This window comes from Euphorbia lathyris, chromosome 8 (assembly GCF_963576675.1).
Source record: "Euphorbia lathyris chromosome 8, ddEupLath1.1, whole genome shotgun sequence".
Lineage (NCBI taxonomy): Eukaryota > Viridiplantae > Streptophyta > Magnoliopsida > Malpighiales > Euphorbiaceae > Euphorbia > Euphorbia lathyris.
This window is the reverse complement of record NC_088917.1, coordinates 38,242,785-38,314,873: the sequence shown is the minus strand read 5'-3', so window position 1 is coordinate 38,314,873 and position 72,089 is coordinate 38,242,785. Positions and strand designations below refer to the sequence as shown.

General features: G+C 37.4%; 3 protein-coding genes and 1 long non-coding RNA gene across 4 annotated transcripts; all 4 read left to right on the top strand.

The window, feature by feature from the left end:
- Positions 1-17,374: 17,374 nt before the first annotated feature.
- LOC136204187 (uncharacterized) lies at positions 17,375-18,391 on the top strand. Its single transcript, XR_010675072.1, has 3 exons — positions 17,375-17,651; positions 17,753-17,834; positions 17,949-18,391. It is a non-coding gene; the product is annotated as an uncharacterized lncRNA (long non-coding RNA).
- A 7,280-nt stretch (positions 18,392-25,671) lies between these two features.
- Positions 25,672-35,423, top strand: LOC136203924 (protein DETOXIFICATION 29-like). The gene is made up of 3 exons (XM_065995146.1): positions 25,672-25,958; positions 26,052-26,523; positions 35,265-35,423. The coding sequence occupies exons 1-3, from the start codon at positions 25,672-25,674 to the stop codon at positions 35,421-35,423; spliced, it is 918 nt and encodes a 305-aa protein (XP_065851218.1).
- LOC136203339 (mitochondrial carrier protein CoAc1) lies at positions 34,827-38,304 on the top strand. Its single transcript, XM_065994461.1, has 7 exons — positions 34,827-35,039; positions 35,241-35,742; positions 36,236-36,321; positions 36,403-36,610; positions 37,132-37,267; positions 37,588-37,907; positions 37,992-38,304. Exons 2-7 carry the CDS (start codon positions 35,551-35,553, stop codon positions 38,079-38,081), a joined length of 1,032 nt encoding a protein of 343 aa, XP_065850533.1. The 5' UTR covers positions 34,827-35,039; positions 35,241-35,550; the 3' UTR covers positions 38,082-38,304.
- A 27,387-nt stretch (positions 38,305-65,691) lies between these two features.
- Positions 65,692-67,825, top strand: LOC136203964 (IQ domain-containing protein IQM1). Its single transcript, XM_065995170.1, has 7 exons — positions 65,692-66,114; positions 66,211-66,325; positions 66,392-66,457; positions 66,528-66,616; positions 66,695-66,782; positions 66,853-67,185; positions 67,274-67,825. Exons 1-7 carry the CDS (start codon positions 65,858-65,860, stop codon positions 67,634-67,636), a joined length of 1,311 nt encoding a protein of 436 aa, XP_065851242.1. The 5' UTR covers positions 65,692-65,857; the 3' UTR covers positions 67,637-67,825.
- The last annotated feature ends 4,264 nt before the right edge of the window (positions 67,826-72,089 follow it).

The window sequence follows — 72,089 nt, the reverse complement described above, 5'->3', positions numbered from 1 at the left end:
AGTGATAATGGCGGAGAATTCAAAAATCAACAGTTTGATGAATTCTGTGAAGTCAGCGGCATTGACCATAATTTTTCTGCTCCTAGAACTCCTCAACAAAATGGGGTAGTTGAAAGGAAGAACAGAACCTTAGTTGAAATAGCTAGGACAATGCTGAGTGAGAATAGGCTTCCAAAGTATTTTTGGGGTGAAGCTGTCAACACAGCTTGCTATATACTCAATAGGGCTCTAGTTAGACCTATACTTAAGAACACCCCCTATGAACTTTGGAAAGGATGAAAACCCAACATTGGATATTTTCGTGCCTTTGGTTGCAAATGTTTTATTTTAAATACTAAAGACAACCTTGCTAAGTTTGATTCTAAAGCTGATGAAGCTATCTTCTTAGGGTACTCAACAAACAGCAAAGCATATAGGGTGTTTAATAAATGAACTCAGGTCTTAGAACAGTCTGTACATGTTGAGTTCGATGAAACTGACCCTGCAGGGAAAACAAGTCAGCCTACCGAAGATGACACATGCTCATCTTCCGCTGACCAAAATGGAGCCATTGAGTCACAACCTCAAGGGCTGACCAAAGGTAAGAATGAAGCTGAAAGGAGATCAATGTTCCAAGAGGACACTCTCAGAAAAGCATTCTTGATGCCGCTGAGAACACCCTGGTGACCAGAAATCAACTCAGGAGATATCTCAGCAACGTAGCCTTTGTGTTAGTCCTCGAACCAAGAAACTTCTTAGAAGCTAAGAACGATGAATTCTGGATTAATGTGATGCAAGAGGAGCTCGATCAATTCAAGAGAAATGAAGTATGGGATTTAATGCCTAAACCAAAGAATCAAAAGACCATAGGAACAAAATGGGTATTCCGCAATAAGCTAGATGAACAGGGAAACATAGTCAGGAACAAAGCCAAACTTGTAGCTCAATGTTATAGTCAGCAGGAAGGTATTGACTATGGTGAGACCTTTGCACCCATAGCTAGATTAGAGGCTATAAGAATATTGTGTGCGTATGCTAGCTTTATGAATTTTAAATTGTTCCAAATGGATGTTAAAAGTGCATTCCTTAATGGAGTTATAAACGAAGAGGTTTATGTTAGTCAGCCTCCACGGTTTGAGGATCCAAAATTCCCAAACCATGTTTATAAACTCAAAAAGGCTCTGTACGGCCTGAAGCAAGCACCACGTGCTTGGTACGAAAGGCTGACCAGTTTTATGCTGACTAGGAACTACGTCAGAGGAAAAGCTGACACAACCTTATTCATTAAGAAAAGGGGTAAAGATACCCTGTTGGCACAAATATATGTAGATGATATTATTTTTGTTGCTACTAATGAGTCTATGTGCAAGGAATTTAGTAAACAGATGCAAACTGAGTTTGAGATGTCAATGATGGGAGAACTCAACTTCTTCCTTGGACTTCAAATCAAGCAAGGCAAGAATGCCATCTTCATTAGTCAGACTAAGTATGCTAAAGAGATATTGAACAAATTTGATATGGAAAATTGTAAGCCAATATCTACCCCAATGGGTACTGACACGGTGCTCTATGCTGATGAAAAAGGTAAGTCAGTAGACAGCAAATTATATCGAGGTATGATTGGCTCTCTACTCTATCTAACGGAAAGTAGGCCAGATATTCAGTACTCAGTATGTTACTGTGCGAGATATCAAGCTGACCCTAAGGAATCTCATTACATAGCTGTAAAACGAATCCTTAGATATTTGCAAAGCTCAGTGAATGCAGGTTTATGGTATCCCAACACTAACGGTTTCACACTCGTTGGATACACTGACGCTGACTATGGACGAGACAAGCTTGAGAGGAAAAGCACTTCAGGAGGATGTCACTTCCTTGGAAGCTGTCTAGTGTCTTGGTTCAGTAAGAAGCAGTCGTCAGTTGCCCTATCAACAACTGAAGCTGAGTACATTACTGCTGGAAGCTATGTTGCACAAGTCCTATGGATCAAGCAATAGCTGGATGATTATGGAGTTCAAACCAAAACAATTGAAGTCAAATGTGACAATAAAAGTGCCATTGACTTATTTAAAAATCCAATCCAACACAGCAGGATGAAGCATGTCAGCATAAGGCATCACTTCATCAGAGATCGTTTACTCAATGGTGAGATCAAGCTGACCTATGTTCCAACAGGTGAACAGCTTGCAGATATCTTCACGAAGCCATTGGCTCGTGAGCAGTTCATCATACTAAGGGAAGCTATCGGTATGTCTAATCCTCTTCAATAAAATTCTGAGTATGATTATATCATGCCGAGTGATTATTACATGATGAGTAACTGTCATATGCTAAGTAGATATGAATGCTATAAAATCACTACTTGCTAAATTGCTATATATATTAAGTGATTGCTAAAAGCTGAGTTACTACATATGCTAAGAACCCTTCCTACGCTAAACTGAGCACTCAGGACACCAAACGTTTAGTATCTTAGATGTTGAGTAGAATACTTGCACGCGTATTTATGTAGCACCTAGGATGATGTAAGCGTAATGATTAGAAAACCATGCGCCGAATGTATCATTAATGCTAGAGATAACTGTCGTTGATCAATTCGAGAAAGAACCGCCATTCCGAACTATCAGATCAACACACACCGGCTATAAATAGTGGACGAATTCCCACTAACTTCCCTTTACGCTTGAAACATTTCACACTCGATCTCTCTCTCTCAATTCCCTAATCTTCTAACTCTCTCAAAAGATCCTCAAGAACACCATGTCGAACGATTCCCAGAATATGTCCGGTGAGCAATACGACGACAACCGCTCCGACATTAATCCTCCATCTCCTACTGAGCAGGAATATAACGAGACTTCCTTAGAGTCTCAGGAACAGGCCCATGGTCGGCTTGAAAAACCTATGGACGAGGTCAGCATCCTCGGTGAGAACCCCCAAATTGACCAAACAACTCCTTCAAAGAAAAAGAAGGAGAAGAAAAACAAGAAACCGAGGGAAAGGAAGTTCTTCCCAGTCTTCAGCAGCGTTAAAAACCTCAAGGTTTACCAGTCCCGATGGTTCTCTAAAAGCTTCGTCGAAGCTGAGAAACCGTTCTGTGACTGGATTTCGAAAAATGGATGGACTACCCTCTTCTCTCTCCCTGGAACTACCTACCCACAGCTGGTGAAGGAATTCTATGCGAATCTGAAAGTAGCTGAAGACAATGATGACCATATGGTTACTAAGGTCAAGAACAAGGAAATCACCATCACCCCTTCCTATCTCGCCATACTTCTTGATTTAAAGGAAGAAGGAGCAGAACTACGATGCACAAACGATTATAAGCAGGTTAAGTACTTAGCTGAGTTCTGTAAACCTAAAAACCACAGCGGTGAAATCTACAGTACCAACATGGGTCAGCCTCAGAGACAAGCACACTACATCCTGACCAACTACCTATTTCCTAAGGTCAACGCCTTCTCCTCGGCCTCAAACTTTGAATAGTGCTTCGTCTGGCACATGTTGAACTACAAGCCGCTCAACATGCCTATCTTTCTTATTGGGGCTTTCCAACGTAGCACTGGGATCCTAAGGATGGGTTCTCTCATCACCAGAATCCTACAGGATCACAATGTCAGCTTAAAGGAGGAAATCAATATGATAGGCACTGAAATCACCATAGGAATCCTACTCGAATTAGCTCACAGTCAGCCTATCAAACCTAAGAAAGGAAAAGGGGGTGTAGTTGAAGAAGTACCTGATGAGGAAGATATGGTTGAAGAAACACCTGTTGAGGTGTCTCAAAAAGGAAAGGAAGTTATGGTTGAAGCAGCACTGGCTGAGCGAACTAGGCAGGAAAGAAAAACAAAAGCTGACCAATCCTCAACCCCACTAGCCAAAGATATTAACAAGACTGCCAAGAAAATCAGAGTGGTGGTTGGTGGAAAGAAAACTGCACATGCTGAGACAGTGCAGAAGAAGACAGAGTCAGCTGAGAAAAGGAAGGAAAGAGCTGACCCTGAAGAAGAAAATGAGGAGACTCCTGAGCAACCCCTAAAGAGGAAGAAAACCTCTGGGATGACGCCATTAGAAGCTGACCCACTTGACTTTGTGGTCTTAAAGGATTCACATTTTGTGCGAAGTCAGGAAATTGACTTGGAAAAGACTCCTTAAGAGGAAGAGCAAGGCTGCTCTGACGAACAGCCTCAAGCTGATAAGATGGGTTCTGATGAGCCAAGTAACACAGCTTCTGCTGAGCACGCTGATAAGCAAGGAGCTGAGTCACCAGTGAAGGATAAGGTTGTGAAGAACGTTTATGCTGACCTTGGACTTGATCTCTCTTCTGAGTCATCAGAATCTGTTGCTGCTGACCCTTCTCCTCAAACCAAAACCAAAAAAGGCAGTACGAAAAAGCGGTTCAAACACAAAGCTCAGAAGCCCAATGTCATCGACTTGTTGGATGAATCTCCACTAAGGGACCCAATCACTGACTTAACTGGGCTTCAATTCCAATTTTTCACTGACATCACTGAACCCACTCCGGACCAAGTCAAGCAAAAACAAGCCTCTATTTCTTAAGCAAAGGAACAAGCCGACCCTAAAGTCTCTAATGGTCAAACTTCTGCCGACACCTCTGCTCCACCTTCCACTGAGCAAGTGCTCGAAGTTCCAGCTGTTCAACCCACCGAGTTAGCAAAGGAAAATCCACCTGCTAAAGACAGCTCTGAGTTGCCTCAACCTCAAATTCCAACTCAACTTCAAACTGACCCTGAGCAGGTTAATCACACTACTGAGCAACCACTTCCTTCTTCCACTGAGCAGTTAGAAAGCCAGTTAGCTCCTGCTGCTGGCCTTAATAAAAGTGCAGTAACTCATCAGGCTGGCAGTTTTACTTCTGGGCAGCATCAAAATTCTCCACCCGCTGCTAACCAGAAAACGACCGTTGAGACTATGCAGAACCAGACTGATGATGATTCTTACAACTTCCTAAATGCCTCTGAGTCAGGCCAGAGAATCATAAATTCAGCTCATATGCTTCTTCAAGATATAGACCAGTCTCACGCCGATACTGCTGGGACCACTCCTGCTGAGCCAACTCAACTTTCATCTGTCACTCAACTTTTGACCGAACTCAAAGGTCTTAAGGAACTGATGAGTGTTATGACTTCCTTGGTCTCTCAGCAGCCCAAGCAAGAGTTTATGGTCAAGCTGGCCGATCTTTAACTTATGATGGTTCACCACATGGACTCAATAGAAGGGAAAATCAATTCCCTGTCTGCTGTGAACTCATCATCGGCAACTTCTGCTGAAGTCACTCAGCACTTCACACAGCTGACCGCCGAGCTAAACGGAGCTCGTGAACTTATCTCCTCCACCTCTCAATGCTTCATTAAACAGATTGGTGAAGCAATTTGCCTACTCAACCTAAGCAAAGAGGAAATGGACACTGACCAAGTAAAGACTAATGATATACTGCACTGTGCCCGCTCAACTCTTGCGCATGTTCGGCACATACATGCTCAGCGTCATTCGTATGACTCCTCAATGCTCAGGATGTACTACCAATCCTATGCACGGATGACGGACTCCATTACTTGGATAGCGAAATCTCTTGAGTTTTTACTCAGTATGCTCAACGCACACATCAAAATTCCCTCTTCAAGTATGGCTGATGGCATGCAGGTCTTTAAGGGTCTTACGGATAGTACGAGCCATATGCAACATTATTCCACCATCTTAAGTCGTGTTGTTCAACATGGGACATTCTTTGCTCCTCCCCTTCCATCTAGTGATGCTGGCAAAACGGGGGAGAAAGATAAAGATAAAGCTAAGCAGCCAGCTGTCGAAACTCAGCAGAAGCCTCCTGGCTCAACTTCTGCTGTCCCTGGCAACCAAACTCAGCAACAAAGAACAACCAAGCCGAGCCAAACCAAACCTAAGTCGAACCAAGTTCAAGTCAATCTCAAGAAATAGAACTAGCAATAGTCTTAGCTTGTAACTTGTGTTTCTCATATGGCATGATTCTTGTTGAACTGAGTATATCTAATATAAAAGCATTTTTTCTTCAAACTATCTTTATATATACGATGCTTACTTGCTGTGTTTATATGTTGATCTATCTCATGTAACTACTCATTGAACAATAACTTAAAACTTGTGAACATAAAAATTAAACAAGTAAACTATACTCAGTATACCTCAACTCTGATAAATGAACCCAACTCTGATACCTGAACTTAACTAAGTATCAAAACTGAGTAAATGACTAAATGTTCCAAGTATTTGACCTACTTCCAAAGGCTGACATTAGGCTCACTTCGATTAAATCTTAGAAGGTTTAGAATTGAACTAAGTCAGTAGATGCAACCCTTACGGGGGAGTAATTTCAGAAGAATAGAAAAGGATAACTATCATGGGGAACCTCAACACTGAGTTCCATAATTGAATACTTTTGCCAACATTAAAATGGGGGAGTTTGTTGAAACACCGTTCCACATGATTTTGATTTGACAAAATTATTCTCATGATTAAAACAATTAAATTTAAGTGCTTTGATTTAATTATACTAATGTGTTTGTTCAATGTTGAGTAAGTTGACTACCGAGAATAGGAACTAAGAATCTATAAAAGAAAGACAGAACGAAGTCAGCATAAGCAAGTCACACAGCAGGAGCTGAGTAAGAACACAACTCAGCCTTAAGAAAAGAAATGTCTTCTTAAGAAAAGCTTGAAGGCAAAGCCGTTGAGTCAAGCTGAGTAACAACCAAGTCAGCGTCAATGATCCGTCAACTTGACAGACAAGGTCTGACACAAATCAGAAGTCTTGGAAATCCGTTTTAAAGACCTTTTCGAGATGCATGGGCCGTCTGACTTTTGGCAAGAAGACAAAACCTGGCGCAAGAAGACAAACCTGGTGCAAGAAGACGAAACTGGCAAACCTGACATCTGGTGAAAACATAAGATAGGATTGGCCTGCAGCTCTGGAAGCTGACCACGTGATGACGAATAAGACCGTTTATCATACAACGGCTATATCAGAATTCGAATGATTGAAGCCACAAAGATTGCTATAAATAGGCCAAATCATCACTTGGATCATACAACATACATACAAGAGATATACAGACAAGCAACATCTTCACCAAGTCGAAAATCCAAAAGAGAAGCTGTCTGAATAGAAAAAGCAAGCCCTTACACCCAATTCCAATCATTGTGTAAAATTCTAGATTGACTCTGTCATCTAAATTGTTCTTTGTAGTATTAAGAACAATTCCTTATCATTTGTAAAAGGTTAGAAGAGTGAAGCTGAGTACTCGGTTATAGTACTCAGTTGTAGAGAAAATCTAAATACTCGGTTATAGTGTTCAGTGGTAGATAGGATTGAGTAGACGAATAGAGGACGGTACTCTTGCATACTCAGTTGCTATTGTAAATGGTTTGTGCTCTACCTTTAAAGAGCTCAGTAGAGGATTGAAAAAGCTCGAAAGGATTCCGGGGACTGGACGTAGGCGGTGAGGCCGAACCAGGATAAGTCTGCTGAGTAATCTCTAACCTTTTCTCTTGGTATATATATATATGTATGTGTTGCTTGCTTAAAATTGCTCAATAAATAATCTGTAAAAGCCGACGCTGAGTAACCAGAGTGCTGAGTTGGAAACTAACTTAAAGTGTTGTTTCTCAACTCAATATTGAAACAGCTCTAGTCAGTATCTGATTAAAGCTGTCTTACATCTCACTTAGCCTTGCTGACCTAAAGCTGAGTTAAATTATCAACATTCAATTAAGTCAGCATTATTAAGCGAAAAAGTTACATTAGTTCCTAACCCCCCCCCCCCCCCCCACGGGACCAACACAAGTATCAGCCTCCACTAAATGGCGCCTTTTCCTATCCACGTTAGTAAGCAACCTGTCTTTAGCACCAAGCCACATGAAGCTCCTAATGCGATAGGGAACCTTCATGGCCCAAATATTCTTCCAAGCAACTGAAGGAGGAGAATCTAAATTGATATAGAACGCCTCAAACACAAATTTACAAGAATAGGCCCCGTTATTTGTAAGGGACCAACAGTGAATATCCCCATCTTCCTCCTTAATGCTTACTTTCACTCCCCTAATCTTCAGGAGCGTTTCCAGATTAAGGTAGGCCTCAAATTTCGACCAAATCCAATCTCCCTTCGAGTCCACCACATCAGCAATACTCCAATTACGAATCTCTAGAGGCGGCGGCGAAGTACACACCTCTAATAAAGGCTTCATCCCCAGCCAAATGTTGTTCCAAAAACTAATAGATTTGCCATTGCCCACCAACCAACCAATCTTAGAGCAAAATTCTGAGAACACAACATTAACACCTTTCCATAAAAAGGAACAATTAAGAGCTCTCTCCTTTGGGCCCCCAAAAACCTTATCCTTTCTATATTTACCACACAATAACCGAACCCATAGAGCTGACGGGGATTGCCACATTCTCCAAATAAGCTTCATTAACAGAACTTTATTATTGTCTCTGGCTTGTCTAATCCCTAAACCTCCCCTATCTTTAGGTTGGCAGACTTCCTTCCAAGGAACCAGATGAACTTTATTCTCCTCTTCCGAGCTTCCCCACAGGAAACGACGATTGATTTTATCAAGGCCATTAAGAACAGGTTCCGATAATTTACAAGCTTGCATTAAGTGATTGGGAGCAGCACAGTTCATCGATTGGATCAAGGTAAGCCACCGCCAGAGAAAGGGATTTATCTTTCCAATTAGCACACTTCTTATTAGTTTTATCAAAGATCTCTTTAAAAGAAGCTTTCGAAACTCTATCACTATGGAGAGGAACCCCCAGATAGTTACCAAAAGCCTTGGTTAGAGGGATACTGGAAATCTCACTCAAATTCTTACAGACTCTCTGGTCCATATTTTTAGAGCACATCATCCTAGACTTTTGGATGTTAAGCTTTTGACCTGAGGCAGAACAAAAGTTAGTAAGGATATCCATGATCACACTAATTTGCTCCTCACTCCCTTCCACAAAAATCATCACATCATCTGCAAAGAACAAATGAGTGATAGGGGGACAGAATTTATTAATGGAAACTGGATGAAGCCTCCCAGTGCTAACAACATCTTGGATAAGATGAGTGAGCCTCTCCATAGCGATAACAAATAAGAACGGGCTCATAGGATCCCCCTGACGGATTCCCCGGGAAGGTGTACACTCCTCAGATAAATCCCCATTAATCAAAACTTGGAAGACAGGAGATGAGATACAAACATCAATTAAATTCCTCCACTTATCCGGAATCCCAGCTCTCTCCAAACAGTCCAGAAGAAAACTCCAGTTAATCCGATCATAAGCTTTTTCCAGGTCCAGCTTAAGAGCCACAATACCACGCTTACCTTTTTTTGACCTTCATCGAGTGAACCATCTCCTGTGCGATAACAATGTTGTCCATCGTCTGTCTCATTGGGACAAAACTACCTTGATTCTGGCTAATAATCTCGGGGAGGATACACCAAAGTCTATTAGCCACAATTTTGGTAACTACTTTATAAATCACATTGCAAAGACTAATAGGTCTCATTTGTAAGAAAGAGGAAGGTTTCTCCACTTTAGGAATCAGGACTAGAAGAGTTTTATTCACAAGCCTAATATCCTTTGATCCTTCAAAAACCCCTTTAATAAAACTGTAAACACCCTCCTTTACCGTTTCCCAATGCTTATGATAAAAGCTAGCTGGGAGCCCATCAACCCCAGGAGCTTTTAGAAGCACCTATGCTAAACACTGCTTGGCCAATCTCTTTCAGATCAATAGGGTGAAAAGTTCAATAACCTTATCCTCACAAATCGTTGGAAACGTAGACCTAGATAGAGCTCCATCCAAATCCACCAGTTCTTCTTTAAATAAATCTTTATAGAAATTGAGGGCCAAAAGACGGATCTCCTCATCCTCATAAACCTAATTACCATTAGGATCTTTGATAGCATCAATCCGATTTCTCTGTCTTCTGACAACCGTAGAAAGGTGAAAATGTCATGTATTCCGATCACCATCCTTAATCCAAGTCTTCCTTGATTTCTGAAACCAAAGTAACTCCTCTTGCTTCAACACCGCTTCCAACTCATTCTGGAGGGATCTAAGGAGACAACTCAGACTATGATCAAACCTGGTTTCTAAGATGCGTTGGATGCCTTCCATTCTACTCAGAATTTTCTGCTTCCTCCTGATAATATGGCCAAAAATGTTCTTGTTCCAGCTCACCACATTACTTCTGAAACCCTCCGCAACCAGTAAGACATTAGAATGGGGCTTCCAATTATTATGCACAAAGTTCTTGAACTCCGGGTAAGATTCCCAAGCCATAAGATATCTCACTACAAGAAAAAACCGTTTACATACGACATAATATCGTCGGTAATAACAAGATTCTCATAGGTAATATCGGTTACCGACGACATACAAACGAAACTCATGTCGTAGTCAGATTTCTTGTTGGGAAAATGGTTACCGATGACAAAATCATTGTCGTTTGCATTAGCGACGACAGTGTCATTGGTAAGTTGTAAGTGACCAACCAGAAGAATTAACTGGTGTCGTTATTGGAAACGACGTATGTCGTCGTTAAGTCGTTGCTAATATATATGTCGTTGGCATACCGTGGGTAATCTTCACGTGAATTTGACACCAAATTAATTGGCACAAAAAATAGGGACAACTTTGTCGTCGGTGAACAGTCGGTAAATAATATTTGGCGCTAATTTAGAAATATATGCATCGTTTGTAAGTCGTCGGTAATTCAGGTGTCGCTATGTCGTTGCTAACATGTATTGTCGGGAAATTGTTTGTATGTGGTTTCTAAATTCAATAATATGAAAGTTGTTTCTAATATTGTCATTGGCAATAATAAATCATCAAATTTATATAATATTTAAATAATTTTAAAACTAATAAATAATATCCCATACACCAAAATAATAAAAAATACTAATCAAGCCATCAAACTAATAAGGTAATATATCCAAAATAATCATACAATATATCCAAAATTACTTTAATGTTCTAGTTTTTGAGCTTTAAGGGCTAGAGTTTTGAAAGTGGTGTGAACTATTCTAAAATCATAATCCTAATGTAGCAAAAAGATAAGACAATCAAGCTAGCAAGAAAAAATATTCCAAAATTACAATCCTAGATCAATAACCATATAAGGACCCTTATAAAGTACTTTCCTTGATTCATGGAGCATTTCACCCCTTTCCCACTCACTCGTGATATTACTCAACGACCACAGCTGAAGAGGACTTGCAACTACACCACTCCTAAAGGAAGACGAAGAACAAGTAGCCCTCCAAATACACTGCAAAACCAGAAAAAAAAATCATAATAAATTTGACAATCTTGTCATGAAGATGTCATTCCATGCATCTATCTTGTACTTGGGTAAAAGAAAGAGGTTCAAATAATAAGTACCTCTTAATGTAATAATAACAGAAGTTTGCTAAGATGAAAGTCTGGACAATTTCTGGACAATTTTAGAGATAAGAACCATAGAAGGCCATAATCCATACCCCAATGCTGCCAACAAGTGTCCACGACTATCTAAAACATGTTCAATGACAAAGCAACTTTGCTATTTCAGAATGGGAATCCAAATAGAACGATAATAGCACAACAATGACATATGACTATATTTACATGAAATAATCTTGCTCAATACATGTAGTAATAATGCTTTTTACAATAGTTCTTCATGAATATCATATCACAACTTACAACATGCAGGTTGTACCATACAAATTTTGGAAAAAGACATCTCAAATTTCCCTTCCATAGGCAAAAACCACCCGAAATCAAGCAATCATATTGACAGTTCAAAATTTTACCAAATTTCCCGCCCTCCATTCTCATGTCTTCCAAGATATCTTCATACTCCTCATCATCTTTGAGCTCATCTGCACTAACTACTTCAGTTAGGCAAACAACTTTTGTAGGGACAGGTTGCAACATAAGCCTCTGCAAAAAAATCAGTACCTTGCAGCAAAGGGATCAACAACTAGTGAATCCATGTCGAGGCTAATGTCAATTCACTAGAAAACATCTTAGCTGTACCGGGCAACTACATAAATTTAAATCAACGATTTTGAATCATAAACTTTTATAACCTTCTCAACGTATTAGGCATAACATTGTTTTAAATCATTCAATACAGTAAAGACATCCAACTCTAGACTTCCCTAACATTTTCCTTTGGCATAAATGCTCACAATCCAAAGGGGAAGCAATAATTAGAGAGATAAACAAAAGTAAAGCATAAAAACTAACCCATATGAAGTAAAGAAGATTTTAACTTAAGTCACACTGAACCTGGAATCTTCTACTTCTTTTATCACATTTAGAGCTTCTCAAATTCGTCAAGATATAACAACAATAACTTTCTTCTCGAATTATGTAACTACGGGTTCATAGGTGCTCCCTAGTTCTAAACAAGGAATAGGTTGAAAACAAAATAGAAAATTAATGTCCTGCAACTTGGTAAATCTTATTCAAGCAACAAACTAACACGCTTAACATTTTCAATTCCGAATATTAGCCAAGCCTAAGGCTAAGCAAATAAATTTCATTCACAAAGGTTAAATCTAAAAATATAAAATAATGTAAGAACCACAAACCTAAAATGTGAAACCTCTAAAGCTAAATAGTGAATGTCCCAAAATCTTCAACGATTGCACCAAAGAGAGGGTTCTTACGAGCTTGACCCACAGACAGGGCTACGAAATTGGAAGTCTACTTGCGTTTCATAGTAACGTGTGCGTTTGTTTGAATTTTGAGAAAGTAATTAATTTAAAGCATCACAACAGGGAGAAAGTGAGAAACATGAAGCATTGGAATAGTGGAGGAGAAATTGGAGATGGAAACTGGGAAAATATGAGAGGGAAATTAGGGAATGTTGAAAAGGGAGAGGGAAAGTTGGGAAAGTTGGGAAAGTTGAAAAGGAGAGGGAAATTAGGGAAAATATAGGCGGGGAGATAAAATGGGTAAGATTTTGTTTTTGTTAAATTAGCATGTGACATGTATTCCGCGTTTTCAATTATTTTTTTTATACAAGTGTTTTCAAAATAATAATAAAAAAAAGACAGATACCGTTGGTATTTTTTGTTGTTGTTGTTGGTAAGTCGATTCTATTTTATGAATATTTTCATGCTTAGTTTTAATTGTAAAATTTTATAGGTAAGTCATTTCCATGTTGTTGGTAATTACAATGTCATTCTTTAAACATATATTGTCTTTACAATTACAAACGACATACGTCGTTGGTAATTTTTTTCGTTGGTAAGTCGATGTTATTTTGTGGGCATCTTCGTATATAGTTTTGGTTGAACTATTTTGCAGGTAAGTTGTTTGTATATTGTCTCTAATAATGACGACATATATGTCGTATGTAAAATGTCGTTGCTAAACTGTTATTTTCTTGTAGTGTCTAAAAGGTCTTTCCCCTCTCGAACGAGGAGCCCTCACCATCCTGACAAGGATAGGACAATGATCCGAATGACGGAAGAGAAGATTCAACACAGTCGCATCCAGAAACCTGCTCTGAGCCACAATATTTTTCATCATTATCTTTAACTATAAAATTAATTTTTTTTTATCATTGTTAATATTTTAAAAAAAAAAAATTGCGCACAATGCGCTTACATTAATCATTGTTAATATTTTACATAACCTTAATTCATTGTATCACTAAATTAAGGGAAAATTATAAAATTGGGTCAAATGGGAGACTCATTTATATATTTAACCCATTTACCCAACCTACTGCATATCCAGACTATTTTTGTGTGACTTTCCCAAAATACCCCAACCTTTCATCTTTCCTCCTTCCCCTTCCTCTTCCTTGCACGTTTTCTCTTTCCATTCTCAAACCTTTGATATTCCTCTCTTCCTTTATATTGCAAAATCTGCACCATTTTCTTCATCACCATGTCTTTCTCTTCTTCCTCTCTTCCTCTCTTTATCTCTTGATTTTTCATCTTCCTACTGCTAGAAAATTAAGTCGTGGTTCTTCCTCTTCCTATTTCTTCTCGTCTTTTGGTTTCTTTCTTTTTATGCGGATCGAAGAAAACGCTATTTGACGTTATTTTGATTGTTTTCCTACGTTTGTCATATGGTTATTGACGATTTTAATAGTAAAAGGCGGAAAAATAGAAGTATCTACTGTTTTCTCTTCATTTTTTCCAGAAAATCACTTTGCGAAATGGGCGTTTGTGAAGGTTTGCGAAGAAAAAGAGGCTGAAAAGGACGATTTTACTTCGCGAAAGAAGATTTCGCAAAGTCTACAAAGAGAAATGTGCATGATTTTTACATTCTAAGACTTCGCGTAATCTGGTTTCGCGAAGTAAAATCGTCATTTTTCTATTACATTTCTCTTTGCAGACTTCGCAGAATCTTCTTCCGCAAAGTAAAATCGTCCTCTTTCTTGCACAGTTCTCTTCACGGAATCTTCTTTTGCGGAGCCAAATCGTCCTTTTTCTTCCTAACATGATTTAATTTTTTTGAAGTTGGTTGAATACATAACATCCCTTTCAAGGAGGCGGTGTACTGGGATGTGGGAACCTGCCGAATTTTCTTGGATTCTTTTCTGAAACAGAGAGAAATGTCCATCAAGATTGATCACATTGACTTTAAAATGATAATTTTATGATTTTAATGTTGTTATTGTTGCAATCTTGCTGTAAATTTTGATAATGTTATGATTTTAATGTTAGAATTATTGTTGCACCCTTGTTGTTATGCCTTTTTTGTTATATACCACTTCGCATATTTCGCAATATGCGAAGTATGTGAAGATAATACTGCTTAACAACACGTCTTTTACTTCGTATATTGTGAAATCTGCAAAACTAAAATTTATTCTGCGAATTAGTATTGTTTTCGCATGCTTCGCATATTGCGAAATATGCAAATTAAAATCATTTACTGAACCAAATATTATCTTTGCATACTTCGCATATTGCGAAATATGCGAAGTCAGATGGAAGGGAGAAATAAGGAAGAATAAAAAATTTCTAAGTGTTATATATATATATATATATATATAAATGGTATTTTGGGAAAATCCCAAAAAATAGTCTAGATATGTAATTCATAGGGGTCAAAAACCCTATCTTTAGGTACGGTTTTTAGGACGGTTTAGTTAATTCTCGTATTTTTATGCATATGTGTGTGTTAATTAGATTTTGTATATGTTTTATTTACTTTTGTAGTTTAAGTTCGTTTTCTCATCGTTTTTGGGCAAATACTACCAAATTAGCACGTATGTTAACTTTCAATTATTTATTATGGCTAAATGATCCATCAAAAGTCGTAACAAATGGAGTTTTTACTCAAATTAAGCGATTGGTAGGTCAATTTAGCCTCTGAACTAATATCGTTTGGAGTTTATGTGCGTGTGCAGGTCAAAACAGGAACAAGTTTGGGAGAAAATCGCATATTGGGGACCCCCACACTACAAAAAAATTGCCTTTTTATGACAATTTTTTTTGTTACGCACAAAATTTCGTCATTAAAAATGATTTAAGCATGACAAAAATTTAAAATTGTCATTATTTTTAACCTTTTTTATGACAAATTTAATATGTTTCTCCATTAATATAATTTTTGTCACTATATAATAGATTTCATGACGATAAAATAAACATTGTCACTTACAAATTTGGAGACAAAATTTGGTACTAAAAATTTGGAGGGAAAAGTTTATCTTGACGAAATAAAATTAATTAGTGACGATTATATCGTCGTAGTAAACGAATATTTTTATGACATTTCTTATTGGTCATAATTTAATAAAAATGAGGTCGACTGGTTCTCTGATGGTGTTAGAGGAAAGTTGCTTCCATACATGGAGCATGGTGACATTTTCTTTGCTATTATCTGTCACCAAGTTTGGAAATGGAGAAACGAGGAGATTTTTGGAGATAAAACTGTTTTTATGACAAACTTAGCTGATTTCTTCTCGAAAAAACTTTTCTCTATTATCGATAGTTTCAAAGGAGAGTCCCTTGCCAGAGCCTCTCAGTGTTGTGATGTCCATCTCGTGGGATGGAGCAGGTCAAGAGAGGGGGTTGTGAAGCTGAATACTGATGGTTCCTGCCTCAGTAACGGTAAGATTGCGGCTGGAGGTGTGCTTAGAGATGTAGGGGGCGTCTGGCTTTCTGGGTTCTCCCAGAATTTAGGGTTGGGTTCTTCCTTTTCTGCGGAGCTCTGGGCTATTCTTACTGGAATCAATCTTGCTAAAAGGCTGGGTGTTAAGAGGCTCTCTGTGGAGTCTGATAATTTGGAAGCAATCAAAATGATTTCTGAGAATCATTCTATGGGTCTTAACAGTCGCAACCTCATCAAAGCTATTATAAGGCTTTGCTCCTCCTTTGAGTTCGTAGAGTTCAGACACATTTTTAGAGAGCAGAATCGTGTTGCTGATCGCTTGGCGGCGGCGGGCCATGAAGGGACGTTAGGCGTTACTACCCTTCCTGTTTCCCCTAGTTTCATCTCTCATCTTCTCTTAGAAGATAGGATTGGGGTTAGCTTCCCTAGGCTAATTCCTGGGTAGTTTGTTGTTATTCGTTTTTCTTTTCCTTTTCTACCAAAAAAAAAAAAAAAAAAAATAAGACGATAAATTGGTTAAAGAAAAAAAAAATTCATTATTATTATTTTTTGAAGCAATGTCGAGTTAAGGGTAATAGATAATTATTAAAATTTCTTTGAATTAAAAAAAATAAGGTACTAAAATAGGTCTAACGTTTTTGGGGAAGATTAATTTAGGTTACATGTACAAAATAGCACTAATATAGACTTAATGTTTAAAAAATAGTAATAATTTAGGTCTCAATAACGGAACGTGACACGTCATTCATATTATTCCGTTAAGTTCTTTCAGTTGTACGTGAGAGAGAAAGTAGAACTTAACGTAATAATGTGAATGACGTGTCACATTTCGTTATCGAGGCCTAATTGGTACTTTTTTAAACATTAAGCCTACATTAATGTTATTTTATACGTGGAGCCTACATTAATACTTCTTCAAAAACCTTAAGCCTATTTTGATATGTTATCTAAAAAAAATTGTTCTTTAGTTTTTTCTAAATTGACATGTTCAATTATTTAATATCTTAAGAAAATGTTATAGTTTTGTTTAAATATTTGAATAGATTAATATTTTCATAAAAATAAATTTACCATGTTGTTAATGTAAATTAATAAACTAAATTGTGATATCTGTGTAATTTTTTTTATATAATTATAATATTTTATTTACAATTCTTTTTAAAGGATAATTTCACAATTTAAGCTCCAATTAATTGAGCCAAAGGAAAATATTAATTTAATCAAAGTCCAATAAACCATAACATAATCTAACCGCATAAGCCTCCCCCTCGATGCCGATCATGCGATTTCCCTCTCCCCACATCTCATTTTGGTGGTTTCATACACGTTCTGCAATATCCACTGCATATTTTCCTCTCCCAAACTAGATCACCAATCACTTCCATCTATTCCCTTGCATCTTTCTTCTCTCTATCTCTTTTTATCATACATCTCTTAACCCTACGAATTTTTTATTCTTCTTTCTATATCTAACATTATCTCATTCTTTCTTCTTGTTTATCTGAATTTTATAGGTTTGACTAGGGTTTGCTTGAATTGAAGAAAAAGGTAACATATATTTCACTCTTTCATTTTCTTTTCATTGTTTTCTGCTATCTCCTTCCCTTAATCTTTTTTTTTTCTCTTATTTCTCACTATTTTGATTTTAGCTTCTCTAAATGAAAGGGCTAAGAGAAATCCTTTCCATGAATTCTGAAAAAGGAAGATATTTGGACAAAAGGTTCCATTGAGGTAGTAAATATACTGCAGTTGAGATATGATTGATTTTTATATGAAATTGTAAATTAGCATGTGAAATTCGGAATTTGGACAAAACTAATTGTTTGTTGATTTTGATGTTTGTAGGTCTTTTGGCTTTAAAATGTGAGAGGGGAATATGCAATTGTGGTACTACAATCTGATGATGATAAGAGGTTATACAATGAATTGATTTTACTATAAGTTTCAATAACGGTCAAATCTATTGCTTCTTTGAAAAGAGGAAGAGAAAGAATCAGAAAAAGAAATTGAAGAATTGCTCAAATAAGTCAAACAGCTTTCCTGGATTTTTGTCTGAGCTTCTCCAAGGCAGAGAGCTTTTTGCTATGGAAAAAGAGGGAGGAAATGAGGGCAGCAGAGAAGGAGAAAAGAAGTGAAGAATAAAACATATTTCCTTTTGTTGTTTTATGCCTTATTATTTCTTAATGGGCTATTGATGTAATTTAAAATTAGGCTTTCATGTTGGGCTTATATATAAAGATTTGAATTTTATTATTTGTTATAGTTGTTATCATTTCAATTTTACTGTCATTTGTAATGATTTTAATAAATTTTAAGAAATTACAAAATATATATACTTCAAATATTAAATAAATACTGACCATATGATTTTTTTATTTATATAAAGATCAACATGTACAATGACATGCGGAAAGAAAAAAAAACATATACAATGATAATTATTAAACATCACAATTTTTCATTTTCAATGACCAATTAAATTTAAATATGACAAAAATTTTGGATTTCATGACAATTATAACATCACTAAAATATGTAAATTTAGTGTTATATTAATATTTGTCACCACAACGTGTAATTTTTGTGACAAAATATAAATTCATCATTTTAAGGTATAACATTTCATGACAAAACTCAATTTTCAGTGACAAGAAATATTCATTAATGATGACAAAATAAACGTCATAAAAATTGATTTTTTATGACATGTATTTTTTTTGTCACATAAGAACACATTATTGGTGACGAAACTAAAAAAATGTCACATATACAAAATACCACGCTCATACAGTAACGATCGTTGTGACGATAGAATTTCGTCATATTTTATTAAATATGACGAAAAGTCAACTTTTAGTGACAATTATTGTGCGTCATGAAACGGTGAATTTCTTGTAGTGCCAGCAGTCACTCGGAGCGTTTAGGCACATGTCGCTCGCCAAACTGGCCATTTTAGGCCAACTCGGCGAGCTGGCACTGCCAGTACGGCCAGCTGGGAGTGGCCAGCTTGGCGAGCTGGCCTCTCGCGCCGAGCTGGACCTCGAGAATCAGTCTTTTAACTGATTCCCGGCCCCACGATGTCACGATCTGGCCCCAACTCTTCCACTTGCAATAGGAAACAATTTCGATTAGATTTGGGACTCAGACCGCAACTATAAATAGAAATTTATCAATGTAAATTAGATATCTTTCATTAATTGTAAAACCCTAGCTTTCCCCCTTGAAGAATCCTCTCCATCTCCTTCATCTCCTTCACCCTCCATTGAAGAACACTCAAGCTCCGCTGCCCAAGGATTATTTTCAAGGTTCCATCCTTAAGTCCTAGGAAGACGCCTGTAGTGGTAGACAGGTTCCCTGAAAGGGATTTTCTTACTCTTTTATATCTTGTTACCTCTTGATACAGTCTATGAATCCTAGGCTCATTGTAACTTCGTGACAATTTCTCCATCTTTAATATTAATTCAAGTTTCTAGTTTGTTCAATTATTTGTATGATTTAATCTTTGTCTCACGCTTTGCTTAATTAGTTTAACTCATTCATAAATCCAAATACATTGTTGGCACATATTTCAAGCTGAATCTGACCTAGTCAGAGCATGTAGGATTGACGACCCTGCGGAAGATTAAGACCAAATTACTGAGCCTTAGAGCTAGTTTCGGCCTTACAAGGGAATGACACACTAGGAACCACAGAAGGATAAGTAGGGTTAATCGTCTTAGGCAAAAACGACTTAGATTAGGTTATCAATTGATTAGCAAATTAGGTTGAATTCATTATTATCGTATCATTCCACATCCCTTCGGGTAACTACATTATTGAAAGATCACCTAGGAGTAGAATAACTTAGCTATGGGTAGATTAATATAGAAACAAAACCAAGCTTAACCCCCTAAAGCCTAGATTACACTAGAAACTGAGTAGCTCGATACTTGCAGGAGTAAATCCTGTGGATTCGATACCTGGACTTGTGCAGATTATTACTTGATAACTGATAGCTCCCATTTATATAGGGTTTTTAGGCCCTTTTTAGTTCGTTTTCGCTTTATTTCCTTTCAGTTTTGTTGTCATTTTGTTCGCTTTTAGTAAAAATAAGTAGTTTCGAGTATTTATGGCATTTTCTGTGTTTTCAGGTGTTTTAAGGCGTATTTGAGTATTCCCGAACCAGACCCGAGCCTTTTGGAGCAATTCCGGACAATTCAGGAACCTTCGGAGTACTTTTGGGATTCATTAGGGGCCATTAGAGCGGATTTCAGAAGCCCATGGACCAAAATGGAGAAAAATCGGACCTTTGCCCCAACTGGATGCCTGTCTCGCCGAGACACAGGCCTGTCTCCTCGAGACAGGCACTGTCTCGTCGAGACACTAGGTTGTCTCGATGAAACAGCCACTCGTCTCGAAGAGACATCCTCTGTCTCGACGAGACGAGGCGGGAGAGGCGTAAAAACGCCTCACCCCAGCTGGAAACTCGAATTTAAAGTCTTTTTAATACCTGTTTTACGCGGGAAAAGTCGTTAGTACCCCCGGAAGACCTAGGTTTGCTGCCTACGTGATGATGGAGTGAAAACTTTGCACTTTCGCCTTAATAACATTGAGCGTGTCTGGACTGAGGAGGAGATGAATGAGGCCTTCGAATTTAAGGAGGCCGATATTGTTGAGTGGGAACGGGACTTAACTCACAGCCAATACTTCACTGAAGTATCGAGAGAGCCTAGTTATAGCAAGAAAACAGCCACTAATGCAAGTTTGACGGACCCAATGGACCGTCTAATGCACAAGTGGATTTCATTTAACCTTAATGGTCAGAGGGAGGCTGATAAGGTCACAGAATTGGACCTCCTTATGCTGTGGTGTATGAAAAAGGACCGTCCAGCTCGGATGGCCCACGTCCTATGGAACCAAATGGCAAATTTCCGCTTCACTAAGCGCACTGCCTTCCCGTTTGGGGCAATAATTAGTCGAATGGCCTTTTTAGAGGAGCTCGAAACGGAATTGAATGCCAGACCCTCCACTCCATTCTTATTGCTTGATAAAAAAAATACCTGAATAGGGCACACATTATTCACAACTCTGGTGTGTGGACTAGAGATTTTGAGGCAGGTACAACTAGAGCTAGTTCATCTAGAACAGGTACAGCAGATATCGAAACAGCGAGCTCTGAAGAAGAGGAGGATGAGGATGAAGGCTACCAACCGGGCCGCACTGGTGTACTCGAGGAAAGGTTGGAACTCGCCATTGCTGTGGGCGAATAGAATAGGGAGAGTATCCGGGCACTCAACTATGAGTTCCAGGATTTTCGCCTCGATTTCAATAGCCTGGCGAGTAATAATCGTGGTTGGATGGATCGCCACCCCTAGGGAGTATTTCTATCCTATTTCTTTTTCGCAGTCTACTTTATGCTTTGCTTTTGCATTTCTGAAATAAATGCATATCGTAAGTGTGGGGAGGTTGCAATAGGATAGAAAACTTTGGAGTTCTTCTATTGATTATGCATGTTTTTACTTTTTATGCATTTTTGTGTGTGTTGCGTTTAGACCGTTTGCATGTCTTAGGATTTCTGAATTTTTGTGTTTTTCCTGTTTTTGCCATTAGCTTTTAGGAATAAAAAGAATCCTAGGCAGTTGATTTTGATGCATCTAATAATCCTGACATGACGATTGAAATTGTGCCCTAAAAGTCTGAAAGCTCAGTTGAAATTGATGCATGCAAAAAGTTGTGAACAACATTTGAGTCTCCAAAGAGCGTCATTTAACTAAGATTGACATGGAACGATTCGTTAGGTGAGGCTAGGATTGTTACAATTAACCCCTAAAGTGTGAGTTAGAGCCAAAGGATCAATATTTTAGACTCATTTTTAGGAACAATTGATCTCTTAGGTGTGGGATACAGTTATTGTCATTATGCTCATAGGAATTGCATCCAATAATGGTTGAATGTTGTGTTATAATTGAACTTGAAATGATTAGGCAATCTAGGTATAGCCCCTTGTGAACTTAGCCTTTTCTTTGACTAGCCAAAATCCCTTACCAATTCCACTAGATAAGCCCCTTTGAGCCTTATTTTCCCCACTTCTTTGATCAACCAAGTACAAGCCCTTAGCCTTCATAAATATCCTTTCTCACCCTAGTTAATTGACTCAATACCGGTTAGAAAAATACTTGGGCACACACCCTTCGAACTTCCGTTAGCTATAACTAAAAGGTTGTCACTCTATATAGAAGAAGTAACCCACTCAATTGACCTTTCGTCCCCTCTATCCTTTAAAAAAATATCCATATGGTTCGAAGCTAGAGCCAAATAAATTGTAGAAGAAAGGATGGAAGGTGTACTTCAGTTGCTTCCCGAACTAAAAACAAAACAACCTTGAGCTTTTATCTCGCACACAACGGAAAAGGTGCAAATTTGCCAAATTCTAGCTAGTTGAGTCATTAACTTTATGCCTAAATTCCCTTTTTCCTACCCCCAAACCTTTAGCCTTTGTTACAACCCTGTAAAGACCTATAATCTTATTTAATTGTGATGCTAATTTCGACCGGATGGATGATGCAATCCCAACGTGACCATTTTGTGCAATAAACTGTTGAGCGTTTACCATATGCATATTTTCCCTAAACACTTGAGTGTAAGAGCGACCACCTGTGAGCTAGCAGTCTTAGTCCTCGCCTTTTGTTTTTGCAAAGTGTTGGTTGATAAAAATTACTTGATCAGTTTTGGAGACTGTTTTGAGGTTCATGTCGTTTTTAATTGCAACTTGAGTAGTATGAAACCGTATGGATAATAAAGGTGTAATGGATCCTTGTCTGTGTATGCGAGCTATTTGCTGATGTTTCACTGCTTTTGATTCTTTCTTGTTTGAGGACAAGCAAGGTTCAAGTGTGGGGAGGTTGATAGCTCCCATTTGTATAGGGTTTTTAGGCCCTTTTTAGTTCGTTTTCGCTTTATTTCCTTTCAGTTTTGTTGTCATTTTGTTCGCTTTTAGTAAAAATAAGTAGTTTCGAGTATTTATGGCATTTTCTATGTTTTCAGGTGTTTTAAGGCGTATTTGAGTATTCCTGAACCAGACCCGAGCCTTTTGGAGCAATTCCGGACAATTCAGGAACCGTCGGAGCACTTTTGGGATTCATCAGGGGCCATTAGAGCGGATTTCGGAAGCCCATGGACCAAAATGGAGAAAAACCGGACCTTTGCCCCAACTGGATGCCTGTCTCGCTGAGACAGGCACTGTCTCGTCGAGACATCAGGCTGTCTCGACGAGACAGCCACTCCCATGGACCAAAATGGAGAAAAACCGGACCTTTGCCCCCCATGGACCAAAATGGAGAAAAACCGGACCTTTGCCCCAACTGGATGCCTGTCTCGCCGAGACACAGGCCTGTCTCGCTGAGACAGGCACTGTCTCGTCGAGACATTAGGATGTCTCGTCGAGACAGCCACTCGTCTCGACGAGACATCCTCTGTCTCGATGAGACGAGACGGGAGAGGCGTAAAAATGCCTATCCCCAGCTGGAAACTCTAATATAAAGTCTTTTTAATACCTGTTTTATGTGGGAAAAGTCGTTGGTACCCCCGGAAGACCTAGGTTTGCTGCCTACGACTATAAATAGGCAGCCTAACTCAATCCAAAGGGGATGATTATTATTTTTCTTTCCTGTAGTCGTATTAAACACTTTTTAGCTTTAGTTTCCAATAAAAGTTTGTAGTTAGCTTTAATTTCGTTGAAGAACAGCTCAACGGGTGGAGGATCTACCAACTTTGTTTATACTGTAATCAGACAACGGGTTTTAGAATTACTCTCTCTTTCCCTTTATCTTAATTACGTATTAATCCGAGTATGCCTTCATTTATTCCCTTTTGCATTATAATCATGATTGGTTTGTCTATGAACTAATCCCCATCCAATCTAGGATGGGGATGAAATTGGTTGAATTGTTGTGAATGTTTAGGGTTTAGGGTTTAAGGAATTCGCTTTTGATTCGATCAGTTTATGCATGCTTTATGCCTAGGTAATGTTAGGAACATGATTTCTGCTAGAATGATCATTGATAATGATCAACTAGCCTGTTTGTGTATATAATGTGCCTAATTCTTGTAACCCTGACAAGCCTAGATAATAGATTGATTGATTCTTGACCACGAAATCTCCTATACAGAATTTGCATTAAACTGACTTCGCTAGAGACCACTAGGAATGAGGCTTTGTGGCTGGGCTACGGCTTAAGCCTTAGTTGCCAATGAACCTAACGCTTTGCATGTCCTAGGGTATATGCCTAATCAAGCCGTCACCCGAATACATGTGAATAGAAAGGGCAATACTGATCACATTCGTCCTTCACTTAGGGCAATTACCTTCAATCATTAATCGAACTTGAACCTGAACCCCTATAATCCCATTCATAGGAATTAACCGATGGAATCCCCTTCCTAGGTTGTAACTATCATTAATCACAATCCACCCTGCGGCTCGTTCTGTTTACTGCTTTCTTAGTTTAGTCATTTAATTTATTAGTATAAACACAAAATTGCTTGTAACCCAGCTGAATAGACAGATTCCCAATTGAATTTAACTGATTAGGATAGTAGTCCTTGTGGTTCGATCTCGTGCTTAAGCACTGTATTACTTGTTGCGATAGGATACACTTGTCCTATTTATTGCTATATATTTTACGAGCATCAATAACGACGGGGTACACTTATCCCTTAGTGAGTCTCAGTTGACCGACAGCTCGAGACGCACCAAGTTTTTGGCGCTGTTGCCGGTGATTTATTTTCCAGCAATATCGAACCAAAGGTCGAATTTGTTAGTTTAAGAACTTTTTATGAATATTTTTTTTGTGAATATTTGTTTTTAAATTTTATTGTTATTTCTAATGATTTTTCTTTTTTGAGAAAATGGCTCAGAACAATGGAAATAAGGAGTATATTACGCATTTTCTTAACTTCCTATCTACTCACGAAGATCAAACTGATGATTTGTATCTTCAATTAAAAATTGGAAAAAGTATAAAAATAAACCTTGTGGTTACGCCTATTTTCGATTGCAGACTTGTGGTTTAAAAATTTACAAAATGGTACATTGAGGTTCATTCCGTTAGCAAACACATACCAAATTGACTAACGGTGTTAAAAATCAAAGGAAAAAGAGTTAATTTAGTCCATATATTTATTTATTTTATAAATTAACCTCATTATTATCTAATTATCACAAACAAACCCCAAAATAAAAAATAAAAATCAAATACACCATCTTCTCCATTTCTCCGTTTCTTATATTTCTTCTTCTTTCCCTCCCTTCTCTCTCATCTTTCTCTCTCTAAATTAATAAAGCTCATATTTCTTCCAGCAGTTAGTTTGTTTGAGTAATTTTAGATCCGATCAATGATAACTGAAGGAGTAGTTGAATCGAGAAATTACTCGCACAAAGTAGGATATTGAAACAGGGTTATTAAGAAGAAAAGACGCAGAAGGAAAATTATTCAAAAAAAAGTGGAGCAAGAGCTCCCATAGCCTTGCAGAAGCTGTACGATGCATGTAAACAGGAGTTTAAAGGCCGGAACTGTTCCTTTTCCTCAGGATGTGGACAGATTGTGCCACATATGTAAACACTTCAAATTCCTTCTCCACCTTTATTGTCGGCGCCGATGACATCCCCACCATCAACGACCCCGGTGATTTCGTTCTAGAATTCGCCAAAGAGTCAAAGAAACTATGGTTCCTCGCTGCTCCAGCAATCTTCACATCAATCTGTCAATACTCCCTCGGCGCCGTCACTCAAACTTTCGCCGGCCAAGTCGGCACTCTAGATCTCGCCGCCATCTCTGTCGAGAACTTGGTCATCGCTGGCTTTTCGTTTGGTGCCATAGGACAATCAAAACTCCCTAAAACTCGATTAAATTTGAACTATTTTCCTTCGATTCACAAAAATGAATTAAACTAATGTTGATTCAATCGACAGCTCGGGATGGGAAGCGCGCTCGAAACGCTATGTGGGCAAGCATTATGCGCAGGTAAAATCGACATGTTAGGAGTTTATTTGCAGAGATCTTGGGTGATTCTCGGTACCACAACTTCGTTTCTTTGTCTTCTCTATGTCTTTGCAACAAACATCTTGAAGGCAATCGGGCAAACGGAAGCTATATCATCGGCAGTGGGATTATTCGCTCTGTATATGATACCTCAGTTATTTGCATACACTCTGAACTTTCCGATGTCGAAATTTTTACAGGCGCAAAGCAAAATAATGGTAATGGCGGTAATTGCAGGATCAGCGCTTATATTACATGTGATATTCAGCTGGTTGTTTATGCTGAAATTGGGGTGGGGAATGGCGGGTGCTGCGGCGGTGTTAAATGCAGCGTGGTGGTTCATTGATATATGTCAATTTATTTACCCAAACAAACTAACTGCAGATCGAAAAGGAAGAAATGTGAGCTTTATTAATTTAGAGAGAGAAAGATGAGAGAGAAGAGAGGGAAAGAAGAAGAAATATAAGAAATGGAGAGATGGAGAAGATGGTGAAATTGATTTTTATTTTTTATTTTGGGGTTTGTTTGTGAAAATTAAATAATAAGGGGGTTAATTTATAAAATAAATAAATATAAGGACCAAATTAACTATTTTCCTTTTGACTTTTAACACCGTTAGTCAATTTGGTATGTGTTTGCTAACGGAATGAACCTCAATATACCATTTTGTAAATTTTTAAACCACAAGCCTGCAATCGAAAATAGCCGTAACCACAAGGTTTATTTTTGTACTTTTCCCTTAAAAATTTATGCATACAAAAAGGGATCCTAGTTGATTCAACCGTCGACGAATCAATTAAAGAACCCAAATTGGTAGGTCAGGTTGATAAGGTAATATCTTTTCCCAGTAACAATGAAGAACTGATCCTTAAGTATGAGAAACCAAAACTTTCAATATTAATTGTGGAACCAGTTGAAATTGAGCCTCTAGAGAAGAATCCAAAAATAGAAGAGTTCGGTTTTGCTCCAAGTCCAGAAATTTTCATTCTCTTTGATTTATCAAGGGAATAAAAAATGAAGCAAACTAAACTTTTTCATAACTTATTTAAATTGTGTCCTTTATTTTTATTAAATTTCTTTGAAACTAATAATCCGTTTTGCAGGTACGGATTATTTATTTAGGAATTTGAATTCCTAACACGCGAATGGAAGCATACACTAGGAGGGAATTCTACGTCGAGCTCACCGATTATAACGTAGCTCTTCTTGGGAGTCAACCCAAGTTTTAATTAAACTTTTCAGGTTTGTTTTTCTTCAATTATAGATTTCTGCTTAAAAAAACCCGGCAGCGCCAATCATCAAGTTTTTGGCAATTGCAAGGTAATCAGCGAGTTGTCTTCTCCACCCTAACTCTTTACACATGAGCTTTATTATTTGAATTGCAATGTTGGAACTTATTGCAAGATTTAAGTGTGAGGAGGAGGGGTAGACAAACTTGCAAAAATTGTACAAATTTTTAAATTTTTGTTGCGTCGTGTCTAGTTTAGTTTTTGGTATTTTTGGATTTTATTTTGTGTTGTTGCATGTTTTTGCATGTGTTAGGACCTAAAAACCAAACTTCCTTCGAAGCTAAACTTCGTTATTTGTTTCTGGGGACTGAGAACCGAATCTAAAATTGCATGACAACTAGTTTAGGTGTGGGACACAACCCTTGTATCTGTAAACGCATGAGCTAAAGATTGCATTTAGACCCTACTTTTGAAGAAATGTAAAATCAGTACTTAGGTAGATAACTTAAGGATTGAAGACATGTGATATTGAATTTGAGCTTAGGGAGAACTAATAAGCACAAAATTGAAACCCAAAGAATTATGAGTTGAATTTGAGCCTAAGAGCGAACATCAAAAAACTCTCTTTCTTGATATTTTTGTGTGAATGCTTTGACTTGTGGAAGATTACAGATTTTGCGCCTAATACTGAGTTGAATCTGCATGCACTGATTTGAGATAATAGACGATGAATCAGCCTCATTAGAATTAACCTTTTCTTTACCTTATTTTTATCTTTTTCATCCACTCTAGGAAGCCCCTTTGAGCCTTAACTTTTGTAGTTTGTAGTTTTCTTTATTTTTAACCCTTATTTTTTTGCAAACTATCACTTAGTTTGTTACCTAACCCAAATTTTTGCAAAACTCATCTTGAATCTTTGTTTTATTCTAGCGCTTTTTTTTTGTTCATGGCACTATAAGAGCAAGCCAAAAGGCTAAGAGGTGAACGAGCATTATTATTAAAAAGAAAAAGAAAAGAGACGAACAAAAGGGAAAACATCATTTCCCAGTTCTTAAAATCAAATAAAAAGCTCAATCACTTCATATTTGCTAAAGCCATTTAACCTTGTTTTTCTAGCGCTAGAACTTCTAACCCTTGTTGTACCTGTAACCTTTTCTAATCACATTACAACCCCAATTCGAGGCGGTTTTTGATATTGTCAGAGTCATGTAGCAAAGTAGAGGAACTCGGATGAACATGCAAAGTCAACGTAATCCTAAGCAAGAACATAAGCCAAGAGTAAACACTTTAGCCACTAAATATTGTGTGAATTGAGTGAACTACCTATGGTGAGATGTTTTACTTAGCTATCCCCTTAAGCTCGTTTAATTGAACATGTATCTTTTTCTTAAGAATATGACATGTGATAATTGAAATGCAGCTTTTGGATATCGTGTCTCTATTTTGTACTTACGAATACATATAATTACAGATGCTCGAAATTGTATCAGGCACCTAGTAAAACCAGGAGGTTTTTCTAGCTTGGCTAGTGATTGCGGGTTTAGTTTTTAGTTTACTTAGGGACAAGTAAAGTTTTAAGTGTGAGGAGGTTTGATAGGGGTAAAAAACCCTATCTTTAGGTACGGTTTTTAGGATGGTTTAGTTTAGTTTTCTTTCAATAAGCGAGCAATTCTCGTATTTTTATGCATGTGTGAGTGTTAATTAGATTTTGTATATGTTTTATTTACTTTTGTAGTTTAAGTTCGTTTTCTGATCGTTTTTGGGCAAATACTGCCAAATTAGCACGTATGTTAACTTTCAATTATTTATTATGGCTAAATGATCCACCAAAAGTCGCACCAAATGGAGTTTTTACTGAAATTAAGCAATTGGTGGGTCAATTTAGCCTCTAAACTAATGTCGTTTGGAGTTTATGTGCGTGTACAGGTCAAAACAGGAACAAATTCAGGCGAAAATCGTGTCTCGGGGACCCCCGACAGTCACTCGGAGCGTTTGGGCACTTGTCGCTCGCCAAACTGGCCATTTTAGGCCAACTCGGCGAGCTGGCACTGCCAGTACGGCCAGCTGGCAATGGCCAGCTTGGCGAGCTGGCCTCTCGCACCAAGCTGGACCTCGAGAATCAGTCTTTTGACTGATTCCTGGCCCCACGATGTCACGATCTGACCCCAACTCTCCCACTTGCAACAGGAAACAAATTCGATTAGATTTGGGACTCAGACCGCAACTATAAATAGAAATTTATCAATGTAAATTAGATATCTTTCATTAATTGTAAAACCCTAGCTTTCCCCCTTGAAGAATCCTCTCCATCTCCTTCATCTCCTTCACCCTCCATTGAAGAGCACTCAAGCTCCGCTCCCCGAGGATTATTCAAGGTTCCATCTTTAAGTCCAAGAAAGACGCATGTAGTGGTAGACAGGTTCCCTGAAAGGGATTTTATTACTCTTTTATATCTTGTTACCTCTTGATACAGTCTATGAATCCTAGGCTCATTGTAACTTCGTGATAATTTCTCCATCTTTAATATTAATTCAAGTTTCTTGTTTATTCAATTATTTGTATCATTTAATCTTTGTCTCACACTTTGCTTAATTGGTTTAACTCATTCATAAATCCAAATACATAGTTGGCACATATTGCGAGCTGAATCTGACCTAGTCAGAGCATGTAGGATTGACGACCCTGTGGAAGATTAAGCCCAAATTACTGAGCCTTAGAGCTAGTTTCGGCCTTACAAGGGAATCACGCACTAGGAACCACATAAGGATAAGTAGGGTTAATCGCCTTAGGCAAAAACGACTTAGATTAGGTTATCAAGTGATTAGCAAATTAGGTTGAATTCATTATTATCGTATCATTCCACATCCCTTCGGGTAACTACATTATTGAAAGATCACCTAGGAGTAGAATAACTTAGCTAGGAGTAGATTAATATAGAAACAAAACCAAGCTTAAACCCCCCAAAGCATAGATAACACTAGAAATTGAGTAGCTCGATACTTACAGGAGTAAATCCCGTGGATTCGATACCTGGACTTGTCCAGATTATTACTTGATAACGACGGAGTACACTTATCCCTTAGTGAGTCTCAATTCACCGATAGCTTGAGGCGCATCAGTAGTAGGTTGGGTAAATGACCTAAATATGTAAATGGGTCTCCCATTTGACCCTAAATTAATTATATAACCTCAACTAATTATTTTAAGATTCCCATTTCAAATATTTACATGCAACTATATAATAATACCCTTTTTTACGGTCGTTACAACTTTGGTATCTTTTACGGTAGTTATAATAAAGGGGGGTTCTAAGAGATTTTTCCGAACTGATTTCTTCCTCAAGCCCTCTACAAGTTTTCTCTCTCCAAGATTTAGTAAGTACCTTTTGCCCTCTTCTTGCCTTTTTTTAGATTCATTTTGTTGTATGGAGACATGGAGCCATAAGAATTTTAGTAAAATCTCTTGTTGCTATATTGTTGAAGGATTTGTTACTTTTGCTAACATTCACAAGATGGGAATGGTTCCTAGAAAGTCAAAATTGAAAATAGATTCTAAGAAATCCACCGCTCCCAAGAAATCGAACTTCCAAGTTTGGGAACAACCTTCAACCCTAACCGTCATTGAACTCATTAACATCGTGGCTATATTCTCTGAGCTTGTTAAGATGGAAACAAGTTTTCCATCTGAAGATCAATATGAAGATTTTGGATATGATGGCCAAGTAGGGGTGTTCACCCTTCTGTTGAAATGAGGGTGTTCACCCTTTTGTTGAAATGGGGGCTTAGGTTTCCTATTTCTGATGGATTAGTGAATGTCTTGAAAGAGTTCAATCTCTATTTATGCTAGATCTCACTCAATGCCTTGCTTGAATTGTTTGCCAACATCAAGATCAACCTAGATGAAGCTTTGTTTCAGTCTTGTTGAAATCCTACGTAAAAGTCAGTGGATGATGTGTCATATTGGCAAATGGTTTCTCATCGGAAGGGTCTCTTGACCGAGAAACTGTAAAGTGTCAAGCATCAAAGACGAATTGGTTTTGGTTGAAGGGGAATCCTAAAATTGAAGATGGTATATATGTTGGGGGGGGGGGGGGGGTTCCATTTCAATATTACCTGTAACGTGGATCCTTGTAGCCATAGTACTTGGAAGGGTCTGAAGGATTTGATTGCCGAGGAACGAGTAGGTTAGGATCTCTTGATCAACTAATTTGTTCAATGGAACTACAAATAGATGCTAAAGTTGATTCAACAGAGGACTCATATGGCTCTTCGGAAGGAGGCTGGAGAGATTTGTTGTAGGGGTCAAAAAGCTACACGAGCTCAACAGAGGTGAATAATCTTTTAACTTTTGATGTAGTCAAATTTGTTTATATCACAATTTTATTAATTTTTTGAAAGATTTTATTAATTTGATAATTATATAATGTAACGGGTTTTCATGTCAATGAATTAAATTTAGAATCATAATGGCCTTGTTATTTAGAGGCGATAAAGGTATTTTACTAAAAAAGTGATAGAGATGGAATATTATTTCATTATAACTCGATATAGTTAGGATTGTAATCGAGTCGAAATGAGTTTTGATCTGCTCATGCCCAGTTTGATAGAAAATGGACAAGTTCGAGTTCAATGTTATGTTCGAGCTCAGTTCATTAAGAAAATTATATGATCGTGATCTGCTTGCGAGTATCTTGCTTATTTGTTTCGGATAGCTCATCGTCAGTGCCTCATTAATTATGGTCATGAACTTTGCTCGCGAATATCTGATTAATTATGTTCATAAGCTACTTAATTTGAAACCTACAAAACTAACACAAATAGTTTTACATTTTCCTTTTATAGAAATACTATTATTAAAAAAATCGAACTCAAGTTGCTCGTGAGCCTGCTCATGGATATTATAATCAAGCTTGTTCATAAGTTTGGTTACGAACCCATATCCGAGTCTGCTCGCAAACTTATAAATAGAATTTTTCATACCCAAATTCGGCTTGTTTAGGAATCGAGCCTCTGTTGAAACACCTTTCCACATGATTTTGATTTGACAAAATTATTTAAGATAATCCCATGATTAAACAATTAAATTTAAGTGCTTTGATTTAATTGTACTAATGTGTTTGTTCAATGTTGAGTAAGTTAAGTAATAAGAACAAGAATTGAACATCCATAAAAGAAAGCCAAAAGTCAGCAGACGCAAGTCACACAACAGAAGCTGAGTAAGAATGCAACTCAGCTTCAAAAAAATAAATGTCTTCTTCAGAAAAGCTTGAAGGCAAAACCGCTACGTCAAGCTGAGTGGTCGTCAGGTCAGCGTCAATGATCCGTCAACTTGGAAGACAAAGTCTGAGCATAATTCAGAAGACTCAGAAATCTGTCGGAAGGACCTTTTCGAGAAGCATGGACCATCTGATAAATTACTAGAAGACAAACCTGGCGTTAGAAGACAAACCTGGCTCCTGACGAAAACAGAAGACAGGATTGGCCTGCAGCACTGACCGCTGACCAAGTGATGACGAATGAAGACCGTTTTCCCACAACAGCTATGTCGGGATTTAAATCATTGGCACCTCAAGATCACTATAAAAAGGCCAATTCATCACTTGGATCAAAAAATACGCATACAAGCATACAAGACAGACAAGCGAATCTTTATCAAGTCAATTCACTTGCAAAATCCAAAATAGAAGCTGTCTGAAAAGAAAAAAGCAAGCTCTTACACCAACTCCCATCTTTGTGTAAAAGTCTAGAGTGATTTTATTCATCTAAAGTGTTCTTCACTAAGTGAGAACAAATCTTGTATCATCTGTAAAAGGTTAGAGAAGCTGAGTACTCGGTTATAGTACTTAGTGGTAAAGAGAAGCTGAGTACTCGGTTACAGTACTCAGTGGTAGATAGGATTGAGTAGAGGAATAGAGGACGGTACTCTTGCATACTCAGTTGCTATTATAAAAGGTTTGTGCTCTACCTTTAAAGAGCTCAGTAGAGGATTGAAAAAGCTTGGAAGGATTCCGGGGACTGGACGTAGACGGAGAGGCCGAACCAGGATAAGTCTGCTGAGTAACTTCTAACTCTTTCTCTTGATATATATATATATATATATGTATACGCTGCTTGCTTAACATTACTCAGTAAAATAATTTGTACACACTGAAGCTGAGTAATCTGAGTACTGGGTTGGAAACTGACTTAAGTGTTACTTCCCAACTCACGATTGAAACAGCTCTAGTCAGTGTCTGTCTAAAGCTGTCTCACATCATACTCAGCCTTGCTGACCTGAAATTGAGTTAAATCATAAAATCTTAAATTAAGTCAGCATTAATTAAGAAAAAGTTTAATTAGTTCCTAATCCCCCTTGGAACTAATACTATCACGTTACATGAGACCAACAATCTCAACATCATGCTCAAACTCAGCTCGTTTAAAAATTTATTTTGTAACCCCCGTCCCCGATCGCATTAAATACACATAGAAATCCAAGTATTCATCATAATTACACACAAATACTAACGTAACCAATAAAGTCTCCTCATTTATTATCCCGGTCATATTAAATACATACCGAAACCAAAACATTCGTTATAAATTTATCACTAACATTAATGTAACTCAATAAATTCTTCCGTTTAATGTCTCGTTTAATGTCTATCAAATAATCAATAAATTCTCCCGTCTTTTATCCAACTGATAAGCTGCTAATAAGTGTCTTGGCTTATTTATAGCCTTAAATACAACAAAACTTTCATAATTAAAAAAAAGTATTGATTAGGTTGGTGTTTATTTTTGTTTTCTTTTAAAAAAGTATTGATTCTAAGTTTTCCATTTGCATTAAAAAATAGTAAGTTGAATTATTAGGAATCTGACTCTTTAAATATAGAAAAAAGCGAAATATATATTTATAATTTCATTGATTCGCATGTTTTACAAAAGATAGTATTTACTTACATAGTTTGTAAAAAAACGACTAATAGCGTGTCACACATTATTAATATGTCATATTATTAAAAACTAACACCATATATTTGGCTAACTATGTAAAATATATAAAATCTTTTTGTAAAAAGTAAAACAATATTCCACTATTTGTAAATAGATGAAATTATATAGTTTTTTTTTATACTTTTTCTTAAAATATACTACTAGTTAATAATAATAATTTTTTTATAAAATATCATATTTCATTATGAAACAATATAAATAGAACAAGAAAATGAGGTATTTCAAACAAAAAAAACAAGAAAATGAGGAGGAATAAAATCCTACATCCACATGGATAGAAATAAATAAAAAACGCAATAAAAATCACAAATAAAATAACAAAATATAAATCACAAATTATTTTTTATAATAATAATAAATTCCGTTCAAAAAATAATAGAAATAAATACATTTTGAGTTATCAATTCGCATTAGAATAGAATAAGGTGTGGAATGTTATAATTGGAGAAAAAGTCAAAAATCGTTTTGAATATTGAAATTGATGGAATAGGATCCCCCGTTCGTTCCCCTAGGACTCAGGAAAGAAACAACACGAGACGGGATACTCGCACCACAAACTGCTAGAAATACTGAAAAAGTGAAAAAGAAAAACACCTCCTTCCTGGAGTTGAAGGAGGGCAAGGCAACCGATTCTATTACACGCTCTTCGCTTTTGCTCAATCCTCATCTTCTTTCACGTTATCTGTCCTCCTGGTAGGTTTTTTCACCTAATTCATGCCTAAAGCTTTCTTTCTTTTTTAGACTATGTAATGCGTTTGATTTGAGGAGTAGATTCATTGCATCCCCTTTATTATTATTATCATCATTATTGGATCAATTCAATAGCAGGGTTTCGCTGATTATTTTATGTCGATTGATTTGGGTTTCTGTTTTCGCTATTTTTCTTTTTTTTAGATTTTGATTTGGTTATCGGCATAGATCCATGGGAGACTTGCAGAATTGAAAAGCTACCTTGATTTCTGTGATTGGTTATCCGAATCAGTTGATGTATCTTGTTATTGTTGGAGAGGAGAATCTGCTTGTGAACTTGCCCAATTCATCGCTGGGTGTTCTCAGGCAATTGAAACTTCCAATTGAACAAAAAACCTTTTCTTTTTGTATCCCTAGAGATAGATGGGATAAGGAATTTTTCAAGCTGCAGGGTGGCTAATTCTTATTTCTTAACTTTATCAACTTATCTGTGGATTGAGCTGAAATTTTTGAGATGAGTTCTTCGCAAGGGTCTACGTATTCTGCTAGCATGGCAAATTTAGTGAACAGTTCCCCCAATGGCAGAGAGGTTTGTTTTCTTGATACTGTGCCTGTTTATGTTAAGGAGCTTATTGCTGGTGGAGCTGCTGGGGGATTTGCTAAGACTGCTGTTGCACCTCTTGAAAGGACTAAAATACTTTTGCAGGTGAAGCTTCTTGCTCCTAAAAAACCATTTGTGCATTTTCTGTGAATTGTCTACGACTATAATTGTTGTTGGACCGAATTGCCTTTTGTCTTTGGGAGCAACGGTCTTGAGGATATTGTTTCATATGTGCTTTTTTTGCTGAAAATGTTTTTTGTACAAATGAATGCTAGTCCTTGAGATGTCTCATTTTTCCTTTGAATGAATGCTACTCAGTTATATATTTCATGATCATTCAAAATTGATATCTGTTGAAATGCTTGATTTAAGTAATTTGCTGTAAGTTATTATTTTGATATACGATAATCAATATGGAGTCTTTATAGGAAGATTATAACATGCAAATCAGGTTCTCCTTAGGCATGTTGCTGATAAGGTTTGTCATTGTCATGCTATACTCCTCAGTTGTTTCAACAACTGTATGGTGCAAAATTTCTCAAATCATTTTTTATTTTTTATTTTGGTAGTTTTACTAACTCTTTTCCTCATTTTACAGACAAGAACTGCAGGGTTTCAATCTCTTGGGGTGTCTCAGTCATTGAAGAAACTATTCAAGCATGAGGGATTCATCGGCTTTTATAAGTGAGTTTTAGTGTTTCTTTATGCTACTTCTATTTCTACGACTAAGAAATTTGTAATAATCTATTCATATTTTTCTCATAGGGGTAATGGGGCTAGTGTCATTCGGATTGTTCCTTATGCAGCCATACATTTCATGGCATACGAGCAGTATCGCTGTTGGATCTTGAATAATTGTCCAGCTTTGGGTTCAGGACCTGTTATAGATTTATTAGCTGGTTCAGTGGCAGGAGGAACAGCAGTTTTGTGTACATATCCCTTAGATTTGGCTCGTACTAAACTTGCTTATCAGGTAATTACTTGCTTGATTTCTTGCTTGTTGCTGAGGCATTTCCCTTTTTTTGATTGTGGTGAAAGTCATGCGGATTGTGCTGTTAAGGCATGCTAATTATCAATGTTTTTTTATTTGTGATTGATCTGCATTTTAGTGTTAATATACTGGTTTTTGCTTTGTTAATCAATGAATTGATTTCTGGCTTTGTTGATAATGATCATGAATTGCTATTTTCTGAAAGGATCTTGTTATTTGAGTTTTCTCTTGTGATAAGGTTACTTTGATTAAACTCTTTCCTATGATGGTGTACTAAAAATTATGAAATCATGGCACCTTTATTTTAAATAAAAATATCAGTCTATTAACTCATAGAATTTGCACTCCATTCTTTGGGGAAATATACCTACTACCTATTAACATTTCTTCAATTATTGTTAACATGTTAGAGACAGGTGATATGACAATTATTTTTAATGTTAGAGAGAGATGTGGCATTATAAGTTTTTTCTTGTTTTTATTTCATTTTGATGGGTGTATAGGTCTCGAACACAAGCGTGATGATTTCCCAAGGAAGTATGAAGAGGGTGTATGCACGACCTGTTTATGGTGGTCTAAAAGATGTACTTACAAGTGTCTACAAGGAAGGGGGAACACGTGCACTGTATCGTGGAGTAGGTCAGTATTTGCTTCAGTGTTGAGAAACATTCATAGCATGAGGTGATTGTGGGGCAGCTTGTCTATCCAGGTCCTATGTGCATGACATTTAAGATGCACGAGTCAGCTTGGGCCAAGTCAGTCCTTAAGTGGGGATCAGCTTGGGCCAAGTTATGCTCATTCTCACCTGACCTACCTGATTAGTGATCGATCATCAATTGATCTTGAATTTTCTATTCCAATGGATAGTTTTCTTTATCTAGGCTGATTATGATAGTAGCTTTCCTCAAAATTTTAATGGTTAATGAGTTGATGGTCAACAATAATTGTTGGTTGAGCAGGTCCAACTCTTACTGGGATCCTTCCTTATGCTGGTTTGAAGTTTTACATATACGAGGAACTTAAGAGACGTGTTCCAGAAGAGAAGCAAAAGTCAATAGTTATGCGTCTTTCATGTGGAGCTCTAGCTGGGTTATTTGGGCAGACCTTAACATACCCATTAGATGTTGTGAGGAGACAGATGCAGGTTGAGAATTTACAACCTTCAATTCAAGGTGATGGCAGTGTCAGATATAGGAACACTTTGCATGGCTTATCCACTATTGTCAACAATCAAGGATGGAAGCAGTTATTTGCAGGCCTCAGCATTAATTATATCAAAGTAATTCTCTTTACTTGCAATGCTCATTGTGTTGAAAACATTCATTTTCCTTTTGATTATTAATAATAATGCAATGCAATGCAGATTGTTCCCTCTGTGGCTATTGGGTTTACTGCATATGACACAATGAAGATTTGGCTTCGGATTCCACCTCGACAGAAGTCTACCGGCTAAGTAGTTGTGCAATTTTAGGTCTTCTTTTTGTTATCTGCTTTTCAAACCAATTTTAGGCTTTACTCTCCCTTTGTTTTTTAATGCAAACAAAGATGGAAGATTTTAATGATGGATAGGCATATTTCTAGTTCTCTGTCTCCTTTAGCTCAAGGAAGTGTAGAATATATATATAGAATTGCTGATTTTTCCAATTTACACAAAGCATTTTATTTAACTTTGAGAAGTTGAGTTAGCTCAAGTTAAATTTTTAAATTTTTAAATTTTTAAATATCTCATTGTTACAAAATCTTATTAAGCTAAATGGAAATTAAGAGGGTGTTTTCCCTTAGCTTCTTCAGCAGAAATTAAAAAAAAAAAATCGTGTTTCGATTTGAAGAAGTGGTATTTTGTTATTTGAATACATAATATGTATGAGTTACAATAATTGTTGACAGTGCCCATTGATTTTTGGTTATTCCTGAATATCTGCGGGGTATCTTTCTTTATACCAAATAATCGTCATAAATATTTTTTTAGCCAATTTGCGTGTTGGACTATATATTGACTCGCAATCCAAAACAAATTGGAAGATTCAAGTGATTATTTGATCAATAAACAATTAATTTTATTAAATTTTTGTGCTGTTATTCAAATTAACTAATGACCATTTTATTTCCTTGAGAAAATTGATAACGTAAAAGGAAACAAGTTTCTTTTTTTTAACAGTAATTATAATTATTATTTACATTATTTTTGTTAATTTTAGAATTTTATTTATATATTTATTTGTTAATTGAATTAAAGTATGTTCATATTAACCATTTTACATACTAATAAAAATTAATGATAATTTTACTAAATATTAGTAATCTAATAGATAACTGAAACAATTATTTTAAAGGGCCTAAAGAAGTAAATCTCACTATAGAGTGTTTCTCAGTAACACAAATTTGAGAGTTGTTGGGTAATATTTTTATTAAATATATAAAGGATGGGTGAAAAAGACTTATATATACAACAACAACAAAGCCTTAGTCCCGAAATGATTCGGGGTCGGCTAACATGAACCATCATATAAAACCGTGAAATCAAGTCGGATCAGCGACACAAATTCTCCCTCTCCACTCTGTCCTATCCACTACCATATTTTCCTCAATCCCCAATAAACTCATATCACTCTCGATCACCCTCCTCCAAGTTTGCTTAGGTCTTCCCCTACCCCTCACCACTACATCCCTTTGCCACTCTTCAGTCCTCCTAACCGGCGCATCAAGCGCTCTTCGTTTTACATGGCCAAACCACCTTAGTCGGTTTTCCCTCATTTTATTCTCAATAGATGTAACCCCTACTTTTGTCCTAATTATTTCATTACTCACCCGATCTGAAAAAGGCTTATATATATGGGAAACAAAATTATGTAGATGATTGATTAATTATCCAACTAAAAGAAGCAAAGGCAAAATAAAATGTGACTATATTGTTGAAGACCACCTATTCACATATCATCAAAGTATTCGCAATTGGGTATATGCGAATCCAGTTTGCTGAAAAGGGATTCACATATCAGCAAAGTAATCACATTTGTATATATGCGACTACCTAGTTCAGGGTTTATGGGTATAATTCGCATTTTATAAAATACGAATAGTCGTAAAACACTTTTTTGGCCAGAAACAACAAGTTATTCAACATTCATCACACATATACACCTTAAATTAGTTTGTAAATCCTCAATATGCCTATTAAGCATTAATACATAAGCCTAACCAAACATATCACAATAAGTTCATGCAGTGGCAGAACCAGAACTCGAGATGAGCCGACGCTCAATTTTTTAGTAACAATTTTTTTCACTTGAATAAGAATTTGTCCTTGTGCTTTTAATCAAGAATTTATCTATTCTTATAACAAAACAACAACAACAATAAAAATGCATTAAACATAAGAGTCAAATAAGAAAATCAGGAGAAAAAAAAACTGGGCCTACATTAAATCGATAAGCATGCAAGATAAAAGATGGACCTACATATCAGAGAAGGTTAGAAGTGGAAAAATTAGGACTTGATATGGGGAATGAAGTTCATGGGTGGAATGTTATCTCAATGTGAGAATCTATAGGGTAGGGTGGATTTGCAACTGAATAACATAACATGTTTTTTTTATTTCTTTCGTTTTGTTTTTAATTAATTGGGCAAGGCAGGATGGATCCGCTTTTATCTTGACAACTGGACCTATAAAAATGAAAACAATTTGCATTTCAGTGAATATAATTGCATTACACACAATATAATTGCAGTTTAGACAAAATAGAACTATTCGCATCTAACAAATGTCATCGCATTTCATAAATGTGATACAAAGGCCTAAATATGAATCACATTCGACGTATTGGATATCGCATTTCATCGATATGCGACTATATTGTTGAAGATCACATGTCCGTATATCATCAAAGCATTCACAATTGGGTATATGCAAACCCAATTTGCTGAAAAGGGATTCACATATCAGTAAAGTAATCGCATTTGTAGATATACAACTACCTATTTCAGGGTTTATAGGTTTATCTATTCGCGTTTTATAAAATGCGAAGCAAATTCATAAAATGTAAATAGTTGCAAAACACTTCTTTCGCCAAAAATCACAAGTTATTCAACACTCATTACACATATACACCTCAAATTAGTTCGCAAATCCTCAATGTGGCCCTTAAACACTAATACATAAGCCTAACCAAACATATCACAACAAGTCCATCATCAATGCATAAACCCTAAAACCTATCCGAAATAAAGAAGAAGAAAGCAAACACAAATATGGAAGGGACATACCTTTGATTTCGAGATATTATGTTCCTTATTCTTTCCAGATTTACTAATCATTCATCGGTCGTTGTTGTGTTTTCAAATCACCGGCGTTCTCAAGAGAGAAGAGAATGACAAGAGTTAGAAAGAAATGAGGGGGGTTATGCGTATTCTAGAAGCTTAAGAGTCTAGTTTGGTAGCATATATTTGAATAAATCAAAATATGTAAATGAGTCTCTAATTGGACTAATTTATAAATTTCCCCTTATTGGTTCCACATAAGCCAAAGTAACAACAATAAGTAAGTTTTGTTACTTCTAATTTTTGTAGAACCCACTTGTTATATACAATTAATATTTTTTTATCCAAAAAAAATTAAAAGTTCAAAGTTTTGATTAAAAAAAACAAAAAATAACACTCTTTTTCATTGATGGGATATGTGGGACTCAAATAGTTTGTTACTAAATTATGTAACAAACATAATTTGGTTGTTACCACTCTAATGGTTGGGTGTTACTCTACCTAGATAAGCAATAACAAACTAACAACCAATTATATCATCCAATTATATTGGTTAAAATTTTGGAGATTTTCAAATTTCAACAATTACTTAACAAATATGTTAAAAAAAATTAAACCGAATAAAATATTGAAATGAAAAGATTTAAAACCCAATTAAACGGTTAAATTTTTCTTAAAATCAAATCAAATGATACAACTAACTCTCATTAGGTATAATTTTGACACATAGCCGAAAGTGTTTACCTTTTCCTGGACCAACAAATTCTATTGAGTAATAATGAATTGTTGAAGTAGAATATTTTCTTTGCATTAACTGTCTCTTCATCCCCTACGTGAGAGTGTCTCTTCTCGTCGGAGTAAGAGTGTGGCGGCAATATCTGTTTGTTGCGGTCCGATTTTGGCGAGACTGAATTCTCATTGCTGGCGATGCTTCTAGTTTGTGGTGTGTACTGAGAGATTGCATTTAGGAGTTACGAGGTTCAAAGGAAGTTTTTAGCAATGAATAGGGGGAGGTGGAAGACGGTAAGAAAAATGGAAAGCGCTTTCGCAAACCTAGAATATTATCTACGGAGGAAAGAGACACATTTGATTTTATGGAATTGGTTCAGCTGGGGATTTTGAATGGCAATAGGATATCCATGGTGGCTAAATTCCTTATTGATCGACCTGTTAATTTTCTCACCATGAAAACCAAACTTGCTGATTTATAGAGACCTGTAAGGGGTGTTGCTATTTCAGAGGTTGTTCCAAACCTCTATATTTTTTAGTTTTTTCACATGGTGGACAAAGATAGGGTATTGGCTGGGGGACTATGGTATTTTGCCAATAATATGATAGTCCTAGTGGAGTGGAAGACGAGGGAGCTACCTGAGCAGTTAGGAATAGACCATGTGGATATTTGGGTTCATGTGCATGATCTACCTATCGGGTGTATGTCGGAAGTGATAGGCAGGCAAATTGATGACTTTATTGGCAAGTTTAAGGAATATGATATCAACAACAACATGGGGATGCAGAGACAATTTATGAGAATACGGGTATCAATAGATGTTAGACTACCTTTAAAATGGTGTAAGAAGGTACAGGTTCGACTACAAAATGGTCCTTTATCTGGTTTAAGTATGAGAGTCTATGTAATTTCTGTTATCTGTGGCCATATTAGACATACAGACAAATACTGTGAAAAATTATTCCGCCTACTAGCACATGAGATAACGAAAGAATGGGGTGAGTGGCTCCGGCCACCTATGAGGAGAGGGGGTGATCAAGGTGCTTTCCGTTGGCTTCGGGAGCCGAGTGGGAGCGACAATTTAGGAGGTAGCGGTCCGAGTAATTTATCTTGGGAGAAACCAATTGGAGGATGAAAGATGGTGATTACTGGGGCTTCTATTGCTGAGAAGTTAGAGGTGAATGAACAAGACATGGTTATAGCGTTAAATGAGGAGGCAGAGATGGCATTACTGGAGGATATGAAGAGAAGAAGAGCGAAGGAAGGGTTGAAGAAAGTGTAGGTCCAAGGGATACCGGATAGTATCACATTCTCGTAGGCTGATTTTTCCAAAAAAAAAAAAAACTATAGATCAATCTTCCTCTATTACCTTTGAAGTGTAGGTCCACTAAGAGTTATGAGTTGTCTGAGTTGGAAATGTCGAGGTTTGGGCAACCCCCAGAAGTTCGATCATTGGGAAATTTGTTGAAAGCTCACATACCATCTATTGTATTGTTAATTGATACATTAGTAGACAGAGTTCACATTGAAGGATTGAGTAGAAAGTTCTCGTATGAAGGTTGTCTTGTCGTACATGCCAGAGATTATAGTGGAGGTCTCGTGCTGCTATAGACGAAGAAGGATGGGGTGATTGTAAAGTCATTTTCGCATCATGATATCGAAGTCATTATTCTGGATACTATTTATGGAGACTAGTGACTAGTCGGTTTCTATGGGTATGCATACCGAAATCGACATAAGGAATCATGGAATATGTTGTAGAGAATCTCGACTACATCGACGCTCCTATGGGTTATTCTATATGATTTTAGATCTGCGTCATTTAATAACATAGTTTGCCGAAACTATATCATCGATGTTGGTCCTTGGTAATTAGTTCCAAGGGGGGGTTAGGAACTATTATAACTTTTTCGCGTTTTAATTAAGCTGACTGGAAGTTATTTTGAGAGTTTATTAACTCAGCTTATGGTCAGCTTGGTGAGATATGTTTGAAGACAGCTTTAGTCAGATGTTGACTAAAGTTGTTTTCTTGTGAGTTGAGAATTGACACTCTTTGAGGTCAGCTTCTAACTCAGCACCACTTACGTACTCAAGATCAGCTTAGACAATTTATATGCTGAGTAAATAAAGTAAACAACACATGCAATTATAAGAGAGAGTTTAGAGATTACTCAGTATCACTTATCCTGGTTCGGCCTCTCTGCCTACGTCCAGTCCCCAGAGTCCTCCAGGATTTTTGAATCCAATACTGAGCTCTTTAAAGGTAGAGCAAAAACCGATTACAAGGCAGTTGAATATGCAAGAGTACCTTCCTCTATTCGTCTACTCAACTCCTACTAAGTGCTACAACCCAGCACCTAGATTTCTCTACCACTGAAATGCTTACAACCAAGCACTCAGCTTTACACTCTCAATATTCCTATTGATCACAGACTTGTTCTTTTTGAACTAAAGAACACTTTAGATGATTACAAATCAATCTAGCATTTACACATAGAATAGAAAAGTCGGTGTAAGATTCTTTTTCTATTTGAGTGCTTTTGAAACTTTCTCTCTTGTATTTTTCTTTCGATGCTTCAGTAATTGTCCAAGTTTTTCGATTGTCCTTTTGTAGAAGGAAATCTGTAGATTTGATTGTTTTGAAATGTCCTAACTGTTAACATCAAAACGGCTCTTTTGGGGAACAATTTCTGGAAAGCTTCAGACTGCACCTCCATTCCATTTCTCTGTTTTCTTCAGGCGTCAGGTTTGTCTTCTAGCGTCTGGTTTGTCTGTTTGTGCCAGTTGTCTGTTTCCAATAATCCAACGTCCCATGACTCTTGGAATTAGTATTTTAGGTGTCTTCGAGGTTCCAATTATTGGTGCAGAAGATTGGCAGACTTTGTCTTTTAGTGAACGGATCCTTCATGCTGTCCTGACTGTTACTCAGCTTCGCTTGTTCTTTTCGAATGTTCAACGTTCATGCTGAGTTCCTTCAAGGTCAGCTCCGTTCTGTTTAACCGCTCCTGAAGAAGTCTTCAACTTTAGTCAGCTTCGTTTTGCTTCTGAATTTTAACTCCACTCAGCTTCTATTCTGTCATGCTGAGTTCCGTTCTACTCAGCTTCGTTTATGCTGACTTTTGTCCTGTCTTAACTTTATATATTTTTGCACTCAATATTTAACAAACATATTAGTACAATTAAATCAAAGCATCTAAATTTAATTGCCTCTTAATCATGGATGATTTTGTCAAATCAAAATCTTGTGGAAAGGTGTTTCAACAAACTCCCCCATTTTGATGTTGGCAAAATACATAATTACGGAACTCAGTTATAAGTTGCCCCATGATTGATATTTTTGATATGACTCCCCCGTAAGGGTTGCATACAATTTTTCTTAATTTATTCTAAACCTTCCAAGATCTAATTTGATTAGACTTAAGACATCTGTGTGTACTGACTCTGTTTTGGAAGGATGTTGTCTCTCAGTTTTTAGTGTTAATGTGTTTAACCTTTTTGATTCGTTTGTTCAAACTTGATTAGTCAGATCAGGAAGAAGACTGATACTTGTGATATTGAATTTAAACAACAACAACAAAAAACATATTAACCTAAACAGTAGACAACTAAGTATTCAAAGACAGGAGATGGGATATGAAGCTAAGTCTCTAGGCACTGACTAGCTAGTTTTACTTCTTCTTTCTTTGAGCTGAGGGATCAACATGAGCAATGCCTTTTCCTTTGCTTCCAGACATAGTACCTGCAGGCTGAGACTGAGTTCCTCCTTTACTTGTCTCCCCCGTTTTGCCATCATCGGGTTTGTAGAGGAAAGTTTCATTCCGTGCTGCGGAGGAGAGATACTGAGAGTAGCGCTGGAGCCTTTTGGTGCTTTCACCCAAGCCATCAATGACTGGCACACTATCATCCTGGATATGCCGAGGAACCCTGAGAGAGATGCTGATCATACTGAGGAGGCATTCATGAGATTTGCTCAGGCAGGTGAGGGAGCTTGTGATCTGACCAAAAGCTTGATGGAATAGTTTGAGCAGAGCAGAATCATAAAACATGCGCTGGCCATTGTTGATACGCATTACCTTCATGATAGCTTGTGAAAAGCTCATGAGTTCAGTGTTGGAAATGGGATCAACATCCATTTGGGCTCGGTCAATGTTGAGTAGTCTGACAGCCTCACTCAATTGGTCAATAGTACACTGAGAAGAGGAGGATACTAGATCACGTGTACTGGTCAGCTCAGTATGAAGTTGGGTGAAACATTTTTGAAGTTCGGCAGGGGTAGCAAACTCAGCATTGCCGGGTGGACTTAATTTTGTTAGCTCAGCATTCAATTTGGTAAAACAGTCTTGCAATTCAGCAGACATAACAGATTCAGGATTGGCAGGTGCTCTAGAGGTGGTCAGTTCTGCTGCTAGCTTTACAAAGTAGCTTTGAAGCTCAGTGGAAGTGACATACCCTGGATTAGTTTCTGACAGTTGGTGAATTTTGCCTTCAAGCGAATTCATATGAGTGGCCATTGTAAGCACCAGTTCAGTCAGTTTTGCGATTTGCTCTTGATTAGGTTGCTGAGTTTGAACCGCAGTGATAACACTAACCAGATCCTTAAGCCCTCGAAGTTCATTTAGAAGCTGAGTAATACCAGACAGGTGAGAGGACTCAGCTTGAGTGGATTGGTGACCATCAGCTTGAGTAGTATTGAAGTCTTGAAGCAAGGACTGAGCAGAAGCAATGACACGTCGGCCAGACTCAGTAGCATTCAAGTATGCAAACTTAGCAGTATTGGACTCAGAGGCTGGTACAGAGTTTGATGGTGGTGGTGGAGTTGGTTCTCTGCCAGATTGAGTACCTTGATTGGTACCTGGACTTTGATGGGTTTCTTGAGCTGAATCATCAACATGTTGTGTTGGGGGTGGAACTTGATTAGATAAGTTAATCTGCTCAGCTTGAAGTGGGGAAGTGGAGACAGGAAGTGTGCTACCTTGAGCATCTTGGATTGGATCTGCAGGGTTTTTGGCTTGTTCCTCATCCTGAGTAACATAGGCTTGTTTTTCCACTGGATCTTCTGGTGGTGACTCGGTTTTATTTGAAAAGTACTGGAACTGGATTGTAGAGAGGTCAGTTTCAGGCTCATCAATGGGAAAGTCGTCCATGAGATCAATTTGCTTTTGTGCTTTCTTTTTGAGTCTTCGCCGTGTCTCAGCTTTTGGCGGTGAATGGTCAGTTCGAATACCTTCACTGGACTCAGTAGCAACTGTCTCCTCTTCTACAGGTTGCTCAAAAGGACCCTCAACAACGTTACTTTCTTTCTTTTGCTGCTCAGCATTATCATTGGGGTATTCTTCCTCTTCAGTATTAACTTGTTGGTGCTCAATGTGTTGCTCATCTTCTTGGTCAATTCCATGACCTTCAGGTTGAGTAGAGGCTAGTGGGACAGCTTCTACTATCTTTAAAGAGTTACCCTTTTTCTTTTTCTTTAAAGGAGTTTCTAGAGTTTCTTTGTTCTCATCCCCAGGCTCTTCTTGCCTCTTTCTTTTCTCATCATGCTCCTTAGCCTTGTCGGCTTTAGCTTTCTGTCTTGATGAAAGCCTTACTTTCTTTGGGACAACATGAATGTCTTTGGAGCAGGTTTCTACAATCTTCCTCTTCTTTTTCTTCTCAGGCTGAGCTGTTTCTGGTGACTCAGCATAAGCATCAACCTCTTCTGCAGGCTCAGCTTCAGGCTCAATTTCTTGTTGCTCATCTTCTTCATCTTCTTCAGCATCTCCAGCTCCTTCATATCCCTTCAAGGGTTGATTGTACAACAGTCCATCCAGCAGAACTGCAGTAATTTCACTTCCCAAGCTACTTGTTTCACTTTTCGTCTCAATCTGCTTGTCTTCAAGAATCTTGGTAATTAGAGATCCCAAGCGGAGTTTCTTACCACTTCGTTGAAACGCACCAACTAGAAAGACAGGAAGATTGAATGGAGTGTAGGTCAACATGTGCCAGATGAAGCACTGTTCGAAATTCGATGCGGATGAAGCTGAGCTGAGTTTGGGGAAGATAAAGTTGGTCAGCATGAAGTGGACCATCTTTTGTTCTTTACCCATGCAGGTGCTGGGTATTTCCCCCTTATGATCTTTGGGTTTACAGAACCCCTTTAGCTTTTCAGATGTGGATTTTGGTATTTTTTCTTTTGTCGTTCTAAATTGAATTCCTTCGTCTGGTAATTCTAGCAGTGTGGCTAGATAATCAGGGGTTATGACTATTTTCTGACCCTTCACAGTGGTCTCCAAGTAATCAGAGTCGTCTGCATCAACACGTAGATTCGAGTAGAATTCCCGTACTAACCTGGGGTAAGCTGTTCCTGAAAGGGAGAAGAGACCTTTCCATTTGTTCTTCTTGATCCATTCACATAATGGTTTCTCAGATGAGACGAAACTTGGAGAAAACCATCGGCACTTTAAAACCTCCAGATTATTGACCTTTGAGTGTACCTTAATCATTGTCCTTTTGATTTCCGTTGAAGGACCAGCGTGGTCAGTGAATTTGTCTGTGGTTTGAGTTTTAGGGGATTTGTTTTTGCCGGAAGCCATTTTTGAAGGTTTTGAAGTTTTTAGAGAGAAGAAAGTTTGATTTTAGGAGATTACATGTGTAAGGGATGAAGAGTGGGGATTCTTCCACTTTATACAAATCTGCGACGGCCCTTAATCATTAACTAGCCATTTCTACCTAGGGAGGTTCAACCGACACAAATTCTGTCAATTATGACATGTTCGGCGCATGGGATTTGCCATTAATGTGCGTCTTCCCAAGGTGTCAGAGGTTTACACGTGTAGGTTCACTTTATGCGAGTGGGTTTTTTTTTTACTAGGTTTTACTAGAATTCGAAACATCCTAGATATTGAGTGCCTAACTTTTGAAGATTATTTCTCTATCTCAACATACGTCACTCACTCAGCATGTGCATTCACTCAGCATGGAGTGATTACTCAATATGTTTATCTACTCAGTATAGGATGTTTACTCAGCTTTTATGCCTACTCAGTATCATCACTCAATATATATGTCAATTCAGCATAGGGTGGCTTTTTCATTTTCAAGCTTAGTAAGGAGTAGATATTTTACTCAACATGGAATTTGCACAATTATTCAAAGTTCAACTCATGTGACAATTTATTCAATACAGATTTAGTTAGAGTGGATTTGACATACCAATTGCTTCCCTTAGTGTGTTGAATTGTTCTCGTGCCAAGGGCTTTGTGAAGATATCTGCAAACTGATCGTTTGTAGGCACGTAGGTCAGCTTGATCTCATCTTTTAGTACATGGTCTCTGATGAAGTGATGCCTTATGCTAACATGCTTCATCCTGCTGTGTTGGACTGGATTTTTAGATAGATCAATGGCACTTTTGTTGTCGCATTTGATCTCTATTGTCTTTGTTTTGACTCCGTAATCCTCAAGCTGTTGCTTTATCCATAGGACTTGTGCAACACAGCTTCCAGCAGCCACGTACTCAGCTTCAGTTGTAGACAGAGCTACGGATGATTGCTTCTTGCTGAACCAAGATACTAGACAGCTTCCGAGGAAATGACATCCTCCCGAAGTACTTTTTCGTTCTAGCTTATCTCGTCTGTAGTCAGCATCAGTATATCCAATGAGTGTGAAATCATTTGAGGTTGGATACCATAGACCTGCATCAACTGAGCTTTGCAAGTATCTAAAAATTCTTTTTACAGCAGTTAGATGAGATTCCCTAGGGTCAGCTTGATATCTAGCACAATAGCATACTGAGTATTGAATATCTGGTCTACTAGCAGTGAGATAGAGTAATGAACCTATCATACCTCGATAGAGTTTACTATCAACTGACTTACTCTTTTTATCCTTGCATAGGACAGTATCAGTACCCATGGGAGTTGATATTGGTTTGCAATCTACCATGCTGAATTTCTTTAACATTTCCTTGGTGTACTTAGACTGACTTATAAAGATGCCATTCTTTCCTTGCTTGATTTGAAGTCCAAGGAAGAAGTTGAGTTCACCCATCATGGACATTTCGAACTCAGTTTGCATCTGTTGGCTAAATTCTTTGCACAAGGATTCGTCAGTAGCACCAAAAATTATATCATCAACATATATCTGCGCAAGTAGGGTATGTTTACCCTTTTTCTTAATAAACAAGGTTGTGTCAGCTTTTCCCCTGACATAGTTCCTGGTCAGCAGGAAGTTGGTCAACCTCTCATACCAAGCTCTTGGAGTATGCTTTAGGCCGTACAAGGCCTTTTTGAGTTTATAAACGTGGTTTGGAAATTTTGAATCTTCAAACCCAGGAGGTTGATTAACATATACCTCTTCGTTTATAAAGCCATTAAGAAACGCACTTTTTACATCCATTTGGTATAGTTTAAAGTTCATGTAACTAGCATAGGCACACAATATACGTATAGCTTCTAATCTAGCAACATGAGCAAATGTTTCTCCATAGTCTATACCCTCTTGCTGACTATAGCCTTGGGCTACAAGACGAGCTTTGTTTCTAATCACATTTCCATGCTCATCTAGCTTATTTCTAAAGACCCACTTAGTTCCTATGGGCTTTTGATCCCTAGGTTTAGGTACTAAATCCCATACCTCATTTCTGGTAAATTGGTAAAGCTCTTCTTGCATAGCATTGATCCAATATTCATCTTGCTCAGCATCAGCAAAGTTCTTTGGCTCATGTATTGAGACGAATGCAACATTGCTGAGGTATTTTCTAAGATGATCTCTGGTCATTAATTTGTTGTTGGCGGCATCAGGAATGGCTTGTTCTGTATGTCCTCTTGGGATTTTTATTTCCTTGGGCAATGTTGAGTTGTTTGGAAGAGGTGTTTCTACAATCTCTATAGGAATAGATTGGTCAGCAAATGATATTTCAATTTCTTGCTTACCTTGGGTCAGCTCCTGTATAGTTGACACAGAGGCTTCTGGTTGATCAGCGGAAGCTGAGCCTGGTTCATCTTCATCAGGCTGAGCTGACTTACCTGTAGGGTCAGTTTCATCGAACTCAATATGTACAGACTCTTCTACAACCTGAGTTCTTTTGTTAAATACTCTATATGCTTTACTGTTTGTTGAGTACCCTAAAAAGATCGCCTCGTCAGCTTTAGCATCAAATTTAGCAAGGTTGTCTTTTGTATTGAGTATAAAGCATTTACACCCAAAGGCACGAAAGTATCCAATGTTGGGCTTTCGACCTTTCCAAAGTTCATATGGGGTTTTCTTAAGTATAGGTCTAACTAGAGCCCTGTTCAGTATGTAACATGCCGTGTGAACAGCTTCACCCCAGAAGTACTTTGGAAGCTTATTTTCACTCAGCATTGTCCTAGCTATTTCGACAATGGTTCTATTTTTCCTTTCAACGACCCCATTTTGTTGAGGTGTTCTAGGAGCAGAGAAGTTGTGGTCAATACCACTGGTTTCACAGAATTCATCAAACTGTTGATTTTTGAATTCTCCACCATTGTCGCTTCTAATGTGAGCTACTCTTAGGTCTTTGTTATTTTCAAGCTTTTTGATCAATGTGGTAAACATCTCAAAGGTTTCATCCTTGCTACTCAGCAAGATGATCCAAGTGTACCGAGAGAAATCATCTACAATAACCAAGGAAAATTTCTTACCTCCCAAGCTGAGTGGCTGGATAGGTCCGAAAAGATCCAAGTGTAGTAATTCCAATGGTCTTTTGGTTGAGACAATATTTTTGCTATGAAATGACTTTTTAGTTTGTTTGCCTTGCTGGCACGCTTTACACAGTTGATCTTTTTCAAACTTTAATTTGGGTAATCCCTCAACTAATTGCTTTCTAGCTAATTTGGCAAGAAGGGCCATGCAGACATGCCCAAGTCTTCTATGCCATAGCCAGGAGTTGTCCTCTTTAGTCACTAAGCATATGTTTTTAGAAAACAGTTTTTCTAAGTTTAACATGTATACATTTTCTACACGAGGGGCAGTTAAAATTAACTCATTTGTATTTCCCTCGAGTATTTGACACTTAGTATCATCAAATACAACCTTTCTGCTGCTCTTGCAAAGCTGAGCTACACTCAACAGATTGTATTTGAGACCTTTAACTAAGGAGACAGACTCAATAGTTGGGTTACCTCCGATAGTACCTGAGCCGACTATCTTACCCTTCTTGTTGTCTCCAAAGCTTACACTTCCACCTCGTTTAAGCTCTAGTGTGATGAACTGAGTTTCATCACCTGTCATATGCCTTGAGCATGCGCTGTCTATATACCATAGTTTTGACTTCTCCACGCATGTCAAGCTGACCTGCAGTTTAAACTATTCATTTTTAGGTACCCAATTTCTTTTGGGTCCTTTCTTGTTAGTATAAACAGGAGCAAAATCATATTTTAACTTGTGACGGCATAGTTTTATGGTATGGCCTGGCTTGCCACAGAAATCACAAAAAGGTACCCTTTGTGGGTTGAACTGAGTATGGTCAGCATTATTGTGTTGGGCATGCCAACATACTTTTGTGGTGTGCCCTTTTCTTCCGCAGAAGTCACATTGGACAGTCCGCTTGTTATGCCAACACATATCCTTCGTGTGTCCTCTTTTTCCACAACACTCACATTGAGTGAATTGCTTATGCTGACTGGTATTTGCGTACTCAGCATGGGGTTTATTTCTAGTTGAGCCCTTCCCTTGACTCTGTAACATTGTGATATCCTTTCTAAGTTTCTTTGACTCAGATTGAACCTCCGTGACAAACTTATGTAAGATTTGCATGTTGTTATGCAAGTCAGAGTTGTCCTGGAGAAGATATCGGAGGTCACTCAGCTTGACCTCTTCAATCTCATCACAGCGCCTGCTGAGTGCCTTAATCTTTTTGTTACACTTTTTGGTTAGTGTATACAAGTCACTCAGGGCATTTACCATTTCTTTTCTAAGTAAGAGTAAGGATGTTACCTCATTGCTGTGATCCTCCTGGTCAGTTTCATCAGAAAGGTCAGCTTGCTCAGATTGGGATTAGTCAGCTCCATCATCCGCCATAAAGCATATGTTGGCTGTTTCATTTTGCTCAGCTTCAGATGATGTTGATTCGTCACTGTCACTCCATGTGGCTACCATAGCCTTTTTGCTTCCCTTCTTCTCTTTCTTGAGATTGGGACAGCTTGACTTGATGTGCCCAGTTTGATGACACTCAAAACATGTGACAGACTTTGAGCTGTCATTCTTGTACTTGTCACTTGACTCAGCTTTATACTTATCATTTCTTCTAAATGACCTTTTGCTGTTTCTATCATTTCTCCTGAACAGCTTTTTCATCTTTCTGGTGAACATGGCCAATTCTTCATCATCAGTTGACTCCGCTTCAGTTGAGTCAGCTTTCATGACAAGTGACTTTTGTTTCTTGTCTTCTGATTTTTCTTTCTCTTTGGCTTCAAAGTTTTTCATAGAGATTTCATGGGTCAGCAGGGATCCGATCAACTCATCATATTTGTAGGTAGTCAAGTCTTGGGCTTCTTCTACAGCTGTTTTCTTTGCTTGCCAGCTCTTGGGCAGACTTCTCAGAATTTTCTTCACCTGTTCTTCTTCAGTGAAGTTCTTTCCAAGTCTTTTTAGCTCATTTATAATGTTTGTGAACCTTGCGTTCATTTCTGAGATGTCTTCATTCTCCTTCATTTCAAACAGCTTGTAGAGTCTCATATGTTGATTGACTTTAGACTCCTTAACTTTGCTTGTGCCTTCATAGGTTACCTCAAGCTTCTTCCAAATCTCCTGTGCTGACTCGCAACCTGAAATCTTATTGTATTCTGCAGCATCTAGCGCACAGTGAAGCATATTTACAGCCGAAGAATTATTTTGTAATTTTCTGAGGTCATCCTCTGTCCACTCAGCCTCACTTTTAACAATTTTCTCATCGTTAACAGTTTTGTATGGCACATGTGGACCTTGAACAATTGCAAGCCATGCACTCATGTTTGTGGCTTGAATAAAGTTTTTCATCCCATTCTTCCAGAATGTATAATTTTACCCAAAGAATAGGGGAGGTCTAGTGATTGATAGTCCCTTAGGGAGTATCTGTGTTGTTTGGTTTCCTGGAAGGAACCGAGTGCTATTCTCACCCATTTTTCGGGATCAGCTCAAGATTGTTAAATCTTTGAGTAGTGAGCTTAAGCTCTGATACCACTTGTTGGTCCCTGGTAATTAGTTCCAAGGGGGGGTTAGGAACTATTATAACTTTTTCGCGTGTTAATTAAGCTGACTGGAAGTTATTTTGAGAGTTTATTAACTCAGCTTATGGTCAGCTTTAGTCAGATGTTGACTAAAGTTGTTTTCTTGTGAGTTGAGAATTGACACTCTTTGAGGTCAGCTTCTAACTCAGCACCACTTACTTACTCAAGATCAACTTAGACAATTTATATGCTGAGTAAATAAAGTAAACAACACATGCAATTATAAGAGAGAGTTTAGAGATTACTCAGTATCACTTATCCTGGTTCGGCCTCTCTACCTACGTCTAGTCCCCAGAGTCCTCCGGGATTTTTGAATCCAATACTGAGCTCTTTAAAGGTAGAGCACAAACCGATTATAAGGCAGTTGAATATGCAAGAGTACCTTCCTCTATTCGTCTACTCAACTCCTACTAAGTGCTACAACCCAGCACCTAGATTTCTCTACCACTGAAATGCTTACAGCCAAGCACTCAGCTTTACACTCTCAATGTTCCTATTGATCACAGACTTGTTCTTTTTGAACTAAAGAACACTTTAGATGATTACAAATCAATCTAGCATTTACATATAGAATAGAAAAGTCGGTGTAAGATTCTTTTTGTATTTGAGTGCTTTTGAAACTTTCTCTCTTGTATTTTTCTTTCGATGCTTCAGTAATTGTCCAAGTTTTTCGATTGTCCTTTTATAGAAGGAAATCTGTAGATTTGATCGTTTTGAAATGTCCTAACCGTTAACATCAAAACGGCTCTTTTGGGGAACAATTTCTGGAAAGCTTCAGACTGCACCTCCATTCCCTTTCTCTGTTTCCTTCAGGCGTCAGGTTTGTCTTCTAGCGTCTGGTTTGTCTGTTTGTGCCAGTTGTCTGTTTCCAATAATCCAACGTCCCATGACTCTTGGAATTAGTCTTTTAGGTGTCTTCGAGGTTCCAATTATTGGTGCAGAAGATTGGCAGACTTTGTCTTTTAGTGAACGGATCCTTCATGCTGTCCTGACTGTTACTCAGCTTCGTTTGTTCTTTTCGAATGTTCAACGTTCATGCTGAGTTCCTTCAAGGTCAGCTTCGTTCTGTTTAACCGCTCCTGAAGAAGTCTTCAACTTTAGTCAGCTTCGTTTTGCTTCTGAATTTTAACTCCACTCAGCTTCTATTCTGTCATGCTGAGTTCCGTTCTACTCAGCTTCGTTTATGCTGACTTTTGTCCTGTCTTAACTTTATATATTTTTGCACTCAATATTTAACAAACATATTAGTACAATTAAATCAAAGCATCTAAATTTAATTGCCTCTTAATCATGGATGATTTTGTCAAATCAAAATCTTGTGGAAAGGTGTTTCAACAATCGAGTACTCTTTTTAAACTGTGCATGGGGGATAGCCCATCCATATGGGATCAAGGGCAGGGTCACGGTTCTGGGCTCGGGAAAAGCTTCATCGAGTGTTTGGCTCAAGTGAGTGGTGCAGTAGGTTTCAGAACTATAAGCTAACCAATTTAGTTGCTTCGTACTTGGATCACTCACCGCTATTATTAGAACTTTATAGAAAGGAAAGATGGAGACCGACCAAAAGGTTCAAGTTTGAGGCGGCATGGCTTAAGGAATATGGGTTCGAGGGGTTGGTGGTAGAAATTTGGGGTCAAAATTATCGGGCCTCGGTGTTAGGCAAGTTGGCTGCGTGCAGTACGGATATGAAGAAATAAGGTCGGAGGTTTAGGGCCCGATTCACAAGTAAAATCGCGGGATGTAAGCAAGTATTCGAACAGTTAAGGGACTGTACGGATATAGTTTTAGTTACAAATTTCTTTAAGGCAAAGAGGAGGCTAAATCTACTTCTCGAGCAGGAAGAGACATATTGGAGGCAGTGTGTGAAAGTATTCTGGCTCGCTGCGGGTGACATGAATTCAAAGTTTTTTCATGCTAGATGTGAATTCCATTTCATGTCTTTTTAATGAAGTTGGCTATGAGGTTTCGGACGAGCCTGGAATAGGAACAGTGGCCAAACAGTATTTCGAACAACTCTTTTTAGGTGAAAATGTCAACCAACTTAGTACGGTGGACGTTCTACCGGTAACTATCAGGACCAATATGAATAATAGACTGGTTAAAGCATTCACATTTGAAGAATTCATGACGATTGTCTTTTAGATGCACCCAGATAAGTCATTTGGCCCTAACGGGCTAAATCAAGGTTTTTTCCAACATTTTTGTCATTTATTTGGTAGGGATATTTTTATTGCATGTTCTAGGTGGCTAACGTGATATGAATTCCTTGATCATTTGAATGATACTATATTGTGACACTGATACCTAAATGTGAGAATCCACGACAGATGACTGATTTGAGGCCTATATCCCTATGTAATGTGTTGTACAAGATAATTGCTAAGGTCCTAGACAATAGGTTAAAAGAATTATTGCATGTGATTATTCAAAGAGCCAATCGACTTTTGTACCTGGACGATCATTAATAGATAGTGTACAGGTAGCATTTGAAACTATTCACTATATAAAACGTAAGAACTGAGGGCAAAAATGGGAAGTAACATTTAAAATTGATAGAAGAAAAGCCTATGATATGGTGGATTGGAGTTTTCTTAAATCTGTAATGGCAAGAACGGGCTTTTGTGATCAATGGGTTGAGTGGATTATGTTGTGTGTTAATGATTTCTCATTTTCTATTGTTATAAATTCTGATGTTGTTGAACCTATAACACCAGGACAAGGATTGAGTCAAAGGGACCCTCTATCGCCTTGCCTATTCCTTATTTATGCTGAAGTTTTATCACAATTGATTGCAAGAGCGAAAAGAGATGTATTAATTATGGGGTTCTGTGTTTGTGTAGGGGCACCTAGTGTGACACACTTTTTTTTATGATATCTTTCTTTTCTTCAGTGCTACATAATTAGAGAGCAGAAGAGTGAAGGAATTACTAGCTAATTATGAACATGTGTCTGGTCAGGCAGTCAATCTGAGCAAATCTGGCATTTTCTTTAGTTCCAATATGAAAGAGGATTTGAAGGCAAATATATGTGCATTTCTGCAAGTTCATGCTTATTTGGATACGGGTCGTTATCTGGGCTTGCCGTCCCTGATTGGCAAGTCTAAATGAGCCATTTTTTGCTCCCTCAAGGAAATATTAGCAAAAAGGTTTAGCAGTCGGACCGTCAGGTTTTTAGCTACTGTAGGCAAGGAAGTTCTGCTGAAATCGGTAGCTGAGGCGCTACCAACCTTTTGTATGAGTACGTTCTTATTACCCAAGTCTACATGTGATAAGTTATAGAAGATGATGAACACTTTTTGGTGGGGTTCGAAAGAAAATGGAAGCAAGCGAATTCATTGGTTTGACTGGACTCGATTATATAGGCAGAAGAGTGGAGGTGGATTGGTAAAAACTTGTTGTCTCTAAACAGACTCTAGCAAGTGCACTAGAAACAAGTAATAAAGTGATAAATAGAGTATCGTCTCCACAGGGATTGAGGACCAAATTTTACTAGAAAAACCTTGTAGAACAGGGTGTTCGTGGTGTGTGAATTCTTTATAATGAGAGATATTGAGAAAATGTGACAAAGTCAATAAGTAAACTGATAAAAACGATTACTTGATAATGAATAAAAGGTAGAACATGTTAGGCACATCGGAACCGGTTACTTTAATTCCCTAAACATCCTATTTATTCATGAATAGAGTAAAGTGAAGTCAAGGTCTCTGTTTTAATGCTCACTTAAGTCAAGTCTCGTGTGTTCTTAAGATTCTAAGACTTACTACAACCATAAGCATCCCTAAGGTTGGTTCTTTCTTGCATTATGATCGAAACAATATTTCAATAAAGAAAACCCTTGATACAACCTCCTAACATTCCTGCTCCGGGGTTGGATGTTTGATAGAAAGGTCCGTGAAGATGAAAGTAGTTCCCTATCATTCATCTAACACTAGCATATATATGTAAGCAGTGGAATAAAAAGCTTCATCAAACACTTCATAAATTAACAACATTCATTCATAAATAGAAAATAGAGAGCTTACATAACCGGCCCTAACTGGCCGAACCAGTTCAAAATTGACTACTCACTCATACTAAATTATTTTTGTTTGGAACCTTTAGTTGGTTCTGAATGGTTGTGACATCCTTCCTCAGTTTCTTGGAAACTGACTGGACTTCAACTACAGACTCATGAATGGTTTTCATATTTTCATGCAAAACTGAGTTGTCTTGAAGAAGGTATCTGAGGTCACTCAGTTTGACCTCTTCCACCTCATCACAGCGCCGGCTGAGTGTTTTAATCTTTTTGTTACACTTTTTGACAAGTGTGTAAAGATCACTCATCATCTTCCTCGAGAGCTCTTCTCTCTACCAAAACGTCTATTTTTAGTTCACCAAAAAAGTATCTTTCCTTCCCCCCACTACGTCTATTTAAGAGAGAAAAGATCAAAACCGTACTGAAAGTATGCGATAAAAATATTATAAAAACCAAATAAATTGTTCATAAATCCTAGACTACTAGAAGTGGTTAAGATCCTTTTGACCCTTGAACACTCAAGGGTCGAACTTTCTTGTCATCATGCTTCTTTTAACTGCTCTTTTCTGCCTTTCCTGCCTGCCGCTCGTGCCGTCTGTCAAGTTGCCATCCGTCATCAGAAATTGCAGCGTTAGACCGCTGGATCATATGTTGCTCATCTCCTCATGGTTTGTGCAAAACAGGCTGCTTACAGTCTGTTTGACTTAATCTTTCCCAATCTGCATAAAAACACTTATAAGACCTTCTTTCATGTAATTTAACCCTAAAAACACCCTTAATTCATCATAAATAGTATGTTAAATTGTAGTCAAATTCATGTCTAACAAGGGATCTACATGAGTTCAATATTGCATTATTAAGGAAGAAATGGTGGAAATTAATTGATAGCCCGCACACTATGGTTAGCCATATGTTCAAAGCAAAATATTATACTAAAGAGACTATTTTTATCTTCCAAATTAGGCACTAATCTCAGTTTCATTTGACGAAGTGTGTGGAGTTCAATTGATGTGCTTAAAGGAGGGTTACGTTGGTGTATTGGCAAAAGGGACTAGGTTTGGGTCTAGCAGGACCTTTGGATTTAGGGCTCTGACCATTTTCGGGCCAGATCACTAGGTAATGCATGAAACCGAGATGCGTGGGTATAGGAATTATTTATACCCGGAACCAGGATATGGGATCAGTTGAAGCTGAATCAATGGTTTAACTGGGATGTGGTGGACCTGATATGTCAAATGGTGATCCCAATATCTAGAAAGGATGGTTGGCTAGTTTCGCATTACACAATGGATGGTGTGTATTCGTCAAAGTCGGGATATAGATTGTTGTCGAGTGTCCGAGAAAGGGGAACATAAGAGGAAGGGTGGAAGAGTTTATGGAAGCAGCTTCTACCACCAAAGTTCAAATTCTTTCTATGGAAGCTAATTTTAGGAGCTCTTCCACTGCGGACAAGGCTAGCCGCTAGACATGTACATATACCAACTACATGTCTGATGTGTCCTAATGATATTGAGCATGGATGGCATTTATTCGTCGGTTGTAGTTTTTCAAGGCAGTGTTGGTTCTCCATTGGACTTGAACCTCCAAGGGAAGAATGGGAGAGGATTGAAGATTTGATGCTAAATATGTGTATAGGATCAAGTGCAACTATAATAAGCCAAAGTGAAGCAGTTCTATGGGCGATATGGCAGTCACAGAATGAATTGTTATGGAAAAATCGAAGTAAATCCCCAAACGAAGCAACTGTGGCGGTGTTGAGGTTTATCGAGGAGTGCATAGTTGTTCGCGCACCTCATGGTGAAGGAAGTGATCGAAATGTGGGTGTTGGGGCTAAGCATGTTGAGACTGGAGTGCGGGTAATCAGTCGCATGAATGAGGAAGGAATTACTGCTAGTGTAACAGCAGCAGGTGGTACACATGAAATATTTGCAATTGACAGTACTGCGACTTTAAACACAGCAAGAGGAGCTGCTAATACTGCTGGATTAACTCCAGAAGATGGGGCAGGCATTTGTTTGAGTAGCGGGTCAGAAAATGATGGAGATTGAAGTGGAGTAGGCACTATACACGGGCGGACCGAGAGGACAGGAGAAGTTGCAACTGCTAATTCGACAGAACCCGCATGAGTGCCATTGGCGTATGGCTCGGTTGGATCGAGAAATTGGTGTGCAATAAGTGGAGAGCGAGAGGGAATTGCTCGTGAATGTAGTCGAGCTAAGTGGATCAGACCCGTGGCTAGGAGTGTGAAGTGCAATATTGATGCGACTATATTTTTTGTGAAGGGGGGTTTTTGGCGCAGGAGCCGTCCCACGAGACAATAATGGTAAATTTTTTTACCGGATTGAGTTCAGATATGCAAGGTACAGTTTCGTTCAAAATGGCGGAAGCATTGACACTAAAGACCAGTATGGAGTGGACATTATCTTTAGGCTATTACAATATCATCTTTCAGTTGGATGCAAAGGAAGTGATACACATTATTTTAACAAATAAAATAGACCTTACGAAATTTGGTACTCTGATTGAGAAAATACAAGTTATTCTTAATAAGCACTCTCATTGTTCGACAGCTTTTGTTACAAGGTTAATGAATGATACGATCCATGTTAAGGCACGTAACACACATTTTTATATTAATTTTTTTATTCATTTTTTCATTCCTGTATTTTTAAAAACATCCTGATTCGAAATGCTTATATTCTTTGATCATAAAATGTCTATTACCATTAAAAAAAATTATTGAATATAATTAGGATAAAAAATATGTTTGATTTGTAATTTTTGAAACAATTGAAATTTGAGGCTACATGTAATGTAGCAACAAGTTAATTAGGCCAAGAAACAACGTTATCAGTACATATTATGAGGTGGCAGTGGCAGAGCAGCCACCAAGTTGTCCTCGGAAATGTTAATTTGACTTTTTTTTTTCAAGCCGACGGACTACAATTTTTTATTCTCATCCATCTTTTCACTCTTTCTATATAATTAGAGTATTAATATTGTATCGTATTGAAGGAGGAGGATAATGATACTTGGCTTTTTTTCTTGCAAATAAGTAAACATGTTTTATTGAGGGGTAATTAATTTATTAGTCCCTGTATTTTGACAAAACACACTGTTTAGTCTTTGTATTTTTAAAAACATATGGTAAAGTCTCTAACTTTTTTTTCGATGAACTGTTTAGTCCCTAACGTTTTTCTTGGTGAACTGTTTAGTCTCTACTGTTAGACTCTCGTGAAGATTCTGTTAGTCAATTTAGATTTACGTTCTTCTTTTCCTTTATTTTCCTTTCTTTTAAACTCTAATGCATGAAATCAACTTTGAGTGCTATTCTTTTTGATTTTCTTCTTAATCGTTCAAATTCGTAAGCATTGGTCTGTTCTTTTTCTTGTTCTCTATACAAATAGCTTCTTCTTCTAAATTGGATTTCTTTTTCTGAAGTTTGAAGGTAAATAGTAAAGGGTAATTTAGTCATTTCCGAAGTCATAAACGGTAAAAAAATCTAACAAATAGACGAAATGATTAAACAGTTCACTGAGAAAAATGTTAAAGACCTTACTGTGTATTTTTAAAAATATAAGGACTAAACAATATGTTTTGTCGGGACTAATAAATTAATTACCCTTTATTGAGAGATGCTTGCTTCTTCGTTAGCACGTGATTCTCCATCCGGTTGTTATATCAAATACCAACATTTTTTATACGTTGAGGGTTAATAATAGTAATTTAATGTCCACCAATTAATAGTAATTTCATGGTTTCTAAAAGAGGGGGGTCTATAACTGGAATGGAAAATGTTAATGCTCTTTTGCTTTTTTTGCTTAAAAAAATAGAGAGACGTGGACGTATATGAAATTAACAGCATTAAATATCCACCAATTATTGACGCTGCCAGGAAATGTCCACATCTATTTAAATCTGTTATGATCATGATTTGTGAATTTTACCTATCAATTAAATGTTTAAATAACTAATCTGTTCTGTCCATATATGAATTAACAAAACTTTAGATGTTGAGTTCAACTTTAACACTTCATTAACTACCCCATTAATTCAATTAAAAAATAAATCAAGTTATTGTTTTTTTTTAAAAACAAAATTTGGATGCTTATGAATTAAAATGATACATTTAAAAAAATATATAGAAAGAAAAACAATACTCTCTCTAATTTATATTATTTACCACATTTAAAAAAACACATATATTTAGATACCAGATGTGGATCTCATATTTGTACAAATATATAGAAATTAAGACAATTAGAGATCTGAAAAAAAAGAGAAATAAACTTGAGAGTGGAAAACGGAACAAGACTTGCAACACTCACAATTGGAGATTATGTTATATCTTTACTAGACCTGTTCATGGGCTTGGGCCGGGCCTAACCGGGCTTGTCACATAATTACTTTATCTAAGCCCAATCAAACCCGCACTATATTTATATCGGGTTCGGACCGGGCTGGGCCAAGCTAAAAGAACTAATTCCCAAGCCCAACCCGGTCCGGTCCAACTAATATCTTTGTATTTTTTAAAAATTAAAATTATACTATAAATATAAATAATAAAATACAATAAACTAAATTTTAGAAGATTAGTTCAATAAAAATCAATTAACGCAATACCAAATAAAAAAAAATATTTTTTTGATAGTAATAAATAAAATAGTAACAAAAATATGTACATGTTCAACAATTCTAAAAATATATGGTTTGGAAATTTTTATGTTAAAAAAATTTAAATTTTTTATTTTTGGAATATAAAGTATTAAATTAAAATTATTATTAAAATTTCGGACCGGGCTGGACTGGGTCTGAGTTTTGAGACAAATCTCAAGCCCAACCTACTTTATATGCGGGCCAAAGCGGGCTTGGGTCGGGCCGGGTCTATTACAAAACATATACGTCCAAGCCTAATTTTTAAAGAGCGGGCTGGGCGGACCAGTGGGCTTTTGAACATGTCTAATCTTTACCATCTCGACTTGTAATAGAATTAAGAAACTGTTTATATGTTTATGAGATGTCTATAAACATTATTTCTGTTAGTTGTCTTGTGAATGATGGTTTTGAGTTTCAATAAAGAATTCATATTGTGATTTCTATAGAGATGAGATTTTCTATTTTTTAAGAATAGCATAAATGAATTTATGTATTGAATGATAAGATTTCTGTTTTCGGAGTTGATACCAAAAGATAAAAGATAGATAATTTAACTTACTTGTGGCATTACCATCTAGGCCATATAATTAAGAGACACATGTTTAAGCTACATCAATATAGATTTAATTGTGAATTAATGGATACATGTGAATCTTGTTTGGAAGGAAAGATGACAGGGACACCCTTTAGCAATAAAGAAGAGCGTATATTAGACACTCTAGGATTGATACATTCAGATGTACGTGGTCCTATGTTAGTATAAGCAAGAGGAGGTTTTAGGTACTTCATTAGCTTTATAAATGATCGTACCAAATATGGATACATCTATTATTATATTTCTAGTTAAATTAATTCGCTAACATAAATAAATATCTAATTAGGATTATAATTATTATTTATATTTATATTAGATATAGATAATGATTTGAAGGAGAGCCCCTGGTTCACCCCTCCCCGGTTAAAGAGGTCCAGTTAGTTGGTTGGAGGAAGCCCAGGGAAGGGGTTGTCAAGTTGAATACGGATGGCTCCTGCCTTAGTAATGGCAGAATTGCTGCTGGTGGAGTTCTTCGGGATGCTGGTGGCACCTGGCTGGCTGGGTTTACCCCTAACTTAGGTACGGGCTCCTCCTTTACTGCGGAGCTCTGGGGGATCTTGTCTGGCATTAAACTCGCCATTCGCATGGGTGTTAAAAGACTTTCGGTGGAGTCTGATAATTTGGAGGCTATCAACAGGATTTCGGATAGACAGGCTGTTTGTCTTAAGAGTCAGAATCTCATTAAAGCCATCTTGAGGCTTCGTCCTGCCTTCGATTCTCTTACCTTCTCCCATATTTATAGGGAGCAAAACCCCGTGGCGGATCGCTTGGCAGCTGCTGGGCATGGGGGGATGTTAGGTGTTTCTACCCTTTCCGTTCCTCATTCTTTTCTGTTACCTTCTCTTCTTGAGGATAGGATTGGGTCAGTCTTCCTAGACTGGTCCCGGGTTAGGTTTTTGTTTGTTTGTTTTTTTTTCTTCCCTTCTTACCAAAAAAAAAAGATATAGATAATGATAATGATAATAATTATTTTTATTTATTTAATTAGTAAACCTATTCGGAATAGGATTCTAATTAAGAGTTTTAACCTAATGCAATTAAGGTTAATATTCCGAGGCTATAAATGCCCCTATGCTATGAACTTCGGCGAGTGCAAATTCAAGGGAAGAAAATTCTACCGACCTCCACTCGTTTAATTATCTTCTTCGTTTACTCACTCTTTATTGATCCCGTGTTGATTCCTATAGAGGCAATCAATTTAGATTACTATTCATTGGTTGATTACTAAACGTTTTCGTTTCATTATTTTCATTGTTATTGAAAGATAGTTGAGATCCTCATGGACACTTTGTTTGCAACGGTAGATAGATCTTCAGAAAATATACACTTGTTTAATCACTCTTTATATGAAATAACGATTAACAGATCTTGAAAAAAAGAAAATAGATAAAATAGATAAATTTTGATAATTTTGTTGTGTCTAAGTTTGTCTATTTTCCTTTGGTACATGGATTGTGCAACAACTTAGGCCATGTGCTTTGTTACTTAATTTCAGTATCGGTAATTTCAGTTTGGTAGTATTCAGTTCGTTCAATTCAGTAGCATTCAGTTCACTTCAGTAATTTATCATTATTTATTATAATTATAATTATTTATATATAGCTTATTATTATTTATTATAATTTAATATTATTTATATATCCTCACCAAAAAAATATTATTTATATATAATTATTTATAAAAAAATAATTAATAATTTATTATTTCTGTTCAGTTCAGTACATTTTATTTAATTTCAAATTTATTATGTGTTTAAGAATAAATCTGATAATTAGTCAGAATACACACGGCTAGTTCAATCTACAAACACATATTAGTTGTTGAGGAGGTAAGACAGTTAGTGGCATTTTATTTTGCTAAAACTATCCTAGTAGAAAAAATAAAGTAAGTTTTACTTTGTCAAAAATAAAATAACCATGAAAGACACGAATAAAGAGTGTGATTTCAATGTTTATATACTTTTTATTCGGCTTGATTCAAAACTTTTCTCATGATACATATCCTTACATTTATATATCTATAATATTGATATTTAATCTTTAATAATTAATTAGGGCATGTTGTTGGGGTGGGGCTAATTTCTGAAATCTTTGAAGGTCCTGCTTTTGTGATCTCGGTTTCTATCCAGTTGCTATTTTGACTTTTCAAACTGGCCACCTCACTCACTTGTGCATTATTTTCATATCTTCTCTCTTCTTCAGCTACAGTTGACATACATAATTAGGTAACCAAATCCCTTTTTCCTGTTTGGAAATTAGCTCTTAGCGGATTACATTAGCTGATTTGACTAGCTATTTGTGTAGACCTGTTTGGTAAAAATGAGTTGATTGATAATAGTGGTTTGTGCAAAAAGACGAATAAAGATATTTATTTTTTTAATTTTAGGACCTGCAAACTAAAAGTAGGGTTAAAGAAGTCCATTAATTTTAATATTGCAAAATGCTAATTGAAAAAGGTCCTAAAATGAGCTTTTTCTAAATTAGCGTTTTCATCTCAAAACTCTCTTCCAAACCTCTAACCACCAAACACTCGTTAAAGTTGGTCAAAACTGCTCTTTTTATCCCAAAACGTTCTTTACCAGACACAGCCTTTGTTTTTCTTAATTATTTTTTAGTTACATTTTAAAATCCAGGTCGAGATTAATGAAGTGGCAGCCGGTTGACTTGTCAAACCAACAACTAACATAAACCTCTCTTTCATTTTCTCTTATCTGTTTGGATGGAATGCATTTCTCTCCTTCAAGTCAACCTTTTCTCTTAAAACCAAAAACAAAAACATCATGCTTGAGAGATCGCTGAGCTTTAAGAACTGGGATGAAAATCCCTCTTCTGATTCATCTCTCAAGTTAATCAAAGGTCAAGAGCCACTCCATATTAGAAAACCAACTAATATAATAATTCCTCAATCATTTGTCTTCTTTTCTCCTAAACCAATTACCGAGCTTGATGCTGCTGCAACTAAGCTTCAGAAAGTTTACAAGAGCTATAGGACTAGAAGGAATCTCGCTGATTGTGCTGTTGTTGTTGAAGAGCTCTGGTTGATTGACCCTCTTACTTTCCTCTCTCAATTAATTAATCCTTTTTTCTTTCATTTTACTGACTGTCTCTGCTGCTGCTGCTGCTGCTTCTGCAGGTGGAAAGCTTTGGACTTTGCGGCTTTAAAGAGGAGTTCAGTATCATTCTTCAACATTCAAAGACATGAAACTGCTGCATCTAAGTGGGCAAGGGCTACTACAAGAGCTGCCAAGGTATTCTGCTTTTCAGCTATACATCTCAGGCTTCACTTCAATTCCTAATTTATGTATTCCTTGTAGGTTGGAAAGGGTTTATCCAAGGATGAAAAAGCTCAAAAATTAGCTCTGCAGCACTGGCTTGAAGCTGTAAGTAATGAAGAATAATGGATGTTGTTATGAAGTAGATATATTGAATTAGTTGTAATTACGTATACAGATTGATCCACGGCATCGATATGGACACAATTTGCACTTTTACTATGATATTTGGTGTGAAAGCAAAAGCACCCAACCTTTCTTTTACTGGTAACAATTCCTTTCCCACCTCTCCTCTACAACCAATAATGATTAGAATATGCTGATTTAATTCCTGTAAAATTGAAGGTTGGATGTCGGTGAAGGTAAAGAAATAAACTTGGAGAAATGTCGAAGAAATGTTCTGAACCGCCAAATCATCGACTATCTTGGACCAGTAAGCATGTCTTGTTGATACTAAAATTGATTCATAATATTGTAATAAAATGGGGTGTGTTTTGGTGCAGAAAGAGAGGGAAGCATATGAAGTGATAGTGGAAAATGGGAAGCTAGTATATAGGGAAGCAGGAAGTGTTGTAAATACTAGCGAGGGGAGTAAATGGATATTTGTGCTGAGCACAACAAGATCACTGTATATTGGGCAGAAAAAGAAAGGTGCTTTTCAGCACTCTAGTTTTCTATCTGGGGGTGCTACTGTTGCTGCTGGAAGATTAGTTGCTCATCAAGGCATTCTTCAGGCAATATGGCCATACAGTGGCCATTATCTCCCAACTGAAGATAATTTCAAAGAGTTCATCAGTTTCCTTCAAGACCACAACGTCGATCTGCAAAACGTTAAGGTACGTTGTAAATCAAACTCTTAATTGTTAATTAGAATAAGTGCATATCATAAAATTAAGCAAAGAAAGTATGTGTGTGTGTTTGCAGAGATATAGCGTAGAAGATGAGAATGAAAAGACGATAGGGAGCGGGAGTGAGGAGGAATTGAAGGAGACAAAATTGGAATTTGAGATGAGCAAGAGAATATCATGTAAGTGGAGTAGTGGGATAGGTGCTAGAATTGGGTGTGTGAGGGATTACCCACAAGAGCTGCAAAATCTAGCACTTGAACAGCTCAATTTGTCACCAAGGCCACTTAATAGTTCTAATTACCAACACCATAACAGACTTCCAATCTATTCACCTCGTCCAACCCCAAAAATCAGAGTCTCACCTAGACTTTCATATATGGGACTCCCTACCCCAACAACATCCACTCCTACTCCTATTCTATCCAAACTTCCTTGTTAATTTCATTACCATTTCCTCCCAATAACGGACACACCATTTCTACATCACTCTATCCAATTTTTTTATTTTAGTTTCTTCTTCTGCTGCTGCTTAATTCGTGTGGTCTTATATATACAATATAATGAATTTTGACTTCATGTTTTTTTGTTTTTCAGTAATAACAATAATTCATATTGAAGTTTCAAATAATATTAATTATGAGAATTTCTACACTGTATCGGGTGCAATTGACCCGACTAATAGACAAAATTAGATGCATGTCACTTCATTGGGACATAATTGATGCAAAGAAAAAGATTGGTAAATTGCAATGAACTAGAATTTCTCTTTTATTTATGCAAAGAAAAATAAAAAAGTTGAAAAGTAATACAATAATTATGTAGAGTACCGTGAAATCAAGTCGTGTCAGCGATACAAATTCGCTCCCTCCATTCCGTCCTATCCACTACCATATTTTCCTCAATTCCCAGTAAACTCATATCACTCTCGATCACCCTCCTCCAAGTTTGCTTAGGTCTTCCCCTACCCCTCACCAATACATCCATTTGCCACTCTTCGGTTTTCCTAACCGGCGCATCAAGCGCTCTACGTCTCACATGGCCAAAGCACTTTAGTCGATTTTCTCTCATTTTATTCTCAATAGATGTGACCCCTACTTTTGTCCTAATTATTTCATTACTCACCCGATCCTTTCTCGTATGACGACACATCCATCTCAACATATGCATCTCCGCCACCGACATCTTATGGATGTGGCAGTGTTTCACTGCCCAACACTCTGTACCATATAACAATGCTGGTCTAATTGCCGTCCGGTAGAATTTCCCCTTCAATCTATTAGGCATGCCGGGATCACAAAGGAAACCCGTAGCACTCTTCCACTTTGACCAACCAGCTTTAATCCTATGAGCAACATCTCCATCTACTTCTCCATCCGTTTGGATAATAGATCCTAAATACTGGAAGCAATCCGAGGCCTGAACAACTCTCCCATCTAGGGTGATTGTCTCTGCCTCCCTACTCCTATGGCCGCTAAACTTATACTCCAAATATTCTGTCTTACTTCGGCTCAACTTAAAGCCTCTAGATTCTAGAGTTTGTCTCCATAGTTCCAACCTCCTCTCCACTCCTTCTTTCGTCTCATCAACCAACACAATATCATATGCAAACAGCATGCACCATGGTATACCATCTTGAAGTGAACTTGTTAGTTCATCCATAACGATGGCAAAAAGAAATGGGCTTAGTGCGGAACCTTGATGCACTCCAATCGTAATAGGAAACTCTTCAGTCTTCCCAACACTAGTACGTACACTTGTGCATGCTCCCTCATACATGTCCTTTATGATGTCAATATATTTCCGCGAAATATCTTTCCTTATCAAGGCCCACCAAAGTACTTCCCTTGGTACCTTATCATATGCTTTCCCCAGGTCAGTGAAAACCATATGCAAGTCTTTCTTCTTATTTCGATAGTGCTCCATTAATTGTCTCATTAGATGGATGGCTTCCATAGTTGATCTTCCCGGCATAAAGCCAAACTGGTTTTTCGAGATTTTCACCATCCTCCTTAGCCTTTGTTGGATCACTCGCTCCCAAAGTTTCATAGTGTGACTCATTAATTTGATTCCCTGATAGTTGGCACAATCTTGGACATCGCTTTTGTTCTTATACAAAGGGATTAAGATACTTTTCCTCCATTCTGATGGCATCTTATTGTTTCTCCAAATTTTGTTGAAGAACGTCGTCAACCATTCGATTCCTCTTTCTCCCAAACATCTCCAAATCTCAATAGGGATGCCATCAGGTCCTACTGCTTTCTTCAACTTCATCTTACTTAATGCCATTTTGACTTTACCCTTTTGAATTCTCCGCAGGCATTCATGATTTATCATATCGTGATGGATACTTATATCTCCAACATCTTGTCTGCGATCTCCATTAAATAAGTCATCAAAATAGGACCTCCATCGTTCCTTGATATCCTTATCTCCAACTAGGAATTTCTGGTCCACATCCTTCACACATTTAACTTTTCCGAGATCTCGCGTCTTCCTATCTCTCATCCGAGCAATTCTATATATGTCTCTTTCCCCTTCTTTCGTATCCAATCTGGTATACAGATCCCGATTCACCTTTGCTCTAGCATCTCGTATGACCTTCTTTACTTCCCTTTTAGCCTCTTTGTATTTTTCGTAGTTCTCGTCACTCCTACATTTTCCCAATATTTTATAAGATTCTCACTTACTCTTTACTGCTTGTCGTACTTCTTCTGTCCACCAAGATGTGTCCTTACCCGGTGGCATGCTACATTTAGATTCCCCTAGAACTTCCTTCGCTACTTCCCTTATACTATGCTCCATCTTAGTCCATATCGAATCTATATCTAAATCCATATTACAAGTCCAAACATCTTTTTTGGTCATCTCATCCACAAATTTTTATTGATTCTCTCCTTGCAATTTCCACCACTTAATCTTAGTCTCTACTTGTGGTGTTTGTTTTCTTATACATTTCCTACTTCGAAAATCAAGCACCACTATTCTATGTTGGGTTGTCGTACTCTCACCAGGGATCACCTTACAATCAATATAACTCTTTCTCCAAGCACTCCTTACTAAGAAGACGTCAATTTAGCTCGCATTACCGCCACTCCGATAAATCACTAAGTAGGATGTTCTCTTCATAAACCATGTGTTCATGATACTCAAGTCATAGGCTGATGCGAATTCCAAAATATCATTTCCTGCTTCATTCTTATCTCCAAAACCATGCCCTCCATGAACACTCTCAAACCCATCTCGCCTAGAACCCACGTGTCCATTGAGATCGCCCCCAGTACCATTTTTTCATCCCTAGGAACCTGTTGCACCACTGCCTCTAAGTCCTCCCAAAAAGCTTGTCTTATAGAGACATCTAATCCTATTTGTGGCGCATATGCACTAATGACATTCACAACCTCATCCCCTATCACTAGCTTGACACTCATAATTCTATCTCTCTTCCTAGACACCGCTACTACATCATCAATATACTCCCTATCAATAAGAATACCTACTCCATTTCCAAAGCTTATAACCCCAAGGAGCTATCTCTCTAGCCTTGGATCCAACCCACTTGGTGTCTTGTAGGCACGTTATATTTATTCTCATCCTCTTCATAACATCTACAATTTCAGCTAATCTTCCTGTTAAAGAACCTATGTTCCATGTCCCAAAGCGTAACCTACTACCCTTACCCCTACCCCTACCCCTACCCCTACCCCTACCATTACCGTGGACTAACTTATTTACCTGCAACCCTTGCATATTTGACACCACCCCCGGGTCCTGGGGTGGCGCACCGCTTCGGGGCGACGACCTAGCAACCCTTGCACATTTATCACTACACCCGGGTCTAGGAAGTGCAGCGCATCGCTGAGTAGGGAACGCCCCAACGGTATTTATAGTATGGTTCATGTCATAAGATGTGGCTAAGTTTTACGCTGGCCGCCACAAACCTACCGCAACCCTCCTCCTTTGTCCAGGCTTGGGACCGGCTGTAAAGGCCACCAAGTGACCCTCACAGGCGGAGTTTTTTTAACAATAATGGTAAAGTAAAAAAAAAACCTTATAATTTGTCCGATTTGTAAATATAGTCCCACAATTTGAAAACTTGCAAGCATAAATTTGTGTATTGTGCAACTTGCATTTAAAAGATTTATGATTCAATTTTAAAATCAAAAAATAATTGTGGTTCATTAATTTATAAAAGTGAGGGCTTATATGGAGCGTAATTTACAAAGTCACACTTTTTAATTTCTCTAAATCGTCTCTTTTTAGAGTAAATAGTCACGATAACAATTTTTGACAGAATGCTTAAATTAGCATATCACACAAACTACATATATGTGGTTGCAAGTTTTTAAACTACAGACGTTTACAGAAAAATCAAACCACATAGTCTCCTTTTTATATTTTACTCTAACAATAATATTGTTGTTAACTGTTTTATTCTATGCAAATTGATCCAAAGTTTGATATTTAATTGGTTTTTTCTTGATCAATAAAAAAACTAATTAAATTTTAATTTATAAAAAAATAGAGTATAAAAACTGATGGTTTGGGGCCTCTAAAATGTTGGAACCGCCTCTGAATTCTTGCCACGCAGATTGATGAGTTGGCATGAATATAACCAAACTTTTGAGCTCTGTTGAAGAAGGTTCCTAGCTGACAGGCTTTGGTGCTTGTTGTCGCGGTATTTACATTGTTATGGTAAATGGTGTTTAGTTATTCTGGATAGGGCTAGGCGCGGATGCTGGTGATATTGGACCGGACCGAATATCCGAGGAAAAAACTTTGGAATTGGACCGTTGACTTTTTTTTTTAGAACCAAACTGGATTGGACCGTTGACTTTTCGTCAAAGAACTGGACCGAACTGGACCGAAATTTATCCAGCACCGGACCGAGAATC

Excerpts from the sequence above, each read along its gene's own strand:
- LOC136203924 (XM_065995146.1), top strand. The coding sequence starts at position 25,672 with ATGTGGACAGATTGTGCCACATATGTAAACACTTCAAATTCCTTCTCC. Across the intron at positions 25,959-26,051 it reads GGCTTTTCGTTTGGTGCCAT|GCTCGGGATGGGAAGCGCGC; the intron begins AGGACAATCAAA and ends ATTCAATCGACA. Across the intron at positions 26,524-35,264 it reads CAGATCGAAAAGGAAGAAAT|ATCCATGGGAGACTTGCAGA; the intron begins GTGAGCTTTATT and ends TTATCGGCATAG.
- LOC136203339 (XM_065994461.1), top strand. The coding sequence starts at position 35,551 with ATGAGTTCTTCGCAAGGGTCTACGTATTCTGCTAGCATGGCAAATTTA. Across the intron at positions 36,322-36,402 it reads GGATTCATCGGCTTTTATAA|GGGTAATGGGGCTAGTGTCA; the intron begins GTGAGTTTTAGT and ends TTTTTCTCATAG. Across the intron at positions 36,611-37,131 it reads GTACTAAACTTGCTTATCAG|GTCTCGAACACAAGCGTGAT; the intron begins GTAATTACTTGC and ends ATGGGTGTATAG.
- LOC136203964 (XM_065995170.1), top strand. The coding sequence starts at position 65,858 with ATGCTTGAGAGATCGCTGAGCTTTAAGAACTGGGATGAAAATCCCTCT. Across the intron at positions 66,326-66,391 it reads CTACTACAAGAGCTGCCAAG|GTTGGAAAGGGTTTATCCAA; the intron begins GTATTCTGCTTT and ends TATTCCTTGTAG. Across the intron at positions 66,783-66,852 it reads TCATCGACTATCTTGGACCA|AAAGAGAGGGAAGCATATGA; the intron begins GTAAGCATGTCT and ends GTTTTGGTGCAG.